At 41.0% G+C, this 72,089-nt stretch overlaps 2 protein-coding genes and 1 pseudogene across 2 annotated transcripts in view; 1 reads left to right on the top strand and 2 right to left on the bottom strand.

The window, feature by feature from the left end:
* Positions 1-34,679: 34,679 nt before the first annotated feature.
* On the top strand, positions 34,680-36,980 carry LOC121942019 (annotated as a pseudogene).
* Positions 36,981-37,953: 973 nt separating this feature from the next.
* Positions 37,954-65,701, bottom strand: cabp2a (calcium binding protein 2a). Its single transcript, XM_042485572.1, has 8 exons — positions 65,639-65,701; positions 65,176-65,358; positions 46,898-47,119; positions 40,711-40,741; positions 39,842-39,976; positions 39,093-39,202; positions 38,801-38,948; positions 37,954-37,979 (listed from the first exon to the last, which is right to left on the bottom strand). Exons 1-8 carry the CDS (start codon positions 65,696-65,698, stop codon positions 37,954-37,956), a joined length of 915 nt encoding a protein of 304 aa, XP_042341506.1. The 5' UTR covers positions 65,699-65,701.
* A 5,367-nt stretch (positions 65,702-71,068) lies between these two features.
* The window catches only part of LOC121942348 (prostaglandin D2 receptor 2), a 14,640-nt gene continuing 13,619 nt past the window's right edge, over positions 71,069-72,089 (bottom strand). Inside the window, exon 2 of the mRNA XM_042485528.1 lies at positions 71,069-72,089. This exon is cut by the window's right edge and continues 3,370 nt beyond it. The gene's annotated coding sequence lies outside the window, so the exon portion shown is untranslated.

The following is a 72,089-nucleotide window of genomic DNA, read 5'->3' as shown; positions in this document are numbered from 1 at the left end:
GTTTGCACATGGCCGAGTTCCTCATTACATTTTTTACTGATCGTGGGGCTATGGAGGTGGCTGCGCAGACGTTGAATGCGATCCGTTGCAACTATCAAGCGCAGCTGATTAGGATGGAAGATTTGAAGTGGAAAAGGAAGGAAGATGAGTGGACGTCCGGGGTGGAGAGTCAGATGCAGAGTAAATGGAAAGAGTAAGTATTTGTTCATTCAAACTCCTTAAGACGAACCAATGAGAGGGGAGGGGGTGGGGTTAAGGATGAGCCTATGAGAACAGTGGGAGGTGTTTGGAGATGTTGAGAAGCGGATAAAAAAGGGGTTTCTGTTCATTCTTTCATTTTACTTTGTACTCAGCATGGATCCGCAAATACTGGAATCGGTTCGAATGGACGACGCGGTTTCTAGACCGTTGGATGAAGATGAGGAGCAGCCTGCCAATTGGTCCTCGTCGTTGCAGTCATACGCCTGTAACGGTCTATCAAGACGTTACTGAGGTACCGGGCGCTCCAAAGAAGAAGAAGAGGTGTCTGATGTATCTGTGCCGTACCCAGATGCCCGTCGTCAGCTCTGCATGAAGAATGGTCTTTACGACCACGGATGTCTGGATCCTGGGGTTATGTGTTCAAGTACGAGGTGGGCGAGTTGTGTTTGTACCAGTTGGGTGACGGGGAAAGTCTGAGTCCTTCAACCAACATGACGGTGTTGACCGTCGAGGATTGGGCGGTGATGAAGACGATGTTAAGGATGGCGATTTCTACGAATAACAAAGATGTGAGTGTGGAGAAGCGTGATGAAGAGGATGCGTCTGATAAAGAGAACGTGGATGTTGATGCGACGGGGGTGTCTGATAAAGAGAACGAGGATGTCGATGAGATGATGTCTGAGACAGGGTATGGTTCAGAGGAGAGGAGGAGAGAGGAGGAGGAGGAGGAGGAAAAGGGGGAGGAAGAGGATGATGAAGATTTTTCAACGCGGGAGATGGGGAAGAGCGTAGCGAGAGTGAGAGTGAGACTCCTGTTTGAGTAGAGCGTCCGAGATGGGCATTCAGTTTAATGACAACGAACTGTCTAAGACGAAAATCATCTTAGGGTCATTGTGGCAATCCAAAACCACACTCTCGGGCAAATGGATGACTCATGCCAGTGTGTGCGTTCAGACAATCCTGGAAGGGAGGAGATCGGCCGACATTTTTGTTTTGGAGAGATTTAATCCCGACTGCGGACTATTCCGCACCGTTTTAGTCATACCTGCGACAGAATGGCTCGACAGGATGCTGGAGATAAAGGAGAGGATTTCAACCCTTTTTCAGAGCTGTCGCAGTTGGAAAGAAGCGGTGGTGGTGAGAAAATCTCTAAAGTTTTGAGCCCTTTATTTTCTCTGAGAGAAAAAAAAACGGGGGGGGGGGGTCTCATACTTCCGAACCACGAACCACGCCTTCCACTTTCAAGCCACACCCTCCTTCCTTCTGGTTTTATAAAGAACGCGGTCATTGCCGAGGCAGTGTTTGAGATGGACAGCACTGGACAGAAGCACTCCCTCCGTCCTCGCGCGCTCTTCCGTTCTTCTTCTTTTTCCGAATTTACTTACCTCGGCTCAATGGACTCTACAAGCATAAGTCTACAGACTTCTGACGAGGTCGGGAAGGACAAGCAGACTTCTGACGAGGTGGGGAGGACGAGCAGATGATGCCTGAGACGTTGGGGATGGACGAGCACATGATGCCTGAGAGGAAGAGAAGAGGAGGAGGAGGAGGAGGACAAAATTGAGGAGGACAAAAACAATGAGGACGTGTTGATGGATGGATGGCTGATTGGGTCGTTGATACCATCAAATCTGCCGTTTATCATTTGCTCAACCTGACTATTCGCAAGTACCGCATCGATCAGTGCTATGGGTGTATGATCAATCATCCTAGCCAGAGACAGCACGAATGCTTGGAGGTGTTGGAGGACGATTTTTTTTTGGAACACTATCACCATTTAAAGAAAAGACTCATCACCCCTCGCTTTTTCCTTCCATTCAACGTTTGCTGATGAAGTCCACAGTGACTGATTTCAGAGTCCAGGCCGTGGCAGAGACTCTCCTGCATGAGTTGAGATCGGTCAAGAAAATCTACGCCACTCTCTCTGATATGTACGAAAATCTGACCAAACAGGATCCAGCGAAAATCAACCAACTGCAGATCATCGGTGACTGTTTTTACCGGAGCTTGTTAAGCGGAAATGAACTTTTGGAAACTTTAGGATTTTGGAAAACAAAAAAAAAAAAAACCCTTAAAAAAAAAAATAAATAATAAAATAATTTAATCATGTAATCAGTTTGTAACTTGATTTCTAGAGTTTGTAACTTTTTTTTTTTTTTTAAAAAAAAAAAAAAAAGTTTTTTAATCATGTAACCGAATGTTTTTTTAAATCATGTAACCGAATGTTTTTTAATCATGTAATCAGTTTGTAACTTGATTTCTAGAGTTTGTAACTTTTTTTTATTTAAAAAAAAAAAAAAAAAGTTTTTTAATCATGTAACCGAATGTTTTTTTTCAATCACGTATCATGTAATCATGTAATGTGTTTTTTAAATCATGTAACCAAAATGTTTTTTAAATCATGTAATCCGTTTGTCACTTGCGGACGTATTCGTAACGAGTAAAAATAAAATACGTAAGTAAAACGTGTCTGTTTTTTATGTTTTTTTAAAGGTTTAAAAGTTAGCTCACACAGAGCATTAGAGCAGATGGTGTTTGAATGTTTTAGAAGACAGGATGGCTGAGGAAGAGGTGATGAAAAAATTGTATTACGACCCAGTTCACCTGGGTAGTTTTGGAGGGGTAGAACGACTTCGTAAGGGTGTAGAAGATGAAAGGGGTGAAAAAGTCAGTGTTGAGGATGTTAAAGATTTTTTATCAGAGCAGGACGCTTATACCCTGCATAAACCAGCCCGAGTACATTTCAAGAGAAACAGAGTCTTTGTAACAAAACCGTTAAAACAATTTCAAGCCGACCTGTGCGACATGCAAGCCTTGGCTGAACATAATGCTGGTTCAATTATTTATTGACCGTTATAGACGTATTTTCAAAAAAAGCCTATGCGCGCGTCTTGAAGAAGAAGACGGCTTCTGAAGTGGTTTAAAGCTTTCGAATCTGTGTTACTAGAGAGTCAAATACCTGAAAAGCTACAAACAGACGCTGGCAAAGAATTTTTCAACAAGAGTTTTGAGGCTCTGATGCGGAAATACGGTATCGTACATTTTAAGACGGCGAGCGACTTAAAGGCCTCGGTGGTGGAGAGATTTAATCGTACATTAAAAACGAGAATGTGGAGATATTTTACGGCCCACAACACCAGACGTTACCTCGAGGTCTTACCCGACCTGCTGCTGCAGCAGCTACAACAACAGTTACCATAAAAGTATAAAAATGACCCTATGGAGGTGACCTTTGAGAATGCCGTTCAAGCGTTTCATAACCTGTACGGTACAATCTCCTCGCGTCATAAAATAAAGATGAAAATTTAAAGAAAGGGGATCTGGTCAGAATATCCAAGTTGAGAGGAGTGTTTGATAAAAAATATGAACAGAGTTTTACGGATGAAGTGTTTACAGTGACGCGTAGCATTCCACGCACACCTCCTGTATACAAACTGCAAGATTATGACGGGGAACCTATCGAGGGCTCCTTTTATGAACCCGAGCTGCAGAAAGTAAAAATGAGACAGATTGTTTCACGTGGAGAAAATCTTAAAACGACGCGTTGTCAGAGGCGAAAAAAACAGTTTTTTGTAAAATGGAAAAATTGGCCGGAGAAGTTCAACAGCTGGGTTAAAGCCTCAGAGGTGGTTGGTATAAAAAAAAAAACCTTATACAAAGCTCACGGGATCATTCAGACAAAATCATAATCACAAAAATTATCATGGAGCATACCTCGTCAGAGGGGTTTTACGTGACCCTACCTTCCAACGCTAGCAAGGAAATATTTAAAAATAATACCAGTAGTTGTTTCACAGTAGATTTGGCTAAACCTATTGAACTGAGTGGAGAATGGATGGTGGGTCTGTGCGAGTTCATTTATCCCCGAACCTGGTACAATTTACCCAAGGACTTGGGCTACGTTGAACTGAACCAAACGATCGACGAACCTCAACCCTTGGTGAGTGTTAAATTCGTTCGAGGAGGAGGGTATTACCAGCGTCCTAAAGATCTCCTGGATCAGTTGGTCCCGGCGGTCAAAAAGTACGACCCCTCCTTCAAAGCTTCTTTCAACAATTTGACCAAATGCCTGGATGTCAAAGGCGAAGGCCGATATAAAATCTGAGCCTATCCCCCTCTGGCTTATATGTTGGGAATAAAAGTCAACGAATGGTGGACTCTGTCAGGGCGCTCTAGTCCCTTCCCCTGCGACTTGAACGCCGGCACTTATAGCCTCTTCCTCTACACCGACTGCGTCCAGTTTCAAACGGTCGGTGATAGCTACTCACCCCTGCTGGGTGTAGTGAACGTGAAAGGCGAATTCGGAGAGAGACGTGGGTCAGTCTCAGGTATAATACGGTGCATTACCTGCCTGTTTCAAAAAAAACTACATCAAAACCATCCACATTGAAATTAAAACGGATCGCAACAAGTACGTGGACTTTGTTTACGGGAAAACGATCGTCAAGCTGCACTTCAAACCCGTTCAGCGTTCTCTGCCGGTTCAATAAAAAAGATGGCTACGCTACCTCAAAGAGGATCCTCATCGTTTTGTCAGATATTATGAAAGTCAAGCGGGAGGGTCTCTACCCGGTTTTTACGGAGCCCCGGTGATGTACGGGAGAGGTATAGGTTCTATCTTTTCAAAATTGTTTCGTTTCGTATCTCCTCTACTGAAGACGGGTTTTGCCGTGGCAAAACCTCATCTTAAAACAGCCGCCACAAACATAGCGGCCGACGCGGTCAAAAAGAGTGATGGGAAAACTGACGGAACAGAAAAATCAAGAGGGCTCGGGAGGTATTATGGTCTTATCTCGTAGGACGAAGAAACGCCCACCGGGCGATAGAGTTTTTTCCTCTAAAAAAACGAGCAAAACGTAAAAGAGGCAAATCAGTCAAGGGTGACGGTGTCGAGAGAAGGAAGTCTGCTCAGAGCTCCGATCTTTTAAGAACTTTTTAAGAAGGAAGAAAGAAAAACATGGCTCTTTTACACCAGAAATCACCCGAGTGCACCCTGGCTGAACTGGATCTATTTTCTGCTCCTATGACACAATTATCCATAGAGGATAAAAAATATCAAGAATGTCAACCCCTCTCAGCGCTGAGTGACAACTCTCCCATCGAATTCTTCATCCCCGGAGACGGTGAAAAGTATCTTGATCTGAACGATACCTTGCTACATCTCAGAGTGAAAATTACAGAGAAGGATGGAGCCGAGATCCCCGCTGATACGGCCGTAGGACTCATTAATTATCCTCTGAATACGATTTTTCAGCCAATGCGACGTTATTCTGGGAGATAGATTGATTTCACAGTCCAGCTCCACACATCCTTACAGAGCCATGATCGAGACTCTGCTCAACTTTCTGAAGATACGTTAAAGAGTCAATTCAGCGCGGTCTATTTTACAAAGACACTGCGGGTGCTATAGATTCGATAGTCACGTCAAACGGGCCTAATAGAGGTCTTACTCAGAGAGCCGTATTCACGGATCAGTCTAAAGAAGTGGATCTGCTGGGCCCCCTTCACGCCGACATATTTTTCTGCGAGAGACTTTTGCCAAACTCGGTAGATTTGAGAATTAAACTGATACAGCAGCAACGATGCCTTCTGTCTGATGGGAACACGCATCTCAGAGTTTGCCCTGAAGATAACGGCCGCCCGCCCCCTGTTTGTCAAAAAGGTCACAGTTTCCCGGCCATCAGGTTGGGTCATGAGACAGCCCTGTTGAAAGGAAATGCCCTCTACCCCCTCTCACGCGTTACAGTGAAAACCTACTCCATCCCTGAGAATTCCAGGATCTGTAACCAAGAGAACCTCTTTCTCGGAGCGATCCCCAAATACGTCGTTCTCGGCATGGTTCACCACGACGCCTTCACAGGCAGGAGGGACCTGTCACCCTTTAATTTCAAACATTATGATGTGGAGTACCTGGCGCTCTGTCAGGACGGCCGACAGATTCCTGCTAAAGCCTTTCAACCCCAGTTTGATAGAGGGAATTCAGTCAGAGAGTTTTACCACATGTTTACAGCCACGGGGAGACACCTCAAAGATTTACCTCTGAGTATCGATCGCAGGGAATTTAACGAGGGGTATGCTCTGTTTGCTTTCAATCTCGAACCGACCGATGACACAGATGCCCTGTCTCCCGTTTCCAACGGAAATTTGAGGCTGGAGATGAGATTCAGGGTCCCCCTGCCTCAGACCACCACACTCATCGTCTATGCTTGTTACAATTCCATTCTGGAGATCAATGCTAAAAGACAGGGTGCTGGTGGATTATTTATTAAAATAAAATAAACTGAAATGGATAATCGTCAGCTGGAACATCTTTTGCATCAACTGCTGGGAGATGTATTCTGCGGGGTGGGCTTCTGACCAGCTACCCTTACTGAAGCCTGAGTTTCGAGCTCCCGCCTACTTCATCGTCAACACTCACCCCTCACACCTGCCTGGAGAACACTGGTTAGCTCTGACTCTGGAACAGGACGGCTCTGCCACCTTTTTTGACTCTTACGGACACCCCCCTGATTTTCCCACAATACCCCTCCAGCATCTTGGAGTTTCTGGAAAATCGTTCAGAGAAAATACTGCACCATGACCGTCAGCTTCAACACCCTCTGTCCATCGTTTGCGGGCAGCATTGTGTTTTTTATCTCTGCCATAGGGCCTGCGGATTATCTTATAAAGAAATATTGTCTCTCTATGACGACGACGTCTTAAGAAACGATCGTACGGTATCTCATTTTGTGAATAATTATCGAAGCTGCCTGGCTCGACGTCAAAGAGGTCTGAATTTTCATCACGGGGCCTGCTCTTTACAAATGTTTAGAGATGTGTGTAAAACGCTTGTAAAACGCATGTAGAACGCATGTAAAAAAAAAAATCAAAGAACAATAAACATTTTAACGAAAAACATTTTTTATTTATTTATTCTGCAGAAACGTATACCACTGTGTGTGTGTGTGTGTGTGTGTGTGTGAAAAAAAAAAAATAAAACAAAAAAATTTTTTTTTTAAATCAATCCAACGTCGTCCATCTGGGGGATAGGATTATTTCTCTTTGAACGTAGACGGGGTGTTTTTTCTCCAAATTCCTCTTCATCTTTATCTTCGATCGTTTTGAGACGCCTGTATTGCTCACGTGCAAAACGGTTACTCAGCATAGATAAGGGGATGTTTACTTCAGCCAAGGTATTTAGGAAACTTATCCATCCTTTTGGAGGAGACTGAGGTTTTTTATAAGTCTGCGAGAGGTTTTTGAATAAATCCATGATATGAGAACCTTTTACTACGTTCCCCCTATAAACAAATTCACCCCTCGAGGTCCAGTCCCCATCGCCTTCCGATAATTTCTGCATAATGTACCGTGCATTTTTACGGGAGCGTGGGGGTAGATTTTTTATGACCTCGCTCACCACATCTCCTGATGATTCCAATACGGGATCCGGTGTCTGGGCAGATGCAGACACAGTCCTGTCAGGCCCGTCAGTCCCGTCAGATGTTTGGACGGATGTGGACGTAGATTCAGGAGGGTGATCAAGCAGGTGTTCAGGCTGCAGACGCTGCAGACGCAGAGTAACCCTACGTTCATCATTCTGACCTTGTCTCATAAGAGTGAGATATCTGTGCAGCAAAGCTTCATACCTCTTCAGTTTTTCATAGGAACTTATCCCCTTCTCATTGAGTATCCTTCTCATTCTTTCATCCAAATCATCTTCAGCCGTCTGTCTGATGGAGGAGGAGGAGGAGGGGAGGATTCTGTTCGGGTGAGCCTGTTCATCTCATGGGGTGAAATGAGAAACATTTTGTTCACCTTGGCCATCTTTTTTTTTTCCTTCTATTTTCTCTGAATCAAGCCTCCTAAAAGATTCCCTATGAGAGGTACGGCTGCTGACAGCAGAGGAAAAATAAATCCCCCCGTCTGTTTCTTCAAAACCCGATGTTTACGTTTCAAAACTAGTTTTCTTATCGGCCAGCAGTCTGATGATGATTTTTTTTTTGACGTTTCAGTTTTTTGTATTGAGAAGTAGAGAGGGGAATGTTCCCCTTTAAAAGATTTAAAGCTATCTCACACAACGCCTGGAGAAAGTCGGGGGGGGAGCAGTGGGCTATGATATCTTTACGTTTCTGAGGCGTGGCGTGGTACAAAGCTTTTAGTAAGACGGCGTTCCTTTTTATACGCTGTGACATGATGACCTACTTGGCTTTAGGCAGGTAGACGACGGGCCACTGGTCAGGAAGTAAACCACTCCTCAGTCTGTATCTTTCTGGACAGGATGGTGTGAGATCCAGGATTAAATACCCGTAGGGTTCTTTGGTGGCATCTTCAAAACTTGCCAAGAAAAAGGCTTTTTGTGAAGGAAAAATTTGACGAGCTAGAATATTCATCTGTAATTGTCTCTGGGGTTTTTAAACAACACCATATAATTGCTGTTTAAACTGATAGTACGGCTGTATTTACCCTGATGAAATACATTCTGAGTCAACATCATGACCGACATATTTTTATGATGTCGGTATTGTGTGAAAATTTTAACCACCTCAGGATGATCAGAGGCTTGAAAAATAACATCGTCCAGGATGACCAGAGTATCTTCAAATTCTCAAAAGAATCAGGCAGCCCTTCGATGAATTTAATCTTTTTATTCATTTTCTGCAGTTCATCGTACATAGGCTGGAATGAAGTAAAAATCCACACAATTTTCTGAGGTACAGTATTCATCACACGTTCACAGTTTTCCAGTACAGTTTTTACAAAATAACTTTTCCCACAGCCGCTGGGCCCACTATAAGACATGAAAAAGGCACTTTCAGTCTAGGGTCAAATTCAACCTCCTCCATCATGGCATGGTGTGACATTTTTTCTTTTTTTTTTTTTCTGTGAAAAAAAAAAATAAAAATCTAATAACCAAAAGGCAGAGTCTTCCCGTCAGGGAAGAGACGTCTTTTATCATAAACCACTCGAAACTTTTTCTGAAATGCCGTGTTTTTCAACAGAAACCCTTTTTTATCCCTTCTAATGCTGTGCTGAGGGGTCTCAAGCACCGCCTCCTCCTTCATACCATCCAGGTACCCTTCCACCAACCCCCTCACACTGTCAAAGTTGATCTGTTCACAGCATTCCCTAGTTTGGGTTATACCTTTAATTTTCATTACGACTTTTTTCTCTGTTTTGGTTTGGTAGGCATAACTTTTGGGACCCGCCGCTGCAAATTCCTGAATTGTGTCACCCCCCAACTCGTCCGTCAAATCCCCCAAATAATTACCCAACTCCAGAGGGGTCTCTCCATCTTTCAATGCATAGATCAGACTGTCTGTGTCAGTATATAATACGTTTTGTTGCAACCTTTCTAAATAATCGTACAACTATTAAACGTCCGTAGGCGGTGGTAAATGCAGCTATAAAGATGTTGTTTGACCTACGGAGGGTACGACGCTGCGTTCGTTATAACTCCACTGAATCAGAGCTACATCAACCTCTTTTTTCGTCGGTAAGAAAGACACGTGTCTGAGATCATACTGACCCGAAAATGCATAGTTGAAAAACTGATCGGGGGTTCTGATGAGACTGGTTTGTACCAGATTGGATTGGTTCTCTGTGCAAACTTACCCCAGAAGCTGTTAAGACACAGCTTAGACACCTGCCTCTTGGCAGGGTTTACCTGAATTTTTTCAGGATCTATCGGATGCCTTGACGCTTCTCGTACTCTGCAATGTATTGTTTTTTCTTTGCCTCATCATTCTGTACGTCGGGAGGGTATCCTGAAGCTTCCTGCTTACCTTTTAGAAAGGAGTGTATGTAGTCAACAAAGATGCCGCTGCTACTCTGCTCAAAATGCCACACCTCTGTGATTTTACCCACCCTGTAACCCAGCTCTAAGGCTTTGTTTAACTCGACGGTCACCCAGACCCCCGTCAGAGCTCTGGCCTCTTCATCGTGAGTGCAAGAGCCGCTCTGATAATTGATTTCAGCGCAGGTTCGGCAGAGGGTAAAGACTAATTTACCTCGAGATGTTTTATAAGGTAAAACGGGAAAAAAGAGCCCCGAGGCGGATACACAGTGACGCGTATCAGACCAAAATACTTGGGGGGGTCATCAAAATCCTCGTGGATTATGACGGGGTGATGTAAAGGATAAGAGCGGGTGGCATTGACATACGGATAGAGGGAGGTTACATCTACATAATGCACGCTTTCGTCGGGTTGTGTACTGTACCTTAACCTTATGGCTGAAGTTCGACCTCCGTAAAGAGCCGAGCGAGGGGAGGGGAGAGGGAGAAACGTAGCTCTTCATGAACGTTTTTACCGCCTCGTTTGATTTTTTCATTTCCGTCCACACGTGCTCCCTCATCACTATTGTACGGACACCGTAAACGTTCCTCAACTCCTGCAATCTCGCCTCACTAGAGGCGTGCAGATCTCCAAAGGGAGCTTCTGTCAGAGGACAGATTTCATCGGGCCTGTAGCACGTCGGGCAGCCGTGTGAAAAAAGCACCCCTGGAACTCCCAGACCCATTGCTCATTATCTCTCAACGCATAACCGTCTACAAAGTACGGACCTGATCTGACGTTCCCCCCGGTTTAAAGCATGATCGATGGAGATTTTTTGAGAATGCGCTACCCACTCCAACCACTGATGGATGCGTTTGAGTATGTTTTGGATCGACGTCTGTAGTTGTCTGGCGAAGGTACGGCCAGAGTTTTTTCAGGCAGGAAATTGGTGAGAAACACCTTCATACACGCCGAGGCTATGGTAACGCAGCTAAAAGGATCCACACGCGTTTCACTGATAAATTGGTCTCTGAATTTCACGCAACCCTCCCTCAGAATATCAACGTCGTTTTGACAGTAGTACAGAGACTCCTTTTCAAAGTTAAAAACACACCTTGAGAGACCTCTCTGTACCAATTGTAAAACTCTTCCTGCTCAGCAGAGGACATGCGTTTTACGTCGTAATCGGAGGGAGGCGGGTAAGGACCTGTGTAGTTTAACCTCTCCTGCGAGCTGAATTTGTGAGGAAAATGACCCTTGGATTTATCCTCAAAACCTAACGCCTTGGGCATAGCTCTGAGACGCATGGTGAGGAAAGACAGAGAGTCGATGAACCTTAACTGGAAATCAGATTCTGTGAAGCTGATAATTTTACTACCTTGCATGATTATAGTGGGAGTCATACCCTCTCCCACCAGGTAACTAAGAATCAAGTAACTGTCAAATCCTTTAGCATTGTGTGCTATAAACGTAGCCTCTCTGTATTTGACCCGCCTGAAATGTTTGACAAACTTTTCAACGCAGTCTAGACCATAGGCGTTCCACTCTTCACCGCCAAGCGATTTTGTACATACCAGATACGGTACATGTACACCTTGCGGGGAGACGTATGTTTCAAAATCGTAGAAGAATATAGCGTCTGTGTATTCTTCTTCAGCCTTCAGAGGTCGCATGTAACACAGGTGCCTGCCTGAGGGAATTTCAGAGTCCTTGAGCTTCCCCCCAGCAGGTTTCTACATCTAGCTTTGCACTTGTGCTGCTCCTCGCGGCGTGAGATGAGATGTTTACAGCCGAGGCATTTGTACATCTGTCGGCACATACTGAGATTAGAATTAGAGAAAGGTCTAGGCTGTTTGTGTTTCAAGTAACAGGCTCGTGTACGACAAGTCCTGTTGCAGTCTGTGCAGAATACAGCGTCAGAATAATGAGTAGCGCAGTCGGGGTTGAGACAGAGATTGCAATGATCGAGACAGAAGTGTTTCTCGTGGGACTTGTAGCCCCCTGTGACAGTAACTGCATACGTACGGGACTCCTAAAAGAGCTTTTAGATTTTTTATACCGTAGTAGTGGTTTTGAAACAAGAAAAGATACAAGGGATGAGGTGACTTGGGAAAATCTGTTTCGACCGGTAAAAGAGTTCGATCCTCAGATCGTCGGCAATACACCACAATTTTACGATTCAGTATCTGTTCAAATCTGCCTATGTCGCTAAGGGTTACTTCCGTCTGATCGTTCAGGCCTGCCAAACGTTGCAACTCTCTACCGCGTTCGTGGGCTTGACTATCTGTAAAATTGGGATTTGTGAGATGAGCCAAGTTGACGACGAAGCAGAGACGGTCATTTTCATTGTTTACCACATACAGGTGAGATCGTTTCAGGTTTCATGATTTCGCTATCTAACAGTTTATGCTGCTTTCGTCTAGCACCGCCTCGTGGATTTTGCATCACTTGAAGGACTATTTCTAGACGGGAGCCTTCGTTGATCTGACCGTTAGATTGTATCAACCTCGCTAACAAGCCTTCAAAAGCCGTCACTATGTTATTATCGTCTTGATCATCGTATTTAATGATAATGTGATCTCGCACGTTTTCACGATTATCTCTAGCTGTATGATGTTGTTACGTCTAACCTCGGGTCTGACTCTCTCTGCTAGATCTGTAAGGTTTTGCACAACGTCTAAATAAAATTGAGCAAGATCAGGTACATCTCCGAGGGGAGAAATGTTAAAGATGCTTCTTATTTCCAAATTGTTAAAACCCTCGCGACGCGTTACAGTTTCATTCTGATTTTGTGAAGGATTTTGAAACTCTGTCCCTACCAGAGACCCCCCATTCTGATTTTGAGAATCTGACTCTAACAAAGGATCAGACTGCAGCTGCTGCTGCTGCTGCTGCTGCTGTTGCTGTTGCTGTTGCTGTTGAAAAAACTCTGTCTCAACACTTTGACAGGTGTGATGAACATGATGGAGAGCATCTTCTATAAGTCGGACTGGGTCAGGGTTAGAGTTATGTTCATTTGGTTGTTCAACATGTTGTACAGCTTCACGCAATGCAAACGGAATTATACCTCGCTGTTCAGAGTCGCGATTTAATTCATTAATAGCTTCAAGTAACGCTTCAGGAATACTGTGTTGGTCAGAGTCGTGATTTAATTCATTAATAGCTTCAAGTAACGCTTCTGGAATACTGTGCTGGTCAGACATGATTTTTTCCCACAGGGAAAAAAAAAAAAAAAGAAAAGAGAAATGTCACACCTTACGTGTCTTGAGCTATTGTCACTAATGCCTGGATGGTTGCATTATACATATCAACGATTCCTTGAAGGAATAACTGCTTGCGGCCCTTGTTGTGGTCGTTGTTGTTTGCTCTAGCCAGTCTCCTTCCCAGTCTCCTTCCCAATCTCCTTTGATGTTGTTTGATTAACGACAATCTCCGACGACATCTTCGTACTGCTTCTGTTGTAAAACAAAAAAAAAAAAAAAAAAAAAAATATATATATATATATATATATATATATATATATATATATATATATAGCTAAAAATATTTAAAAGATGACTCATTAAAAAATCACCTCCGGCTCTTCTATCAGGCTGATGTCCACGCACTGCTAGTTCAGGCTCTGCAATTCTTTCTAAAATTCTTTCTAAAAACAGAGAGAGAGAAAAAAATAAGAGAAAAAAACAAGACATTTTATTGTTAAAACCGCCGTTGTTTAAAAATTCTACTTCTACTTCTACTCCAGCCCTTAAGGGGTGCTGTATCATGGATGTATTATTCGACAGGGATTGAACGGGTATAGGAACGTCATATCCGGACTTTTAAAAATGTTGGGTAGGACGAAATGTGATAAGACAAGATCATTTCTTTTATTTAATAGCCTTTATTTACCTTCACGTTCCTCCGTAGACGGCTCGGGATCCGTGGTTGGTATGAAAGAGGGGGGCTTGAGGAATGTTTTTCCAGTGTTGAAGCAGACACCGATCGGATGTTTTCCTCGTACGGAGCGGTTGCGGCTTGAGGGATACTTTCACCGGCTGGAGCGGGACGGAGCGGCTTGAGGGCCAGCGGCTGGCCACCGCGGCTTGAGGGATACTTTCACCGGACGGAGCGGCTTGAGGGATACTTTCAGCGGTTGGAGCCACAGCAATTTGGAACGTTACGTGAATTCGCTTAGGATTATTTTGTCCGTCTTCAGTGGTGTGAATTTCTCCTCCTGTTTCCGGACGTCTTGCAGGGAGAATGCCTCCCGCTACAGGGACCCTTTCTGCTTCATCCGGCCCCTCCTCGGCGTCTGAAATGTCGCTGAAATCTCCAAAATACATGGCCGGGTTCCCTGTTTTTGCTCTGATAATAGTTTGCGGAAGATTGGTCCATGGAATCTGTAAGTAAATAGTCTGTCAGTAAGTGTTTTACAAACGTGCTGCTTTACTCAAACATACATCGACAAAAAAAAAAACTACTTCAAAAGTCATGTCAGAATACTTCAATGGCTCTTTAACCGTACTTTAAAAAAAAAATAAATAAATAACGGTTTAAAAAACGTTAAAACATACCCTAGTCCGATTGTGTAAAATTTATGTCAGTAAATTCCTCCGGAGTAACTTGGGGGAGAGAGAGAGAGAGAGAGAGAGAGAGAAAGCATTAACAGAGTGTCATAAATATCATAAATATCATAATTAACTCTTAAATTTAAAACTTTAAAATGTAAATATGAATAAATGTCATAAATACTTACGGGGCACACTGAGGGTTGTCCCGAGCGCACGAGCTGCTGGTGCTGCTGATGATGATTTGATTGCATAGTTCTCAACAGTAGTTACTAATCTCCAGATGTGAACCTCATGCTATGTGCTTACACATAAACATGAAAAAAAGCAGTATTTTTTTTAAAATGATACCCCACACCTGTTGGAGACACGTCCGCGGTTGTACAAATTATTGATTTATTTATTCTGCGTAAATGTATACCTCTGTGTGTGTGTGTGTGTGTGTGTGTCTGTGTGTGTGTGTGTGTGTGTGTGTGTGTGTGCGCGCGCATATAGTATGGACAAATGGCCTGTAGTGGACTGTGTCATGGAATGTAGTGGACTATAGTGGACTGTAGTGGACTGAAAGGGTGTATGGACATCTGATACGGTAACCTCTCACATAAGATGTTTTACGATCTCCACACCTGTACCTAAATGTTAAAAAAGAGACCAAGAGTCTACAAAACACTTCACACACTTACTCGCTTCTCATTGGTTAGGTTATGGTTGGGGTACCGTGGGGGAAAATGGGCGGGGAAAGCGTGGGAAAAAGAAGTACCGGCCAATGGGAAAGGGGGCGGGGAAAGGGGGAGGGGACTTGATGACGTGGCGACATATCATTGGATGATGATTCGTCACACCTGTCAAAATTAGTTTGACATGAAGTGTACCCCTATATCTCTCTAGCGTCCACATCACTGAAAGCTTGACCTGGGTGTTGCATACTTACTGAGTAGTGAGAAAAGCAAGGTAGGGTCCCTTCAAATAGAGGGAATTGCCATCATCATCGGGTGATGCAAAAGGGACCATGTTACTGTCAGAGTCAAGCAGGACTTTTGGGTTGCATTTTCTAGTGGAAACGAGATTGGCAACATAGCATGTTTTATTATTTTGTTCAGCTCAGTTAAAAGGTTTGTAATGAAGCCGATAAACATGACGCTCAGTGGATTTCCACAGTCGTTCAGCCCTCTGACATTTATGCCATGAACAATAAATTGAGACATTTCACAGGTGGATGAGTTAACGGAGGAAGTAAATTGTATTTTAAAAGGGGTCACTTAATCCTAATCAAAGGAGCAATGTGAGTTAAAGCACTGAACTAAACAATCATGTGCACAAGAAGATAGTACTTTGGGGTCAAAGCAGTGAGATTATTTAAGATACTTGAGCACATGTTTACTGCTTTAAAAAATCAATGTTAAAAGAAAGGTTGAATAGAACGTACTTAGGACAGTAACAGGGACAGTAACATTGAGTCAGTATTGAAACCATGTGTAAAAACAAGGTCCAAGGCATGCCCGTTGTGTGTGTGTGGCCAGACACATATTGATCCATCCATCCATCCATCCATTTTCTTCCGCTTATCTGGGGTCGGGTCGCGGGGGCAGCATCCTAAGTAGGGAAGCCCAGACTTCCCTCTCCCTGGCCACTTCATCCAGCTCTTCCCGGGGGACCCCGAGGCGTTCCCAGGCCAGCTGTGAGACGTAGTCTCTCCAGCGTGTCCTGGGTCTTCCCCGGGGCCTCCTACCGGTGGGACGTGCCCTGAACACCTCACCAGGGAGGTGTCCTGGAGGTATCCCAATTAGATGCCCGAGCCACCTCATCTGGCTCTTCTCAATGCGGAGGAGCAGCGGCTCTACTACAAGCTCCTCCCGGATGACCGAGCTTTTCACCCTATTTCTAAGGGAGAGCCCAGCCACCCTACGGAAGACATTCATTTCGGCCGCTTGTACCCGCGATCTAGTTCTTTCGGTCACTACCCAAAGCTTGTGACCATAGGTGAGGGTAGGAACGAAGATCGACCGGTAAATTGAGAGCTTTGCCTTTCGGCTCAGCTCCCTCTTCACCACAACAGACCGGTGCAGAGTCCGCATCACTGCAGACGCTGCACCGATCCACATGTCGACCTCCCGCTCCATCCTTCCCTCACTCGTGAACAATACCCCGAGGTACTTAAACTCCTCCACTTGGGGCAGGACTTCATCCCCGATCCGGAGGGGGCACGCCACCCTTTTCCGGCTGAGAACCATGGTCCCGGATTTGGAGGTGCTGATTCTCATCCCGGCCGCTTCACACTCAGCTGTGAACCTATCCAGTGAGAGCTGAAGGTCACGGCCCGATGAAGCCAACAGGACCACATCATCTGCAAAGAGCAGAGACCTAATCCTGAGGTCACCAAACCGGACCCCCTCAACACCCTGGCTGCGCCTAGAAATTCTGTCCATAAAAGTTATGAACAGAATTGGTGACAAAGGGCAGCCCTGGCGGAGTCCAACCCTCACCGGAAACGAGTTCGACTTACTGCCGGCAATGCAGACCAAGCTCTGGCACCGGTCATACAGGGAACGGACAGCCCGTATCAGGGAGTCTGAAACCCCATATTCTCGGAGAACCCCCCACAGGACTCCCCGAGGGACACGGTCGAATGCCTTCTCCAAGTCCACAAAGCACATGTGGACTGGTTGGGCAAACTCCCACGCACCCTCAAGGACCCTGCCAAGGGTCCAGAGCTGGTCCACAGTTCCTCGACCGGGGCGAAAACCGCATTGCTGACACATATTGAGTAAAATGAAAAGCATCAATGACATTAAGAAAGTCAGCTACAAAGCTGCAAGTGATGTCTTCAACATGAATACTAAGATCACCTACCAAAAAACTCTGTCCAACCTTACGATGGAAGATTTAAAAAAAAATTAAATAACATATTAACATATTAAAATTATATAAAAACAGATTAGAATGATTAACTTAAGGTTATCTTCAATTCCAAAGTTGAGAAAAATCCAAAGTTGGCTGCCTAACAGCCAGCTTTGAGTGCAGTTCTGGTGGCCAGCACAACCTTAAAGGGACCCTCTCTGCAGGGTGGATGCCACTTTTTCTTATAAACACTTTGACGTACACCAGATCACCCGGTCGTACCCTTTGTGTGTCATCAGGGATTTCCTCCCTATCCTCTGTGGCACCTTTGACCTGTTGGAAGAAGTTTTGTGAATCTGAGTTAGCTGTCTCAGATATTCACCCAATTTCCGTTCCAACTGTTCAAAGTGTGGTCCCTCACTTGGACCTCTTAGATAAGGAAGTGGAAAAGGTCGACCCGTAAGCATTTCATGCGGTGTTAGGTGGGTTAGTCTGTTAGTCTGTGATCTCATAGAAATCAAAGCAAGCGGTAAAGCATTCCAACCAGCTTTAAAAATTCCTTTGATTTGATATATAGTTATACTCGGAGTTACTGCTTATCAAAGTTGCCAACCATTAAATAAGTAGTACTATTTGAACTCTTAATACTTACAGTGTAAATTTATATTATGTGGAAAGGGGGACGCCCCGCAAAGCGGTGTAAGTAAGGCACGTGCTTAAACGGTGTTACAGAAAGGAAGGTAGACCGCAGGGCGGCCCCTGTCTTGTAAGCACGCGTTAAAATAAAAAATGGTGTTACAGGAAGTAAGGTCGGCCACAGGGGGCCCCCTGTCCTATAAGCATGCGTCAAATATTTTTAAAAGAACGGTGAGTTTCTAGGAAGGAAGGTTGACCGCAGGACCGCTGTCCTGTTACCACGCATTAACTGCTGATTTTGTTGTATTGTTATTATTATATACAAAATAGATGGAGTGCCTGTTGTGAAGATATCCGGCATCAATAAAAATATTAACTTAAGGCAACTAAGCTTAGGTCTTGATCGATCAGACTGCGTTGATATACAGTAAATTATAGTAACTCAGTCCATCATTAAATTTGTTAATATTTGTTAAAAATATTAGTATGAATGAACAGGTGGGCAAAGGCTTTTGAATCTATTGATCAGAAATACGGAGATAATAATGATTGTGTTTTTGACAAATTAAGTATATTGTGAGTTCAAGAAAATACTTTGCGTGATTATGAAAAGCAAGATGTTGATGAAAACGTAATATCTAAAATTGTGATCAATACTTGTGACACCATTAATCACATTTGATGATTAAGTTGTGGAAAAACCATTAATACTTGTAGAAATTTCAGAAATAATGCGACTTCTACACTAATTAACCCTTAAAAGTAAGCACTTCAAGTTCCTGAAGCACAAATTGCAGCCTTTCACTATATACCAGCCAGATTCAGGAGTGTAAATAGAGAATAGAATGTCACGAGCTAAAGAGGGTCCCCTGCATATTTTTAAGCAGCTCCCTAATAGTGCGAGAGGTGAAACAGATGTATGTCATCCTTGTCTCAGACCTAGACATTTCGTCACAGACTGTAATATGAGAGGTAGAAGGAGGAATTCTGAGTGGAAGTGATGCAACCTTATGTTTGCGGCTCCGCTCAACCTATAAATATGGTAACCCAACGGGCAAATGCCCTTCCCTATGGACAGCAGTAGTTATTGCAAGGTTATAGTCACCGTTCCACAATTTCAGATTTCTGATAAACTTTTCGGAAATACCCCAATTAAGCATACATGTATCAGGGAAAAAGATCCCATTCTAGTAGATCCTAGTGCAACAATTTCATGTTTAAGGGAAAAAGATTTAAGGTGTGTGAGTGAACAATCCATCAACAATCCAGTCTGTCGGTATTAGAAATCTCACAGTGTTTATTTACATCACTATATGTACTTTTACTATTGTGGAAGGATATAATTGACAAAGTTGAATTTTATATGTGCTGTATGTACAGATTTTACAGATGTTAATCATCTGTCAGAGTCCTGCCTTGAATATTTTGGAAAAGTTCTAGATAATGAAGATCAGGAAACATTATATCATCCGGTCATATAGATATTGAAAAAAAAGATCACAGTAAACCTCACATTTGCGCAGAAGCTAAGGATGTGGTGTTAAAACCTCCTTCTATACTAGCTTCAGCCCCGTCAGAGTAATGGGCATTGCACGCAAATCATGTTGGGCTATTGAATGTTCCTTCATATCAAACCAAAATAAATCTCAATAAATATCCTGTGTATGTTACTAAATATCCCTTGTCAAAAGAAAAAAGAAGGAATAGAGCCAGTAATTAAAAGCCTGCTACAACAAGGAATAATTGCTAAAAGGAGATCACAAAATAATACACCTTTAAATCCAATTTTAAAACCAGGAACTAAAAAATATTGCTTTATGCAAGATTTAACAAAAAGTTAATAAAGTTGTCATTCCTATGGCTCCAGTGGTGCTGGATACAAACTCAATTCTTGCAGCTTTTCTGGCAGACTCCAAATTTTATACAGTAGTAGATTCATGTACAGCATATTTTTCAATTCCAGTACATGGAAGAACATGAGTTTTATTTGCGTTCACTGATAAAAAAAAAAAACCCAGATAATTTATTTTGCATTGCCTATGAGAAGGGTTTGTTGATTCCGAAACAATATATTCAGCTGCAGCTAATATGCATCTGGTTCAATTGATCTTACCCCGGTGTGTCAATGCTATTGCAGGATGTGGATGACATAGCATCACCAACTGAGTCAGACTGCATCAAAGACTCTCTTGCTCTCCTGACACACTAAGCCCTGGGAGGACACAGAGCCTCTCTTGCCAAGCTCCAGTTCTGCCAGCTGTATGTTAACTACCTGGGCTATGTATGGAATATGGGTGCCGATACTTGTCACCTGAACATGTGGAAGCTATCCAAGAGATCGAAAGACCACAGACAAAGATTGAATTGTTATCCTTTTTTGGTCTTGTGAACTATTGTGTTGGCTGACTATGCAATGAATGACTGTCTTACTAAAGCCACCTTTCAGGACTCTGGGCCTGCCTGATTACGAGCTGCCATTTCATCTTTATGTTGCTGAAAATGGACTTGTCGCCTCTGCTGTTTTGGCTCAGATGCATGGTGAAAGATCAAGACAGTTGCATATTACTCCAAAACTTCACCATTGATTGTTCAAGACATAGTTCCTTGTTTAAGTGCAGTAGCAGCTGCTGCCATTATTGTTGAGAAATCACAAACCATTGTGTTAGGACATCCGTTGATACTTCATATGTCACATGTAGTAAATATTATTTTGCAAAATGTTACTACTCAACGTATGACATCGCAACGATGTAGCAATTATGACCATGTTTTAACGGAAATGCAAAATCTTATAATATCGACTATGGCACATATAAGTATGGCTCTACAATATTATTGTATAACACTGATATGGAGGAAACCTCAGAACCTGATAGTATAGAATTCATTAATTAAGCATCTAGTATAAGAACAGATTTCAACAGATGCCTCTAGAGAATAACAATCTTGTTTTGTAATGGATCCTCCATATGTCCAGATTATATTACTTTATCAGGATATACTATTGTCAACCAGGATTGTTGTATAAAAAGCACAAAAATTACTAGTGTTTGATAAACAACTGAATTAATAGCACAGTATACAGATTCAAAATATGTTTTTCTGAAGCTCATGATTTTATTAAGATTTTGAAAAAAGAAATAGGATTTGTAACTACATCACAAAAACTACACAACTACTGTTGGCTATGATACTATCTTAGATGTAGCAAAAGGTAATAATTTATATGACAAGCATACTAAGAAGGTAGCTATGCACAACGCTCTACCCCCCTGATTAAACACTACTTTGCCAGTCGTACAATTTCTTGGTTTCTTGATCCTCCTTTCACAACTAAGGAATTTATTCAGTGATGTCTAGCTTGCACTAGATGTAATCTTGTCATTATAGACAAGTTTTCGAAATGGCTTAAGGCATTTCTCACGAGAAAAAAATGTGTAAAGTGTGGTTAAATGTTTAATGGAACATGTGATTTCCAGATTTGGTTATCTTACTAGTATAGGCTCTGATAATAGAATGCCATTTATGTCTCAAGTAAATAAGCAATTAGTATTGGCTTTAGGAATTAACTGGATGTTTCACATATTTTATCACCCTCAGAGCTCTGGGCAAGTAGAATGAACAAATAGGACAATAAAGGATAAATTATAAAAAAATTCATTAATCTAGAATAAAACTAAATAGAAGCGTTGTCTCTAAAATTAATGTTAATTAGGGCTATGTCTAATACGACTATTAGGTTGTGACCGCACGGGATTTTAATGATCCACCTTTTTCCTTTGGCTGTCCAGATGGACAAGAAATAAGTTTCAAAATTTGACATATTTGCAGGAGGCACACAACAAAACTATGTCGAACACTTTTCTCTTGTTCCAAAGTATTCTCAACAAGTAATTGTCTTCCTTTCCCAGCTGAAAAGCCGAAACATGTTTCCAACCAGGAGAACCACGTTATGGTCTTCCAACACAAATTCTGTTGGTAATTAGAATTGCAGTGAAGGTTAAGGGTCAACTACAATAACAGATGAAAGATATCCTTTGATACATTCTTACCTCAGTAATCTAATAGTCATCTTCTTCTGTGTTATCATGTGTTGTATGTTGAATGGATACATATTTATTGTCTTCAATGATAACAGTAATATGAGTAATGGTACTAGCCATGTTGAAAGTGCAGTATCCAGTGTCTATCGTAAAGCACACATTTTAATTTAAAGCCTATTTTTACGATAATTCTTACATTTTACAGTTATTACGGGAAATCTAATTTTTCATTTAATTAGTTTCTGCTATGATTTATTCATATCTGATTTAGTCTTTAAAATGGGCCATCATTTGATTTGTTTCATTATAATCTTTGATTTTATGTATGTTTTCAAGGGGAAACGTGATGTAATGCATTGAGTGTAACTAATGCTGCAGAATCATCTGCATCTGTGTAATTCTGCTTTTTGAGTCACTGACAGTTTTTCACATCCAATGAGAAATCCAGACTGTAGCATCTGTGCCCAATCAGCAGCTGAACCCCAAAATCCAAAAAGACAAGGAAAAAGAAACTAAGAAAGGCCTATACAGAGAAAAGAGGAGGAACTTTATGGCATTAGTACAAAACAACATGGCGAGATCAGCTACCAACAGAGAAGTGACAGACTCAACGTCAACCATCTACAGAGAAAAATCCAGAGTGTTATGACGCGAAACACAAGCAGCGGCAGAGTGAGGAGCTCTGCCTGCGGTGTGAGTTTTCCTGAAGAACAATAGTAACACTCTGCAATTTGGACTGAACAACAGTTTGTTAGACATTTGATTAGCTTAATGTTATGTGTAATGTCACATTTTATATGTGTCTAGTGTATGTTGTATGTTGCTAATATAGGAGTTGCTATAGTTATTCTGGTAATAGTTCATGTAGAAGGACGGTATCATGATAAAATTTTTTGAAAAAAGATAAAAAAAAAAAGAAACAGGAAAAAAGATAATAAAAAATCACAAAGAAAATAAATTAAATTAAAAATTCTCTGAAAAAAAGGTAAAAAGAAAAAGGGGGAACTGTTAGTATGTATTTTTATGATTATGCATCCTCCATAGTTAGTTCGAGACTCTATGTCTACCTCAATGAAGACCTACCTATATATGGTGAAGTCTCAGTGCCTGTAAGTTATGCTTGACCATGGATACCTGAGCTGGGCCAGTGCCAGTAAATTTAGCAACACAAATACATGCCTCATTCCTCAAAAGAAGTCTAGTACCTGACATGTTAGTAATTGGTACCTACCATCTACGTCACAGCATTGTATAAATACTACTGCCTTTCTATGTGATCGGGGTCAGCCAGCTTTCTATGTTCTGTGTCAGTTAGTCTACATTTAGTCTTTTCTCTGTCTGGGCTGACCCGAGCGCTTGTCCTTGTTGTACTTGTCCTCATTTGTAGTGTTTGTTTTAGTTCATCTTTGTACTCATCTTTATTTATGTTGTACTCGTTTATTGTACTCATGTTTGTTGAAATTGTAATTTTAATTGTATACTCATACTTGTACTCATATTAAATGTGTGCTGATTGAAGCTTCAACAGGTAACGCCATCCTTTAGAAGTCACAACAGAAAACTCATTCTATCACAAGGCATGTAGCTGATGTGATGTGTACAAAATGGTCCCTGAGTCTGCCACTCAGGGACTTGCAGGGCAGATTTCACCATAGGTCCAATTTCATGTGACTCATGTCCATCAGCTATCAGTAGTGTTGTGTGTGGTGTAGATTTTTGGACTTGGAACCATGGTTGTATGTCTTTTGGAAGGTTTACTGCTGCGGCTGCACCCTGTGGTCCCAAAAATATGTCTTCATTTGTGATGAGAAATGGTTTCTGATTGATCATTTTATCCCAACATTGAGAGTAGTCCTCATGACTCTGATCTCCGTCAAACAAAAGAGTACAATGTAGTGGCAGTTCCAGAGTCTGTGATTTTCCAATTTGAGTCTGTATCCATGATTCCCATGCAGTCCACTTCTGTTTTAAAATGGATTGTTCATGTAGCATTTGAAGCCAATAGACCAATGGTTTCTTCTGCATGGTCATCTGGGACTGAGGCAACATTGGCATCATAGATGTTGATGTTTGTTCTGGGAAGTCAAGATAGACACCGTCTTGTGCGCACATAATTTTTGCTTTCAATGAGCACAACACATCTCTGCTACTCACTGAGTAGAGCAGTGGTGCAAATATAGTTTTTCCCGCTATTGTCATGGGGACTGGTTGTGTGAGGGGTATCACTTGTGTCGTTCCCGAGAAGCCAACAGCTTGAATTGATAAGCTGTTCAATGGTGATCCCTCTCCTTCTTTTCCAGTGGTTGAAAATGTAGCTCCTGTGTCTGCCATAAATGTGTGTTCTTTTCCTTGTATTTCAACTGGTATGGTGGGTTCTTCTTGGGATCGTCTTGACAGCACAGGTAGTATTGTGCTCCCCTCAGGCTTCCCTGGGCGTCCCTATGGGTTGGTGGGACAGTCTCGTCAACAGTGTTGGGGGTAACGAGTTACAAAGTAATGAATTACTGTAACGATATTACTTAACGAAGTAACGAAGTAAAGTAACGCATTACTCTAAAAATATCGGTAACTACACTACTGTACTAGACTACAGGAACGCGCTTTCCTGCGTTACCTAGGCCGTGTTTGCCTGTGCTGTGTCTGTCTGTTTAAGTGGCGCAGGAATTATGTGCGTGCTGCGGCTGCTGTCTGTGTGCGTGCGCGACGCGTGCTGCATAGAGAGGGGCGAGTGACGTTGCTGCCGGTATGAACAGGAGAGAGGGAAATGGAGACGGAGACTGGGGGGTTCGGCCAGTGGCGATATTCCCACTACTTTCAGTTTATAGCACGAAAGGACAAAAATATTCGAGTGAAATGCACTCTATGCCCAGGCGACAGGCTCCTTTCAACTGCTGTCCTGTATCTACTCGGTAAATTAAGAAATGGGAAAGTAAAGTAATAAGTAGTGAAGTTACTTTTCAAATGCAGTAACTAGTAAAGTAATTTCATTACAATTTACAGAAGTAACTAGTATTAAGTAACTAATTACTTTTTTTGAGTAACTTCCCCAACACTGCTCGTCAATGGTGACCAGGTTGTCCACAACCCCAACAACTGCGATCATCCGGCTGTTTACAGCCTCCTTGAACCTGAAGCGGATTTACCAAGGGTGCCTGGTTACTTTGCTGATTTTGTCCTCCTTGGTATCCTCCTCTTCCAGCATTTCCACTGCTGCCTCTTCCTCTACCGCAGTTAAGTTAATTTTTTCTCCCATTTCTGCTTACCCCCCCACTGGCAGGTAGGGCGTCAGACAACCGTCAGAGACACTGAGTGCCAGGAATCCCTGAATTCACTTCCTCGACATCATGGGAACAAGCTCCATTCTCTCTTACTTAGGAACAGGAGCAAAGCCTCCAACTTCAACCGGTTTATTTTCACTCGCTTTAGCGCTTACTCTTATACTCTTACGCTTACTCTTATTACCCTTATAGACACACACTATAGACAAACGCAGACTCACATTAGCTACTAATCATAATATACCATGGACCTACTATTTCTGACTTTCTTTACCCTTATCACTTTACACAACCTGATTGTATCTCAAACGTACCATATGATCACTCCTACTCCAATCAAAACAATCCACAATGGCAATAATCACATTCAGCAAACACTCTTCCATTCTTCCCGCACCAAAGCAGACACACATATAGTTTTGCAACAGGCTTTGCTCAGGCCAGTCTGGTTGGCTTGCTCTCTTGTTTTTTTTGTAAAATTACACCATTTAAAGTTAAAGTTAATTTATACATTTTTTTGAAGTTCTTTGGAGAGTGATATGTGATTGCTACCTGTGACCTGGGCGGGATCCTGTAACTGCACTCAGACGTTCCAAATCAGCAGAGAAATTCTGCTTACCTTATTTCAGGTTTTTTTCTGAGATGCAGCTCCAGATCCACCTTGGCACCTTCACGCCACCCTCCTGGCTGGCTTGCCAAGAAATGTTGTGGTAAAAAGTTGACACCTTTTGATGATCTCTCTGCAATTAACTTTAACTTGAATCTAATTTATCTAGTTCTTGCAAGCTTTCCTCAAGTTGGTGCAGATGTCTCAATCAAGGAACACTGGAGATGAGCAAAGTCAAATGCAAAGAAGGGTTTATTGCAGTCTTTGACAGAACAACAACAAACTTGAGTCAATCCCGGGATTAGACTAAATAATACTTTCGATACAGTCACTTTTATACTCTTTTGGGGACTTCTGGGGTCTCTCCTCCCCACCTTTCTTATGCTCTTATCTTTTGAATTCGATTCTAATGGTGTCAGGCTGCCAGCGGGGCTCTCAGTACTTTTCCACACCTCAACCCCACCTTTCACGTGCCACCATTATTTCCGAGACTGTCAGCACTCTATTTTTTAAAAATCAATATATCTTGGTTTATTTACCACACACAGGTTCACCCTGTTTCAAACTATAGCATAACAGACCACTCAGTAGATAAACACAAAATCAAGATTCAATTTACTTATGTAAAATTGATACTCAGCCACTTTAAAAGAGTGTGTGTGTGTCGTTAAACTTTTCACTTCTGCTGTGTATGTGCTATTAAACTCATCGGGTTGGACAGGGAAGGTGGCTTTTGGTGTCACGCGCTGACGGAGCTTCCCTATTTGACGAGTTTGGAGTGAGAATGGACTGGGGGACCTTGGAGTGAAAATCAGAGTACAATCAGAAGTGAAGTGACATTGGTGGATACCATGGTTTCAACTATCCTAAGATATCCTATAAAATCAATATAAAACAAGTGGAATCCCTCACAGAACACATCAATGCAGTGGATCATAATGTATGAGTAAAAGTGGGATATGTTTATAATATGGTGTAGACACAAGTTCAGACAGTTAGTTGGCGCTGTTCACATGGCCGTCAGCTCTTGACGTTGAGGGAGGAGAGAACAAGAGAAGAGAGAGAGAGGAGTGAGGGTGAGCAAGAGAAAGGGATTTTGAGCAAGCCCCCAGGAAGTGTACCAGGCGTTGATGCAAAATTTACATAGTGGCCGAAAGTGGACTCAAACAGTTTGAGTCGGTCACATGATGAGACTGGCCCAGAAGGACTTCTCCCACTGACTCACATGGGGAAAGATACATCTGTTAATCAATAAATAATTTTTTGTGAGCATCAAAACTCCCACTAAACATCTTCTATTCCCATCTAGATGTAAACCATCCGGTTTGATAACATTTGGAAAGTCTGCAAGATTTTTTAGACCGCTGCAAGATTTTTTAGACCGCTAATCAAGCTAGCAAGGTGCTAGCTTGATTGTGGAAGTCAGGTGGAAGTCAGTCACTCCGCCTGCGAAAGTTACCTGCTCGGGCACATTCGGCCGTGTTTGGCTTCCGTTAATCTCTACTACGTGTGCTCTTTAGGCCAGTAGATCTGGGTATTTTACACATTTCTAAAGCCATAAAAAGAGGCTTTTCTGCTTACTGTGCCAGTGAGCAGCTCTCATAGGAATGACCGAGGCCCTGCCCCCATGGCTGTATCCAGATTTCCCTATAATGCATCCATTATTTTGAAGTGTGGCTTGAGCTGACTCTAGGGTGCTTTTGGAGTTACTAAAAGTTATGAGGAAGACCCAGAACGTGTTTAGACTGATTTATTCCCTCACACACACACACACGCACACACACACACACACACACACACACACACGTTGCTTACACTGGTGGCAGACTTGGGATATTTCTCCCGTGGAATATTACCATTTGGGATTCTGCTCAACTTAGTAAGTCTCTGATGCTGTAAGCTAACATTAGCCATGCTAGCTAAGTGTAGCCTCCAGTATAGTCAGTTAGCTTGCCACCTCAATCCAATTTGTTGTTTTGCTTGCTTCAAAGAGTTTAGAAACTGCGTTTTGGTCATCTAACTCCGCCTGAGAGCTAAAGAAAAGTAATAAAGAGAGGAAGAAAAATCGTCATGTTTGATGAGGAACTCCCCTCTAGAGAGTAGCCATCAGCTGCGTGGCATTCCTTTGCCGTCACCATTTCACAAAGATGGCCATGAGTCTTTTCAACTATGGGCTTGCCGCAATGAGGTAATTCAAGAGGCACATTATAAAGACAGTGGTGTGGATTTGCCTACAGTGTAAGCAGCTGAGTTACCCACTAGACCACCACCAGAACTGTTCATTGTGTCAGATAATTCAATTCACTTTAATTCAATTTTATTTAGAAAGCCCATTATACTGTGCACCTATACTGTGAGCCTGTTATGAATTTGCAACTGGATGGCTTGATGTAGACACACCAGTCTATATCAGTGGAGCTGAGATGGAGCAGGTGAAAGGCTAAAGGTCATCACACATCACCACCCAGGTTAAAGAAGCACAGAAAAGGCTCTACTTCCTATGAAAAATCAGAAAGGCTAAATTCCAGAGCAAGAGCCTGGTTAACTTCTACAGAGGAGCAATAGAAAGCATACTGACTGGAAACAAAACAAACTGGCATGGTTTGTGCATGGCCCAGGACAGGAAGGCTCTCCAGAGGGTGATTAAAACTGCCCAGAACATCACTGGCTCCCATCTACAGATCAGCAACCTCAGTGAAGTGAGGTGTCTGCACAGAGCCCAAAGGATACTGAAAGACAGCAGCCACCCCACCCACAGTCTGTTCATCCTGCTGCCATCTGGAAAAAGATACAGAAGTATCCATTGCCGAAACACCAGTCTACAGAGCAACTTCTTTCCCACGGCTGTGAGACTCCTCAACTCCTCCTTCAATGCCAAAAAAGATGTAGCAGGATTCAGGGACAGATTTAATTAATGTTTTTCTTAAACCACTTTTTAAAAAATGACAATTTTTTGTGTTTTACCGTGGGTTATTTCCCTATTATTGATATTGTGGCAATGTTAACTGATGGAGAGTGTCTTGTTTTTTTTGTTTTTTTTAGAGCTAAGTTAATTTATTAATGTTACTTTACAGAATTTGTTACAAAGAATTTCCTATCAGCTCCAGAATCACAGATAAGTAAATGTGCCTTGTTTTATCAGTTTAAAGCTCCATATGTGGGCATATTCTCTGTTAGGAAATGAAATCTAATGCTCTCTCTGCCACACTGCAGGTAAATGTTCGTACCTAAAAGTAATGAAATACAAACTATGTCGAGAGTCTCTGGCGCATTTTTCTAGTTATTTTACTGCAGAATTTTAAAATTATTACGCATTGTAGACATGACGCGTGAGATGGGATGTTCATTTATTAATTAAATGTTATTTTGTTACTGTCAATAGTTCAGGACACCTGACCTTAATTAAAATTCAGACACAAACCTTTGAGGATTAAGTTTGAGAACACCTGATTGGTCAGACTGTCTGTCTCAACTCGGCCTACAAATATTTTTGGAACAGAAGCAACATTTCTGAAATTGTCATGACAGTCAGCTCGTTTTACACTACCTGTACACAGTTAACCAGGGAAATACTTCTCAACGTTGATATAATGTGGATATATTCCTGTCATATCTGATGCTGTGAAAGACTTCAGATTTACAATATTGTGACCAGTGCGCAGCTGAATGCATGTGTATTGTTAAACAAGTTATTTTGTTTGCGATGGAAAAAAAATCATGGTGATGATATTTTGTTTTACAGGTGTGTGCACTATTAAAAGCGCTATATGCATTGCCCCTCTTGTTGTGGACTTAGCACTTAGGATATCACTAATTTTGTTTCTGATGTCATAATTGCCATTTCATCCAAAACAGTAGTCTGTTGGAAATGTATAGTTTGATTATGCGTATGGACACATGTCTGGCAGCTGTGGCCCAAGGGCTGGATATTTTTCTTTTTAGAATAAAACAAATGGAAAAAGATGTGTAGTATACACTATGTGTAATATTTTGACATCTAAATCAATATTATCAAGCTGCAACTCCTTTTATTTTGGAAGTCAATGACCCATTTGAACCTTTGACCCCATTGTCACACTCGTCTCTGATATGACAGCAGGAAAGCCCCCTGTGACCTACCCCAAACAAGCCAATGTGGAGGACTCCACTGATGAAACTTTACAGCCTGAGGATGAGGTGGCAGCCTACATCGGGTTCAAGACACCCAAGGAGTTCCTTTCGAGATTTTCTGGTTTTGGAAGGAGCTTGCTAAACTTTTTTCGTAATCTGGCAGTGATTGTTCAGAATGTTTTTGCCATCCCGGCATTGAGCATAATCTGTAAAAGAGACTTTTCGTGAAGAGAGGAAAGAACCCATCTTAAACCAGGGACTGTGAATTAAATTATTTTTCTGCAGAATAACCTTCAGCCTAAATGTCAGCCCAGTGAGTAATAACAATAGTAATTTAAAAACAAAGGTTTACAAAGTGCTTTGATGAAAGCAAAAACAGAATGAAAGACCCAAACATGGAGGAATCCAACAACACATGCAAATAAACAAAACAGGATATATTAACATATACTGTATATCCATACATATAAACATTTAAATACACATACACACACACACACACACACACACACACATATGTATACACATATACATACATACATACATAAATACAACAACAACAATAATAATAAAATCCATCTGACATTGTTAATCCAACTTTTACAAGAACCATCAAAAAGACCCCAGCAACACAAGAACCCAAACAACATGAACTGAGACCTAGAGGACTGTAAATGATGTGACAGATATAAGAAGTGAAAATAATAAGAGATAAATATAAGAGTAAAAACAGATCAGGGCAGTAAAATGAAGTAGTACAAGGTAAAATCAATAAACAATTAAAATACAACCATACTGACAATAAACATGAGACAAATGAGAGAATGGAACATAGAATGAATATGAATGAGTAAAAAGAGCAGTTTAATATAAATAAAAGGGCAGAAGGAGGAGAGGAAAAGAGGGAAAAAGACGGCATCAAATAAAGGCAAGTTGATAGAAGTGAGTTTTAAGAAGCGATTTAAAAGATGTAACTGATTCTGCACATCTTATCTCCTGGGGCAGGTTGTTCCAAAGTCGAGGGACTCTGATTGAAAATGCTCGATCAGCTTTAGTTTTTAGTCTCGACTTTGGAGCTATAGGAGGTCTTTACCTGAGGATCTGAGGCTGCGAGCTGGCTCTTAGGGGGTTAATAATTCAGTCATATAACTTGGAGCCAGACCCTTACGTGCTTTAAAAGTGATCGTTAAAATTTTAAAATTAATTCTAAAACTAACAGGGAGCCAATGAAGAGAAGCTAAAATGGGGGTAATATGATGTTGTCTGTTAAAACCAGTAAGAAGCCTAGCTGCTGTGTTCTGGACCAGTTGGAGGCGAGAGAGTGAATTATGGGTGATACCAGGGAGGAGTGAGTTACAGTAGTCTAATCTCGAGAAAACGAGGGCATGTATGACTTTTTCCAGATCCGACTGAGTAAGAACTGATTTTATTTTCGCTATTGTGCGGATTTGAAGTTAGCGTGACTGGATGACTTTATTTATGTGTTTTGTAAATGACAGATTTGAATCAAAAGCTACTCCTAAATTTCTGGCAGTGGGTTTGACATTAACTGATAATTCACCAAGGTTACTTTAAATGATATGGGAGTTGTTTCGGAAGTTGAAAAGTATTATTTCCGATTTTGAGTAGACAGTCTTTGACAGCAGCTAGGCTTCTAGGGTCCTCAGGAAAAAATGAAACCAACTAAGTGCAGTGCCCCTGATACCCACCCAGTGTTTAAGACGTTCGATTAAAATAGCATGATAAACAGTGTCAAAGGCTGCACAAAGATCTAAAAGGATTAAAATTGAGCCCTCCCCCCATCTGCTGCTAAAAGTAGGTCATTGGTCACCTTGAGGAGGGCCGTCTCAGTGCACAGCTCTAAAACCAGACTGAAATTTTTCAAAGAGGTTATTCTCAGACATAAAAGTTAAAAGCTGTGCAGAAACCACCTTCTCTAAAAGTCTGGATAAAAATGGAAGCTTTTAAATCGGTCTAAAAGTATTAAAATCAGAGGGATCAAGGTTGAGTTTCTTTAAATGAGGTTGGACTGCAGCATGTTTAAAAACAGAGGGGACTACACCTTCTGCTAAAGAAGTATTATTATAATAATGGATAAAATGCTGGGCCCAACAGTGTTAAAAATCTCCTTAAAAACCTTAAATAAAATCATGGGGTTTGAGTGATTAGCTAAAATCAGATTAGAATAAAATGCTGCCCTTGTGTCTTTAACTATATAATAATATTTTCAGTACATGTCATTGAATTCTTGTAAGTATGTCTTTTTCCATTTACGTTCTTTTCTTCTGCAATCTCTTTTTAAGTCATTTATAAAATCAATTAGCCATGGCTGTGGTGCTCTGCTTGAATTCTTCTTTTTGTAGGGTGCAACAGAGTCCAGGACAGTCTGACAGGTGTGATTAAAAAGAGAGGCAAGCTCTTCTGTGTTAAATTTTGATTAGAGGCAGTTAAAGATGCAGTGATAAAAAGCTCTGAAAACTTGCTAGCAGACAATGAATTAAAAAGCCTTCTACAAACAGGTGCATTGTCAGTAAAAACGGGCTGGGATAAAACCATATTAAATAACCAGTGATCTAACACACAGATATCCTTCATTTTAAAGTTATCACTTTTTTGCCACTATATAAAACTAGGTCCAGAGTGTGGCCCTTTGTGTGTGTGGATTCCTGTATTGCCTGGGTGAGGTTAAGAAATTCCAGAGTTTCTATAAAATCAACAGTGAGAGGAACCAGAGCCTTCAGCTACCATGTTCTTCTCCTATGGAACCATCTTCCAGCTTTGGTCAGGGAGGCAGACACCATTTCAACTTTTTTTTTTTTTTTAAGATTATTTTTGGCATTTTTGCCTTTATTAGATAGGACAGATCAGCATTGTGAAGGGGGGAGAGAGAGGGGATGACATGCAGCAAAGGGCCGCGAGCCGGACTTGAACCCGCTGCAGCACGGCAGTGCCATTATACATGGGGCGCCCGCTTAATCCACTAAGCCACTGGACGCCCCCACTGTTTCAAGTTTTAAGGGTAGACTTAAGACCTTCCTCTTTGATAAAGCTTATAATTAGGGCTGGCTCAGGTTGTCTGGACCAGCCCATAGTTAGGCTGACATAGGTTTAACCTGCCGGGGGACTTCCTCTGATACGCTGAGCTCCTTTTTCTTCTCTCAATGCTGCCATCGGAAAATCATGTATGTCTGTTAACTGCATTGCCATTTGCAAGCCTAGTTTAGCCTCAGTAGTTTAGCTTAGCCTTACATCTGTGATAGACATGTGGTACTCTCACTACCTGTGGCTCGCAATTACAGAACCTGGGTCTGTTGAATTGCACTACGCCTCTCGGGAGGCTACTCTAAACTCTGACAAGACCCACCTCCACAAAGTTGGTTAACACACATTGTTATGCTGGGCGCAACTGACCTTAGCACACTCTCCAGCCTCTCTACATGTTGAGTGCATTCAGCTCTCTTACTGCGGCCCCATGCACACTGCTTCAATGTGTCCAGTCCAAAGATTGACATTCCTGCTATGCCTGGGTATGATGTGATGCTTTGATGATAAGATAAGAGATAGAGGTAAAAAAAACAACTTTATTATCCCAAGGGGAATTGTTGTGCAAGCATTTCTAATACAAAGTTCAAGCAGTGCAGATACAAAGAGTGCAATAAAAAAGGACCAAACTGTACAGCAAATGTCACATAAAAAGAAGAGCAAAGATAACACTAATGTATCAAATTAGCTGACAGTAAGGTGCAAATAAGACCATCCAATATATAAAATATATATAAAACAATGGTAAGAGTCACTGTCCACGATGCTCCATAGCTTGTGTACCATCTTCCTCTCTGACATGATGAGACAGCTGCTGCTGGTTGAGCTGATGTTTTTCTATCAGATGGGCAACAGCAGATTATGACTACTCTGCCTATGAGACTGACTCATTTTTTAAAGACACCCTTGTTCACCTTAAAATGTAAGACTTATGTCTTTAGTACAATATTTTATTCCAGGAGTTTTTAATTTTAGTCACAGACTGCTCTCCTGGAAAATTTGAATAAACAGTAAGTGTGAGCTGATGGAACATTCCTTAATAAATCTAGCATATTTGTCATTAACATATTAAAGCAGGGGTAGGCAGTTTTATTTGTCCATCACTAAGCATAAATCACACAATAAACAGCATATTGTTTTGTTTCAGAGAAAAGTGGACCTCCACCCCTCCTCTTGACTCCATTTTCAGATGTTAGAAAATGTAGCCCATGACTGGAGTATTGCAAGGCTGTATGGTTGGAAGAATTTCTTCTTCTGCCTCCCCAGCAGTGGAACAGATGTGTGTAACATGCAGTGGAGAGCAGTGGTCATCATCTGCATGCCACATCGCCATGAATCAGCGTGTCCATCAGACACACCAAGGGGCACAGCCTACTCTGCTGAACCTGTTGTGCATGAGACAACAGACCACAAAAATATGGAAAAGAGGAGAAGTGGTGTGAGAAACACATCAGGCCTTAGCTTGTAATAAATCTTTTAATATTAAAAACCATCCACAGTGGCCAGAGTGAGGCGGAGGAGCGGTGCAGTGACTAGCAGCCAACTAACTGCTAGCCATTGCACTGTCCCTCCAGTCATTAAATAAATGAATATATGAGAAACACTAGGTTGCTCCATGAAGCATGGCAGTGGTCATGTGGTGGGAAGGGATTAGGACAGAGGGGCGAGCTGCAGGACGAGGGTTTATTTTTCAATTCTGCCATTTTTTTTCCTTTTTCAGATTTCTGCCTACCCCAGCATTAAATTTTACTGATGATTATTATTTTTAGTGATTTTGTTTTATTTCACTTGCTTTTAGAGAAGGACTTTATGTGATGCCCCAACCGTATATGATTTCCCAATATGCAGTTCTCAGAACTGACTATAGAGCCCCTGGTGACTTTCTGCGTAGCAGATACAGATCCCTCTTTAAATTCTGCAGTATCTTGTGTCATACCATTGTAGCCTGATCCATGTGCTGTTGTTAAAAAAGCAGCTTGAATCACTATTCTGCAATTTTTTGATAAATTATGCAACTTCAGTGACATTCCCAAATGCTGAGAGATGATCAGATGCCTGTCATTATCAGCAGTGTTTTTAGAGAAACAATTTGTTCTCACACTTTGAGTCTGTCACATACTCTCTGTCCACCTGGTGTGCTGGTAAACAGCAGGAAGCTGACAGAAAATATATAGAGCAATACAGATTAGCTCTATTAACATGCATGTGCTCTGAAAAATGGAATTTAAACTTAATTATATAATTATTTTCAGAATAACAAACAAACATTAATCTGTTTTGAAAAAAGTCAATTCAAAGACAAACAACTACCATTCCAGGGAAACATCTGGAAAGAGCTTTCACAGCTTGAAATTGCTGGAGATTGCAAAAAGTTGGCAACAAGAACATTGAAGACTACCACAAGTCTTTGAAAACAAAAGAAAAAGAGCTCAGAAGGAAACAGCAAAGGTTTGAGATGACAGCTCCAATGTTAAGTTTCCTTCATTGGGTAATCACCTCAGAAGTGTGATGCTACTATTTCCTCAAATGGCTGGAAATTGATTTGGATAATCTGTCCAACCACCAACTGTCAGCTCTGCACGATCAATACAAAGAGCTAAGTGAGAAATTCCCCTTTGCGGAGATTGACAAGCAAATATCTGTTCTTTACGCCTGGAACACTTTTTTCAAGAGTGTGGGCAGCTGTATGAATGTGCGAGTCACCTGCCAGAATACAGCCGTCAGAAAAAAAACATGGAAAAACTCCCTACTCTTTGTGCTCAGATCTTACTGAATGGTTTCCCTCTTGAGCTTGTTGATGGAGATGCAGCAAACATCCCGATGAAATGGATCACTGAGGTGCTTACCGAACTTCACTACACTATGCATTCCAACAGTAAGCTCAAAGTTATCACAATCATCGGGCCTGAAAACTCAGGAAAATCCATTCTGCTCAACAACACGTTTGGGCTCAGGTTTGCTGTCAGCAAAGGAACATGCACCAGAAGGGCCTTCATCCAGCTCATCAATGTCAACAAAGTCCTCAGGAAGGAACTGCAGTGCAACTGCATCATGATCATTGACACTGAAGAACTGAAAACATATCAGATGATTCAAGATGATCACAGCCATGAACATTATTAAGAAGTGGCAAGTCTCGCTGTGGCACTAAGTGACGTCACAATCGTCAGTGTTTCCAGGGGCAACTCCACAGAGAAAGACATGTTAGAGATGGTGCTTCATGCTTTCACACAGTTGAGAGATGTGGGCAAGAAGCCAAAGTGTCATTTTGTGTACACCAGCATGTCTGATATGCAGGGCCGGCTCTTGGCATAGGTGATATAGGCGGTCGCCTAGGGCGCCATCTGCTGGAGGGGCGCCGCCACGTTGCCAGTCCCCCTTGGCCCCGAGGGAAAATAATAACAAAATACTAATTTTCTATGCCCACTGGTGCCCTCACTTAGTGTTTTCTGTCTAGAAAAAAATATATATTAACATTACAAATAAATAAACAGTGACATGTTCCTAAATTATGTGTGAGCATGTGATGTGTTGTTATTGGGTGCGGAGGTGCGGGTTAGGGTTAGGGCGCCTAGGGCACCAAATTGGGTAGAGCCGGCCCTGCTGATATGCCTGCTGTAGAGAGGAAGAAGAGAGGGAAAGAGTTGGTGAAACAGCTGAATGAAATGAGCTGGAGGGACACAAGGCTGAAGAAGGACATCACTACAATCTCAGATGTGATGGAGTTTGATCTAGACACTTGCAGCTGGCTCATCCCTCCACTTTGGCTCAGGACTCTCCCAATGGCTCCTTTCAATGCTGACTATACTGAGACTGTGCATGCTTTGAAAAAGAGGCTGATAGTGGACCTGAAAAAGTGCCAGGGAAGAGATGATGTGATGCATTTTATCAGCAGTGTAGATAATTTCTGGAAGAGTGTATGAGAAATGAAAGCTCATCTGAGTGAAATGCAGGACATGGATGTAAAGGGGAAGCAGATTTGAATTTCATGAACATAATGGAATCAATTGAATTTGTAAAAACAGTAGAGAAAGGTTATCTGGTCAATAAGAGCTAGCATGTTGTCACTGTTATTCACTTTCTTTTATTTACAATGTTTTTTAAAGATCTGACCTGATTACCACTGTACAAATAGAACATTGAACATATATATATGACTACATAAAATAAACATGTACTTTGAGACAGTCAATGAATTTCCACCTGACTAGGGAAACAGAGGTATGGATATAATGCGCATACATGTAACAGACACCATAAATCACTTGATAACTCTACATGTTCTTCTCAGATGTATATCAGAAAGATATTGATATTGAAACTGAAAATGACAGAATGTGATTTGCCTGCATTGGTTGAATCATATCAAAAATGCTGAATGTAATGCTTGAGCAAATGCCATGACTTACTGTTGTAATCTGAACAATAAAGATGTTTATAGATACTCTCATTTCACTTTTTCTACGCTACAACATGGTATCATATGGGAGATCAGTTTAACAGTATTCAAATTTCAATTCACCTCTAGAGAAGCTACATGACTAATTAGCAGTCCTGCTAACGCCGGCACATTTACATTTGTATTTTATACTGATGTTCATTAAAATGCAGTGTCCCTTTTAAATAAACATTTAATAAATACAATAAATAAAGCTTTGGTTAAACCATCTGCTTGCTGAGCCATCACTACATAATCTTTCAGTATATATTAAATAATTATTATATCCATACAACACACTGAAGGGATTCTCTTACACTTGAGAGATGACGAAAGCAACTCAAAACTGAAAACTACAGACACCAATAAGTCATTTGTACATCAGGAAGAATTACAAGAACATTAACAGTGTGCACAATGTTCGACATGAGTGCAGTAGAGTGAGGTTTGCTGAAGAGTCAGCGAGACATCATTCGCACAAACTCTGTGGAAAGAAAAGATATGTTGTTATTGTTGGTTAAGGTTAAGGATAGTACTGTCTTCCACCATGTCCTTTCCTTCTTTCTTTAACTTGAACATCTACCTAAAAATCATGCTCTAATTAGGGTCAGATACTGAAAAGGTTACTATACCAGTGGTACCTACTGGACCAGATCAGAACGCACACAACCCGTGTGATAAGCAAGAGAGAGAGAGAGACAGCGTGTGTGATTCCTGCTGATGCTGACAGCGAGGTGGCGACAACCGGAGCAGAGTTTTTGTTTTGCTTGCCACATGCTAATTCAAGTGAAGGACATTAACTGGTTCCCTTCAGGTGGACTGCTTATATGGACCAGCTATTCTCATTATAGTGACATTCTCAGCCACTCCGAAACAGATAGTAGACAAATGTCTGTCTGCTGAGTCTCTCCTTAGTCAGAGAGACAATAATAGATCAGAATCAGATCAGATCAATAATAGATCGAATTACTATTATTAATACTGTAACTGTTACCTAGTGTTGAATTATTGTTGTTGGGTTAAGTTTTATTCATTATGTATGTGAAATGTGTTCACAGTGCTTTGTATTCATCCATATTTATGTATTTAAGCAGGCTATACTTTAATATGAACTATATTTTAGGAGGTAATATAATCAGTTCAGTTAATAATAATCAGTACCATTATAAATGTATTGTTTTGCATGGGTATCGGAAAGAAACAAAATCCAAATGATACCCAAACCTATCTCTAATACTACCTTAAGCAGTTTGTGATATCCCAATCTATCCCTCAATTTTCTCACCTAAAGTAGGAATCACTCACCTTCAAAGTCCACCTGTCCATCCCCATTGAGGTCTACATCCCGCAGGATCTCGTCTATCTCATGGTGGTTCAGCTGCTCTCCCATTAGCTTCTTCATGGCTTCCCTCAGCTCCCCAAGGCTGATCTGACCGTCACCATCAGAGTCGAACTGGAAAACAGAAATGGATGTTGAAAATTAAAGCATATAAAAAGAAAGGCATTAGAGGTGAAAGTTAGGGGGGAAAGGTTATCCTTTCAGGGACCCCACAGAGAAAAAAAGTTGGTGTCATAAGTTAGTTAAATTATCGCAGACCTCTTTGAAGGCGTCCCTCAGCTCCTTGACTCCAATCATGTCTGCAGTCTCTGCGAGCATCTTAGGACCCATCAGTTCCACAAAGTCCTCAAAGTCCACTCTGCCACCACCTCAAGGAGGAGAAATATGTACAGACAGTGTAAACAAGCCAGCAAACGAATGACCAGATCAGTGAGTCAGTGACCAAAGTCAGAAGTGACACTTTTATCAAATGCACAGTGCTCAGGGGAGTAAAGGCTGATTTATAGTTGTTAGTGGGCTCTACACTGTAGCCAACTGTGTTGTGAGCATTTTTACTTGTGCAGTAGTGTCTCTGTGCAATTACACTTCCAAACACCAGGTGGACATGTTGTCTCGGTGCTAGTGTTTATTTCTTTGAAGTACTGCAAAATTTGAATGATTCAAAACACGCATAAAACACGGCTTGATAGACACAACATTAAGCAAAAGTTGGAAATTCGCCTCCATTATAACTGGCAAGGATAACAGGCAAAACAATCGTCCTTTGTTAGGCACGTTTTCCGTACATATACAATATGTTAAGGTTATTAGCATAAGCCCATGACATTTTATTTTGCATAAATTTGCCTAGCAGCCAGCAGAGCTTTCTTTTACTTATACGAAGCCAGTAACAACAGCAACATTTAACACAGGTAACCTTACAAAATTTGGCTCCATTATAAGTCACAAGGTTCATTGATGAACACACAGAATGTGTATGTGTGCTGATAGGTGTATGCAGGACTCACAGATCTGCTGACTGAGCTCTATAAGTTCCATCTCTGTTGGCATATATCCCATAGTCCTCATGCACTCGCCCAGGTCCTTACAGCTGATGAAGCCATCCTTGTCTTTGTCAAACTCCCTGAATGCCTCACGCAGTTCTGCAGGCAGTACGTGCATGAGGAACAGAGCGAGAGACATTCTAGTTTTAGGTGTATAGATACTTAAATTCATCTGAAATGTTTGTATGACAATGTGACAATCCTGGTGATAATTGGTCTTGTCTGTAAGTCCAACAGTGTAACAGTAGTGCAGTGCTGAAATATCTAAAGCACTCTTTTAACTGCAGTATTACCCAAAGGAGAGGATAAACAATTATCAGTAGTGGTAACTCTGAATCTAGTATCCTGTTATGAAAGGCTTTTAACATTAGTAAAGTATTTATTATCTTTATTAAAGCTATAATAATTTACAAGCCCTTTACAACGGGTGCCTTACTACCCCCCCCCCCCCCCCCCCCCCCCCACACACACACACAAAAATGTAACTTTCATGTAGTCTACAGTCAAATCCCCAAACTACATGTTTCCTGTGAATGAGTGTAAATCAGACCTAAGGGACAGCTGAAACTGTAAGGAATAATCTTTCTCTTTGAATGATAATCCTTCACTTTGATCTTCCACAGTTCAGTTAAACCTGCTGGCTCACATTGCTAACACTCAATGGGAGGGCAAAGCCAGGAACTTCTACTGGAATTCTCTCTGTAGTACAGCACCGTTTTTCACAGTTTAACAGAAGGTTAAAGCTGGAAAGGAAGGCTGTTCAGGAGAAACAGAACAGCTGAGGGGACAAGAGATGGAGTAAGGATTTGGATTAAGGCTTTGATTCTCTGTACCTTCCATTTCCTCTGGTCGTAGATCTCTGTCCTGCAGCAGTGCAGACAAAAGACAGGACACACACATAGAGAAATGGACAGCCGGTCAAGTTAAACACAAACTTTCTATCTCTGTATTTCTTGTTCTGTTTGACCCACTCACACATAATGATTTCACATGCAGGAAACCTTAAAGTGTTTCAACCTCTCATCTGTGTTCAACAGCCTGAGCAGAGATTCTGTTACTGGATTTTTTGGGTTTGATCTGACTGGCTCAAATAACCTATTTAGTTGATCTGATAAACAAGCTGGTATCCAATCCCACTGAACTGGTGAAGCTTTGAGAGTGCTGTACATATGCTTCACCACAAGCACGCAAAATGCATCATAGTAATAAAACCTGCAGGTGCACAATGACAAATAAGTCTCTCTCATCCTTTCCAAACACACAGAAATAAGCACACACTTGTGTTCCCACACAAATGCAACAAAGCTAATGAAATGACACTTGCAAATGCAAGCAGGAGTTAAAATTTAAAATGTCTAAGGAATGACTTTAAACTGTGACCCAGTAAAACTTTTGGCTACAGACAGACAGACACACTCGCGTGCATGCACACACACACACACACACACACACAGTTTACAGTTTATTTTGAACTGGCTTCAGCTTGTGGTAGCATGGACAAAAGGTGATACCAGGATACATTTGTTCACCACATGCTCTGCGAGGCTGTGACATCAGCAGCAGGAATAATACAGTCCAGGATTAGAGGATGCAGGAGAGAGAACAGTGGCAGAGAGATTACAGTTGTAAATTGTATTACAAATCACGAAGGCTTATCGGTTTTTCATTACCCTATCTGCCGTTGATTTTCATCTGCATCTTCATCTACACTAAGGTTTGCCTGGGACCTGATAAATGAACATTAACACACCTGCACACACAGTCAACACCCATGTACCGATGAGGGACATTATTCAGAATTACCATGTATACACAGGTATTTTCCTCTCACACAAACATATGCAAATTCATTCACCTACTATACTAAAAACCACATACATATACAACTGAAACACCCTCACACAAACAACTGAAATTAAAAGCTACACAAATGACAGTTTCTCATAAAAATTACTAAAAAGCTTTCCCACATACCAGTGTGCTCATATGCACAGTTAAATGTTATAAATGTTTTATTTTAGCTTTTAAAAAAGTCAATTTTTGGTTATATTTCTTTCCCATGGGCTTTTTTCTTCTGTAGTATGCCTCACAGTTTTGTTTGTATCAGGTATTCGAACTCCTTTATTAATAAATAACTTTATTTTACCTCAAACATCTGTTTTTATGCTCCTTGCCTTTCCTTTTATGAGCTGGCTCATACTATAAAAGTGGGCTTGTAAGGAATATATCTGAAAGCAGCTAAACTTACAGCCCGCTCTCTTTCAGAAGTTGTCAATACTGCTTTTGTTGTGCTTTTGGCATTAGATCCCAACGCCAAAAGCCACCTTTTGCATCTGGATGATACACCCCTGGACAGCATCAGCTGAGAATTTGGCCAGGCAGAACTGGTTGCTGGATGGTGCATAATATCACATTTGTACTGTGTGTGTATCGTTAGCATATTTTGTCTGTAGAGCAGCCATTAAAACATTTCGGCCTGACACCTTCTGTGTCAGCTGGAGTTTAGATTGTTACTTCTGTAGCAGTTGAGTTCATTGTCTGGTTGATCATGCCACTGTTCGATCTAGAACATTCTATTCCAATCCTTCCCTTAAACAAGTGGACAGCTGCTGCAAAATGCTTTAGTGCAAATAGCAAATCACCTCAGTATCATGTTCTCTTAATAGTTAAGAAGGCACTTAAACCTCTTCTTGTTGGTAAATTGGTGGAATTGATGATTATTGTGTTACCAGCCCACTCACAGCCTTTTGTGCTTGAGGGTGGCACCCTGACTGAAGTTGTGGGTGATCCTCACAATGCTTTGGCAGCTGTGACGGTGGAGGTTGAGGTAGATGGGTGGGTGAAAACTCAGGTTAAATGCTTCCCTATCATCCACTCTCTTCTGCCAGTTCTGGACCCAGAACTGAGGCTCGCCTAAGAGTTATCCTTGTTCATTTGCAGACAGAAGTCCAGTGAAAAGCACAAATCAGACAAGCACAGTTACAATTTCAGCTAGAGATCAGAAAGTTGGAAACTGAAGCTGACGAAACCGTAAGACTGCGTCAGCTGGAACTTAAGACTTAGAAGAGGGGACATTTGCATTGTGCATCCACTGATGCTGTGAGTATGACTTCCTCTTCCACACTTCAGAAAGAAGTGAATTCCTACTTTTCTGCATTTGAGCCCATCACTTCAGCTTTACAGTGGCTGCCCAAATTCTAGCCCTCTGCTCCAGCGCAAATTTATGGTAAAACCCAAGAGGTAGCAGTGCACTCCCTTTTGGAGAACAGCCTAAAAATTGTTAAAATTGCAATTTTGTGTGAGTTTGCAGGAAAAATAAAACCTTAGTATTGGAGTGAAGCACAAGATGTACAGCAGATGATTTCAACTTTCTACATGAGTTAATTTTAGTGGAGGAATTAAAGGAATGTTTGCCTGACTGAACTGAAGAGCAAATAGTAAATACACTCTCTGTATTAGCCAATAAATATGTGTTGGCTCAAAAAACAGTATTTTCATTTTTACATGTCATTGCCAACTGTTTGACCCTAAAGAAGAAAGAGCAACAATCTTCAGGTTAATTGCATAGTGTACATCTTGATGTCTGTTTCAAACCTTTCACATTTGATGGACCAGGAGTCCACCAGGTGAACTGGCTGATCAGCGAGTATTTTACATGACACTGGTGGTTATCAGTCTGTCACCTCACCCTTGCTTTATTGTTTTCTGGTGAGTCTGCTTGTGGTTATGGTTCCTAGCTATGTCTGTGTCAAGATGGGTTACATCCTCAGCCCAGTACATTGCATACATGTACAGTACAAGCTAATCCCCATACACTAAACTGAAACTGAACTTGCCCTGAATTGCTGAATTGTTGTGTGACTGTGTTAAACTGAGTAGCAGGTTGCACCTTGTATGATAGCCTTGGCCACAAGTATATTAATGTGTGTGTGAAGGGTTGAATGTGACATGTAGTTTAAGCTGCTTTTGAGTGGTTGGAAGACTAGAAAGAAGTCATATGAGTACAAGCTCATTACCATTTTACTTCTAGGATTAATTAGGGTATGTCGTCTCTTGTACTTGATTTGGTTCATCTGTTGAGGCATGGCACATCACCACTTATGCCCCTTGTCTTGACGAGGTGGGGATTCTAAATGGAGCAGCACCCAGCTCTGCAATTCAGAGGGCTCAACTCACAACAAATATGCTACAAACAGCTGACCAGTGTGATAGTTGGGGCAGCTGGAACTTTTCCTGCCTGCCAGCATGCCTCTCATTATCGTAAATGTTTCAGTCAGTTAATTCCTTAATTAGCTTTTGTTTGAAACTAGTAGATCTGATAAGGTACTTGATGAGCTAGCTTTTGGATGAAACTAGTAGTGAGGTACTTATCAAATTATTTGGTGGACTGGACAAGAGGTAGTTTTAAAAACGGACAGCACGCATGTGGCAAGTTCCTTTGTAATAAACACTAGGTGTAGGTGCTGTTTCTGTTTATTTTTTATTATAATCTGTTATTTTGTTTTTCACCAAGTAATCTAGGGTAGCTAGGTTCTTATTTTCACTTTAGATTTTTAGTAGTAAGATTAGTGACTCTTATGTCATTAGTCCTCTTTTGGTTATATTTCTTTCTTTGAGTTGAGGAGCACCCATGGGCCTTTTTCCTTTAAAGTTTGTATCACACTTTTGTTTGTATCAGCTATCTGAACTCCTTTGTTGACCAAAAACATCTGGTTATTTTTCACCCCCCTTTCTCTTTATGAGCTGACTCATAGTATGCTCACATTCTCTTCTGAACACAATATTACACAAATAATTTCAGCTGTGAATATGAGTGCATTTTACTAGTGAAACCCTAGTACCACTGATTGCTTTAGAAAAAAGCATAAGCCAACAGTGACCCAGCATCAATAAAAATTTTTAAAGCAACATGTTGGCACCACAACAGTAAAGGAAAAGGGTTTAAATGCAAACTAGAACCTATGTTCAATGTACTGTGCTACGAAAGGAGTTTAGTTTGCTATTTCAAAAATAAAGGAGATTGCGGGGTATAAGTAACCAGTGACTTCAAGAGCCACCTTTTGCGACCGCATGAAATGCTACTGGACGTCATCAGCTGAGTACTCAGCCTGATAAAGTTGTTTGCGGTATTATCATACAGTGTCCGATAGCACCTGTTGCAGCAGCATGATACGCAGGTGGCATCAGTTGAGAACATGGCCGACAGAACCTTTCACATCCACATGATACGCCAGTGGACAGCATCAGGTTGAAACTTCTGAATGTAAAGTTTTTTTTCTACACCTATGCAAGCATGTGTGGCAGCATTGGTTACCATGTGCTTGTGTCGTCTACACCAGCTTTGACACCATCCCTTCATGTGCATTTGCAACTTGTTCTCATCCCAAGTCATCACACGCTGCCGCTTTGCAATGGACTTCTACATCTACATAATGCTCTAGGTGTCCTTCTGCTTCTGCTCTTTATGTCCCGGGATGCTGCCACAGTGATGTCGACACAAGCACATGGTGGGATAACGCTGCACACGGTTATGTTCAGGCAACAAACAGGTAATCAGCACACTCACATGTCATCACATTCTACAGGAAGCAAAATTCCAGGGTTTATTGGATCCATCTTCCGCCCTTCTTGCCTGCCCTGTAGGCACTTTTGCACTCCAGTTCTCATTCCAAACTCATCAAATGGACCGCTCTGTCAGTGCTTTTAGTGTGCAAGTGTAACGCCAAAAGCTACCTTCCATGTCCAACAGGAGCACGGCTTCAGATGAGAACACATCCAGACAGAACCGGTGATGTTGTTATTATATGATGGCAGACAGCCAGACGGACAGAGGTGGTTATGCCCATGAATCGCAGAACAGCAGAGTCAGGTAACAACACTGTAGGTAATGACATAATACAAGGACATGAGTGCACTTATAGGGTGGGCAGGTGGTGAGGTGGATGGGTCCCACAAACAACTGACTTTCATGCAGGAGTCCAGGGTTCACTTACCATGTGGATCTGTGAGTTTTTTTTCTACAGAATACCGTACCGTGTGCCTCTTCTGTCTAAACCTAACCATCAGAGACTTTGTAGCCTGAGAACATGTTGTTTTTGTTATCGGCAGTGTTTCAAGCAGAAGCTGTTCTGCCTCCTTTTATGTGGCCAAAACAGTTTTCATCTGGCCACATTCTCAAGTGATGCAGAAGGTGCCACCCAGCCATCGATCATGGCCAAAGTGGCCAAAGTTGTTTTTTTTTTCAAAATTATTTTATCTGTTCACCAAAAACACACTACAGTACACAAAAAATGCAGGAAAAGGACACAGAGTCTACAGTATGTAAACAATATAAAATACCCGATAAATAATTATATCAAGCCCCTGTGTTCAGTCAGTCAGTTATAGTTCTCCTCTAGACTCAGCCCAAGGTCTCTCAGTACCTCAGGAGGCGGCAGCTCAGTAAAGCACCTCAGATCAGTGACTAGATCACCATCTTAATAGCTCTTTTCAATTAACACTGATTAACAGTCAGGAAATGATTTTTTTATTAATCTCTGCCATATGCCTCATCTCTACAGAGGTCATTCATCTGAAGTAAGAGGCACACATGATATCGCTAGCACTGTTAGAATGTGAATTTATGATTTTGATCTAAATTTCATTATAGACAAATTGGTACGCCAGTTACTCTGTAATTTAAGTGCAGTCTGTTATATTACCAATTACTGTCTTTTTACAGCTTGGAATAATTTCTTGTGAAATGTGGTGGTATGATGGTATATATGATGGAGGGTAGACACTCACAGGGTGAAATTCTCATTGGTGGAGATGGGAAGACTGTGATGATGTCAAACTAATGGATAGCCATAAGTTCACCTTCCTTTGAACAGTGACGACACTGAAAATGATTGGATAAAGAGATTTATGGACTGCGTTAATTTTATACTGTGTGTGTGTGTGTGTGTGTGTGAGAGAGAGAGAGAGAGAGAGAGAGAGAGAGAGAGAGAGAGAGAGAGAGAGAGAGAATGTCATACATACAAGCTGGCTCTGTGCAAAGCCCTGTCTGAGGAAGATACAAGCAGGCCCCACTAGGTTGTGCAGCATGTTGCAGTTCTTAACCAGAGCGCACAGGGGCTCATCGAAGTCCCGCTCACTCCCTCCTTCCTCCTCGTCATCTGTGTCAACTTCATCTGCACCTCCCAGGCCCCCCAGCATGGCAGCAGCCAATGGGGTGACATGTCGTTCTACAGGCAACTCCCCCTTAGAGGACGGGAACCAACCACATTAGGACCCAGACAAGTTTATTACACTGACTGCAATAAAACTGGCCAATTCAAATGTACATTTTTGCACTGTTGTGGCAGTCGTGAGTTCAGTTTCAAAATAGATTTATTTACATTGTTTATTAGAAAAAAAAGGCATTTGAATGACTAACTTTCACAAATATGGATATCCACAAAGCATCATCTAACATGTCTTAATCAATTCAAGCTTACTTCGATAAATCTTGTTCTCTCAGCTGAAAGAAATTAAATCAGTCCTTACCTTCTTCCTTTTACTGTTCTTTTTAGAAGCCTTGTTTATGTTCCCCATCGCCCTGCCCTCTTCTTTCTGTCTTTCCCCTCCCTTTCCTCCTCGTTTGTTCCTACACTTCTCCCGTGTCTCTTCTCTTTTCCTCTTTCTCGCCGTCTCTGCTCAAATGTCACATCTAAGTTCAAAATCGATACTAAATCCAGTGCATTCCATGGGTCACACCCAGCGAGACGATGGCAAATGTTTCCACCTGCACCCTACTACTGAACGCAAATGAGGACTCCTGTCAGTGCACGTGCCACAATCCAAGGTCCCATTGGTTAAGTTAGAGACAAGGTAGGCATTAATTCCTAAATTCCTATAGGTTGTTGGAGGCGATCATGATGAGCTTTGAGACGTGTGGATATTATGGAATAGCAGCAGGGTGCTGGAGATTGACAGGGTGGGGTGGAGAGACAGGTCATATCTGGCCTGAAACAACCTGCTGCTGCCAGATTCTGGCTGTGATTGCATGATTTGATCATTCTCTCTCTCTCTCTCTCTCTCTCTCTCTCTCTCTCTCTCTCTCTCTCTCTCTCTGTCTCTCGGTCTCTCTCACACACACACATGTTCCCCTCCTATTTATCTGTAACCCCCTCTCACCACAAGTGATCCCTTGAATTTGCCCTTTCTCCCGGTCTCTCTCACACACACACATGTTCCCCTCCTATTTATCTGTAACCCCCTCTCACCACAAGTGATCCCTTGAATTTGGACCAACGTAATCTAATCGCCCCCCCCCCCCCCCCCCCCCCCCCCCCCCCCCCGTGTGTGTGTGTGTGTGTGTGTGTGTGTGTATGTGTGTATGTGTGTATGTGTGTATGTGTGTGTGTGAGAGAGAGAGAGAGAGAGAGAGAGAGAGAGGGTGGGGGGTTGGTAGAATTATGGATGAAGAGTTGGCTGCCTGTTTAATCCTTGGCATTTCAGATTAGAGGGAAAGAGTTATGTTTACAGTGGAGGCCATGGGAGTAGAGGTTTGAAATGTGGAGAGTAAAAGAAGAAGAATATTTATTACTAAGCTCCTTTTATATACAATAACAGAGAGAAGGAGTAGAACAGATGGAATTGGAAGGAAATTAATATGTAACCTCAAGATAGTACTATGTTGGAAAGAGGCTGTAAGAATGAGAGAATTTTAGGACTTAAACATAAGGGCAAATATTGAAATTAAAGCTAACACTTAAACCAGGATTCAAGAATTATTTTACAGATGCTGTCATTAAGGGTAGAGCACCAAGATTTTGAAAACTGAGTTGGGAAGCTTATGCACCTTATCTATGAGTTTGGAAATTATTTTCCTGTGTTAATTTTGGAAAAAAAGATTGGAAACAAATAATTTTCTTACTGGCATAAATACTCACCAATATCACAACTCACTCTTTTTAGAAATCTGAGTGACTGAATTCCAAAGAAATTATCACAGCTTGAGTTGATAAATAGTAGCAACTGTTGGAAGTGTGAAGAAGCAGCGGGTACTTTGGTGCATAAGCTGTATAACTGTGATAGAATTAATTGGATTCAAATTTAATACATTCTTTTTTTTTGTTTGAAATGGTTGCATTTCTGGTTTTAAAACATATGATAACTAACCAAAAACACTGTATAAGTACAGTTAATGTGTGTAAATGTATAATGTAAACTCCCCATCATATTGTTATGACTGTTCTGTGTAATACTCGTCAGTTAAAATTTCCATATTAGACATGAAAAGTAGGATTTGGAAAATTTAATTCAAGTTTTTTTAATTGTATTTTTTATTTGTCAGATCAATGTGTTATTAAGACTTTGCCATTACTTTTCTAATAAGGCTGCGGTGGCTCAGGTGAAAGAGCAGGTTGTCTGCTGAACAGAAGGTCAGTGGTTAAATCCTCTTTCTCCAGTCAACATGTAGAAGTATCCTTGTGCATTATTTTATCTGAAATGTAGTAGTGTAGAGGTATATAGTAGCATCAAATGAAAATACTAGAACTGGCGGTAGATGAGGTCACAGAGTCTTTTTTTTTTTTTATCTCTGTCTTACTCTTTTATATTTATTGAAAGTGGTGGCAAAGAAGGAAATATGGGCCTGTCTGTAAAAGCAAGCAAACTGCAAAGAAATCTGAGGAACAGACAAGGTGATAGCAAGGTGCAAGATGGCGGCTCAGGTGGCTATGGCTAATCAACACAGCTAGCTCCTCAAGTTACTGCGAGCATCAACAGGATTACTGAGAAGGTAGAAGGTAGATTAGATTAGATTAGTCATTTTTTAAACATATTTTAAAAAAGACATTACATTACATGTCCTTGACCCTGCTACATCTTTGGAGTTGAAGGATGAGTTGATTAAAATCAACAACTAGTATGGAGATTCTGATGGCTTCATTCAATTCTTTCAGTGTGTTTTTTTTTTAATTGTATTGAGGTGAGCCAAGAAAAACTTGTGGGTGCACTGGAAGTTGTTATTCCCCGCAGAGATGGCAACACTAAAACACTGGACACAGCTGAGTGCCAGGGTTCCACAAGTTTCTATCAGGCTACTTTTCTTCACTTTAGACCACAGTTACATACATTAATTAAACAATATCATACGAGAGGGAGTGCTGCTGTATTGTATATCATCACAGCATTCAGTAAAAGATAATCACAGCCATGATAATAAAGAGCCCAACATCACAACCTCGACTGTGACATTATTTTTATATACCATTTCAACAAGTGTGATTTATTAGTTAACAGTGAGTAGTGACAGAGTGGATTATAATTTGTTTTTTTTATTTAATCTTTTTTGGGGGGCATTTATCTGCGAGTCTGTTCACTATAGCAGACTCTTGTATATTATGTGTCCCTCCTGAGCTGCCGTGGTGAGTAGAAAGCCGCCTCCAGCCGCCTCAACTAGCTAAGGAAACTCTGGCTCCCGCCAACAGTGAAGGGAGAGGGTACGTCAACCTTAGAGTTCCTGCCAGGCAAACGTCTGTCAAACATCCTCGTACTGGGTTTAAAAGGGTCTTCGTCCCCATGTTCATGGTCATGCAAAGTCTCTTAAGTACCATGCCAGGTATACTGAGCTATGTTAAAAACAACAGCACACGTACCACACATACACGGAAAATCCCTCAGCGTCTGTTGAAGTGTGACAGCTCCAACATCAACCGCTGTCCGTTTATTTTCCTTGACCAAAACTCCCACGCATGCATGGGCTGTGAAAACAGGGGATGCCCCCCACCCCACAACTTTTTTTCCTGCCCTATGGCAACTCAAGAGGGACACACAATATACAACAGTCTGTTATACTACAGTCTACAGTAACATGAGACAACTACTGACCATTAATGGAGGCCTAATTAAGGTTTAGAACAGGTGTAAAGCGTAGTGATACATGAAGAGTAAAAAGTCCCAGTGCTACTGTACTGTACATCATGGAATGCCTCTCGACAAATCAGATTGCTTTGTCGGTAGGAACTAACCCTGAATAACATATAATGTAGTCTCCCTGCACTTCACATAATGTGATAATTTAAGGCGTCACTTGCTGCCGGGCAACTTTAAAGTTATCTCTTTAAAGAGGGAATGTCTGATGTTTGATTCCATGGTCAGAGTTCTATATTCCATAAAAACGAGTGATTTGATTTACATTTTTTGTCTTTTTATTAACAATTTACTCAGGATTTAAAGGGATGTTTAAGGAGTGATTGTCAGTGTGGTGGGGGCAGGGGGAGCTTGAAGGTTATTGGCGCAGTAGTTTAGTGAACTCTGGAGAGCAGCTGGAACACTAAGGCTGGTTCTCTTCTTCATTGTCTCTTTCACCCTACTGTAAGAGTGATACTAACCTGTTACTCTGGTTCTCTCTTGTGTTTGTTCTTGGGCCTGATTTTTCCAGTGTTCTGTGTCCATTTTGGGGGATTATTATAGTGTTTGGGGTTTTTTTTTTCCACCACCATATCCAAAACCTGTGATATTTTCTTTGTATGCATTTGCACAATGAGGGTCAAATCCACAAAAGGATTGCACTGCTTTTGCAGCCACTAAACCTGTGCAAATGAGAGAGAAAGATCTGATCAGATGCAATCCACAAAACACACACAAAGGGTGAAACACATGCAAACTGCATTTTCATGCAGACAGCGTCCAGGGTGCGTCTGTGCCATTTGCATGCATGTAAATTGGGAAATATTCAAAAATTTGGCACAAAATTGCCCCCTTCCAATGCAAATAAGCCTTGTAGCAAATATAATCTAATTCACAAAGACCAGGGGCTGCCCAGGCAGTTACAGTGGTGCAATTTAATGCCATTAAGACCCGTGTATTTAATATGCTCAAAATAAACGTATCGGATTTTGACATGATCAGTTCTGATAAGATTCATCAAGGGCTGTCTTATTACAAACAATGTCAGCGTATAAACCTGGGATCTGTGTGCGACAGTTAACCTGTGTGGATGTGAAGCAGAATAATAAAGATTTATTACCATCAAATCCTGGCCGATCCTCTTAATGATGCAGCCGTGGCACTGTGTGTAAAAGTGCGCGGCCTAGGTCTCATTTTAGAGACACATGTGCAGTATAGTGTCAGCTGCTGTGAGATGCTGCAGCCAGCTGCAACACACAGCCAGCTGTTGGCAACAAACTGACACTTTGCAACAGGCTGTGCTCTCCGCAGTTTTCATTATGACCAGTCTGTGTTGTGAAATATGGATAAAAGCCTGAAACACTGGGGAAAGATCCACTTACTTGATTAAACGCAAAAGGAGGGCAAACTGTGCTCGGCTGTCAAACTATGTTGGCCTTGACTTATACTTAGTGTGAATTCTTTTAGAGTGTTAAAACGGGGCAGACTGCTAATTCTGCGCAAATCATGGTGCTATTATTGGGCGCACTCCATTCTTTGTGGCTCTGACCCTAAGAAATGGTAATGTAAGGTTAGACATTTAGCAGTATTAGAAGCATTTAGAAAATTTTTTTCGTTTTTTCTATCCTTCGCTTGTCTGTCATCGTTCATTCTCCTTTGCTTTTTTCATTCTGAAATGGTCTGAAAAAACTAGCAAAAAGCAAAACTAAACTGTTAATCTTTTAATCAAGTAAATTTAATTCAATTTCAATTCTATTCTATTCTCCTCTATTAACTTTTTTCACTATTTAATTCACTGTTTAGCTCAATTACAATTACTATGATTTTTTTTTATCACAATACAACCACTTTATAAACTGTTTTAATGTGGCCAAAATACAACTTATCGAGCTATGATTTTTTTCTATTATTTTAGGACCAGTGTTTGTTTACTTTATAAGATATTGCTTTGCTCCCCCACCACCAGAACAATTTATTTTTACTGTTGATGGGGACTGGAAACTGTTATAGAAAGAGCTGTTCAACAAAATTTGCTCAAACTGCATTTTCAATAATGAAAATGAAATGAAATGTTTCACCCCCTTTTTTTCTATATATATTTCTATTTCTCCATTAAATACTACCTCCTTTCCAGTGCAGATCTCTCCTAATTACTATTCTCATTCTGAACCTTTTCTTCTGGCTTCATACATAACCAGGCAGTTACACTATAAATTACTTGTGAATTGAGATAACAGAAAACAGATCTACATACACTTTTGCATGGGGTACTTTTGCAGGAAAGAACCCCTAAAACATTTATCCAGGAGTAGCCAATACTCTGTACTGCCACTGCCACTTTATTACCGGAAGAGTGCAGCAAAGCATAGTGTAATGCTGTTGCAAAGACAGATTTGTGCTCAGCTGTAATGCTTGTCCACCACCTCTAGATGTCAGCCTCATGCGTTGTTATCACAGGCCACTCATTTTACTTACAGAGACATTTGAGTGTTTTTGATCAGCACATTCAGCAGAAAGTGGAGTAGTGAGTAGAGAAATGTTGAATGGGAAAACCTGTTTGAAGGAGCGATGGCTCAATCTATCACTGAATCCCAGCAGACATTATTCTCCAGCTGAGCCTACAGTCTGACCTTTCTATGGGGGAATTTAAAAAACTCCACTGAAAATCTATTAAGTAGAGAGGGCAAAGAGTGATAAGATGACTTGCGACAGAGGATTTGACTCCGAAGTGTCTCAGTTATATAACAGTGTGTGCCTTAGCCCACTGATCCAGCTGGACACCCACAAGATTAACAAATGGAAACCCCGGTCATGTACTGTTTTCTTTTTTTCTTACACTGTTTCCCATCATATGTTTGAAAGACATGCACAGAATGTTTCAGATTAATTTCATTATTCTTTATAGACCTGTAGTAATGGCTGAGGTTCTAAGTGAGGACACACATGCAACAAAGCACATGCACACACAGAAAAAAAGCTAAGCAATTATTAACTTGCTTTGTGTGTGTGTGTGTGTGTGTGTGTGTGTGTGTGCGCGCGCACACACGCGTGTGTGGGTCAACAGCTCGGTGTGATCGCAAAGCTTTCAGCCATTAAACCCAAAACAGAGCAGCTGGGTGACAATTTTTGCTCTATCCCTCGACAACAGCTAGTAAAGCAGATGCCTGAGAGACAAGTATAGGCCAAGAGAAAATCCAGTGCCGGGGCAGTGGACAACATGATGGACACACTCCAAAAGTCAGGATTTCTGCATGCCATGCCATGCTGACAGCTTTGGTGTAGGTCAGGTCAAACATTTTGGCTGAGATGTGGTGCGTCTATGTGTATTTGGATGCTTCCATACAAAGACACAAACACACATTAACACAACTGCTGTAAATCAGTTCATATGAGACAAACAGGGTGACCTACATATTAAAGTATGCTGATCAACCAACCATACTCTAAATGAATGAGGGTCGCTTTGCAGACATAATCATATTGCAACGGTCCATCAGTGTGAGCCTGCACAGATAGTATCAGTGTCATCAAATGGTTACAAATTGCATTTCCCACAAGGATGGTACGATAATCCCAGTCCTGTACAGACAGTTAATACCACACTTACCCAGTATACTGAGCCTGTGTGACGTCAAAGCCTTAACAGAAATATAAAATGCTCATCTCTTCACTTCTTCATCAGTATACCCTGTGCCATCCACATACATCTGCTAAGACATCTGTGAGATTAGGACAGGGATCAAGTTGGAGATGAACTGAGCTGGGATCAAGCTGTAGATTGTTTTGAGTTGTCACACTGATGTGGTCCACTGCTCACAGACAAAGACTGAAACCACTGATTGATTCACATGTTTAAGAGAAACAACACAAAAGTGATGTCAAGAGCTCACATAATAACTTCTTATTATCAGCATCCATTGTCTACCACTTATCCGGACATGTTCTGGGTGCCAATCCAATACAAATGTAAAGCTTGGAAAGACATGATGACAAGCTGGCAGCAAACACTTGTCAACACCGTGGTCCCACTCAGCTCCATCCCTCTATGTCTCACTGAAATTATAAAAGAAAAGCTTGTAGTAACAAGGCAGGGTCCAGGTAAGCTGTTTTTTTTTCTGATATCGAGCAAACAATATCTTGGCTTACAAAATATTCCAGCCTCTAAAAACCCACTTGGAGCCAGGGACCCAGCTTGAGTTAAGTGGCTTAGCATTGGACATCAAAATATAAACATTATAGTTTTGTCATAATGGAAATGTTACACATCTTAAGCTCAGTTACATTTTCCATAATTAAACGGTTCAGTTCATTTTACAGAAACCATGAGCACCAGATTAGAAATTCAATTGTTTTGTCTCTGTTCATTTAAGATACACAGTTAAAGCTTTGCTGTTTTCTTTAGTCACAATTAACTGCTACGGAATAATATAAAATAAAGATTCAGGGCTACAACCCTGAATGCCCAGGCCAGGCAGCGCCCATGCACAGACAGACAGACAGACGGACATAGTGACTGGATGGTGGACCACGTGGAGCATTTAGAATGTAATGAGCAAGATATTTATCTCAGGAGTTTCTAAACACCAGCGCAGAACTGAAAAAAGAGGCAATTTTGGACTTGAGGCCTAGACCTCGGCACTATCTAATATCAATAAGTAAGTGTTGTCCCCGGATCGACAACAAAATTGTTTGTCAAGGATTCACATTACCACCAACCAGTCAGCAGCAGGTCTTGATTGTGATGTCATTCACAGTGCATCCAAGCCCCAAATTTTACATAGTGGCCAAAAGTAGAATTACACCACCCGGGTTGGTCACGTGATGCAGACTGGCCCAGAAAGACTTTTCCCCATTGACATACATCGGAAAAGAGACATCTGTAAATCCTTAAATGATTTTTCGTAAGCGTCAAAACACCACAAAACGGTTTCTATCACTATCAAGATGTAAACTATCAATAACATTTGGAAAGTCTAAAAGAGCTGCAAGATTACCTATTCTAGATGCTCTGTAGATAAAAACCAGCGATGTTCTGCGCAGTTTAATCATCCGCTGTAGAGCCCTCCTATCCTGGGCTGTCCACGAACCAGGCCAGTTTGTGATGTTTCCAGTCAGTATGCTTTCTATTGCTCCTCTGTAGAAATGAAACAAGATGTTGCTCTGAAATTTAGCCTTCCTAACTTTCCATAGGAAGGAGAGCCTTTTCATCTGGATGGTGATGTGTGATGATAAAGATAGGTTCTCAGTGATAGTAAGTCCAAGGAACCTATAACTGTTCACCTGCTCCATCTCAGCTCCGCTGATGTAGACATAGTGTGTGTCTTTGCCTCTTTCTTTTAAAATCAACAATCAGCTCCTTGGTTTTACTGACGTTGAGCAGTAGGTTGTTCTCTGTGCGCCACTCTGCAAGATTGTTGATTTCCTCCCGGTATGAATTCTCATCGTTTTTTTGTAATACAATGAATGATGGTGGTGTCGTCCGCATACTTCGAAATAGAGTTCTCCTGATATCTGGGAGTGCAGTCATGGGTGTACAGTATGAACAGGAGGGGGCTGAGCACACAGTCCTGGAGGGCTCTGGTGTTGAGCACTAATGGTGGTGTGACTGCCAATTCGAACTCTCAGGGGTCTACATGTGAGGAAGTCCAGTATCCAGGTGCAGAGTGTTGTACTGAAGCCTTGTCTTGGATGCTGAGCTGAAGTAAAAAACAGCATCCTGATGTAGCTGTTTTTATTCTCCAAGTGAGTGAAGACTGAGTGAAGAGCAGTAGATATGGCATCCTCTGTGGATCTGTTGGCTCTGAAAGCATACTGGGGAGGGTCCAGGCTGGCAGGGATGTTGTCTTTGATGTGCTGGAGAACTAGTTACTCAAAGCACTTCATCAGGATGGAGGTAAGGGGGTAGTCATTAACACTAGACACAGCAGACTTTTTAGGAACAGGGATGATGATGGCTGTCTTGAGGCAGGAGGGAACAGTCTCTTGTGAGAGTGAGATGTTAAAAATGTTCGTACACGTCCAGGAATGTTGTCGGGGCCGGCGGACTTGTTTATATTCACCTCTGCAGGAGTTTGCTCACATCTGCTGTGGTCACTAAGAGTGGCCAGTCCTCTGGAGGCGGAGTATACTTCACAGCCGAGTCCTTATTGAGGAGTTTAAAGCGAGCTTAAAATGTGTTCAGCTCATCTGGCAGCGTGGCCTCACATATGATGGGGGCACTCCTGCTTTGGTAGCCTGTGATATTTTGAATACCCTGCCACATATTTTTAGTGCTGTTGCTGTTGAGGTCTCTATCCAGTCTCTGCTGATGTCTCCTCTTAGCCTCCTTGGTGCCAGATCTCAGTTGTGCTCTGGCGATGATGTATTCCTCCTTGTCCCCTGACTGATGTTTGATTAAAATCACCAGCTACTATGAAGATTCTGGTTTAGAGAGATTTAATTTACCTATGGGCTCCACTGTTGCCAATTCAACATGCTGAACCAGCCGGAACACAAAACAACAACACCAATAAATCAAGGGTTGACAAGGGCCAACAGTTTGGGACAAACTGCAGTGACTAGGGCACATGTAAAAAATGCTTTATACTGTATATCGCTTCATGAAACCGTCATCCAATTAGACAGAATGGTTCATATAAAGGAAATGTGCTGGTTCACTCAGTGGAGGATTTCAGTTTAACCTGACATCATTTTACAGACTGCAACCTACATATGGCTGTCTGGATTGCCCCACATTCCCGCTCTGATTCTCGCCCACTTACCCATTCCCAAAAGGAGGATAATGCCTTTTGCACCTGTCCAGATTTTCATGTGACCTAAAAGCTATAGTTTCTCTGAGGTCCTGTAGGTCATATGGATTAGAGATTTTCCACTAAAATACAATGTAGGGATGGAAAGTCGCAAAGTCGTTGGAGATGCATGTCCTTTATTGCCATCCGTTATCTGCATCCATGAGTATAGCACACAGCTGTTGCTGCTAAGAGTTCAGCTGTGGTAATAGTTCTAGTAACCTGTTTTTAAATCTGCCTGCTAAAGCTGCCCTTGTTTTTTGATTGTGATTGTTTTTCATGCATCACCTACAAATACTGACTTTCAGCAAAGGAAAGTCTTGTAGGCTATGCCTTTGCTGACAAAGATGGACAGTTTCCTGATGAGTTTAATTTTCAAAAACTCTAAATTACTAGGACTCTTCCTATTTTTTTGTAAAGTTAAAGTCTGCAAAAAACACAATCTCCTTAAATTTCATAAATCCAGGTTGGCAAAAAAAAAACAATAAAAAACCAAACAAACATCTGATTTGATTTGGTTAAAGCAACACCACTAAAGATTTTTTGCTAATGTTTTTTTTTATTATACTTCATAAAATGGACTAATTTTTAGGATGTGTTTCCATTTTAAGCTCTATATATGACATACCTGTTCCTGTGGCTTAAAGACTTTAAGACAAATCCCAAACCTTACTGGCTTTATCACAAGTTTACATTTCTATTAAATTCCGCTAATTATTTTGCATATGCAAGGATCTCTCTGGTTGTGAGGTAAAATATATGGCAATAAATCTTCAAACAGAGCAGTCTGTTGTTGCAGAATATAAAATTAGATATTCATTAAAATTGTGGTGACTAAAAAAGACCTAGTCCAACAGCATAATCTCCAGGCACCTGAGGTATATGTACAATTCTCTTTACTTTCTAGTCAGGTCACCTGCTTCAACGTTATCAACCCCAAAAAATAACTGTTCATCATCAGCAGCATTGATTTGTCAGCATTGATTTGACTTTGTATGGCTCTACTTCACCTCCTACATATAGGTCACGTCACAAAAATTCTGATCTTGGGGCAACTCAATAGCTCACTTGGTAAAGCGGGTGCCACATGTACAAAGGCTATGTGCTCGCCACAGTGGCTAAAGGTTCAACTCTAACCCGTTGCCATTTGGTGCTGCATGTCATCCCGTCTCTACCCTTTTCATACTGACTGACAAAAAAGACCTACAAGTAATCTTTAGAGGGGACCTTTAAAGGGGCTTATTTTTGGGATCATACATGCTTTATTGTTCAAAAAACACGTCATGTGTCTCATACTGCCCTCTGCTGCAGTACCTCTGTCTGAGCTTATGTCCCACCTCCCGAGAAGTCCAGTCAGCTCTGATTGGTCAGATGGCTCTTTCTATGCACATTCTAATCTATTTGCTACATTGTGACCAAGGAGACCTTTTACAAGAACAAAAATGCTACACGAAATAATAAAAAAAAAGGGAAAACCCCAAAACACAGAATACAGCCCCTTTAAAAAGAAGGTACATATCTTAAGCCAAACCATGATCTTGACCTCGTAATTTTGGCTCCTAACCTAACAAAACTTAAAGTGCAATGTAATGAAACTGATAATTTCACAACGTTTGGATATGCAGCTTCTGGCCCTCTGGTATGTGCAGTTTGCTCCATCTGAAGGATAATGGTAGTGATAATAAGCTGATAACATTCTAAAGGGTTTGCCAGGCAGGCATTCAGGTGTTGAACCAGCTAGTCTCAACTCATTAGAAAACAGGCAACCAAATCAGTGAGTTACAGAAACATGTTCCCAATCACACTAAGGGATATAAGATAACCTCACAGAGTTGGGGGGGCGGTCTATTAAATGGCTGACAGGGACCACAGTCATGTTTGTCATTTATCCTGCTTTATGCTCCTTCCAATTCGCTTGGATGTCTTCTGCATTGATCTGCAAAAACAATCAGAAGAAATGGAACGGTGATGACATGGCAGTCATCCATTGCTCTGTTAAAGATACCAAAAAGCATTCCAGATGAGGTCCATTCCCTTTTAAATCTCACCAGCAGCCAACATTGATCAAGCTCATCTTGGGTTATTCACAAAGAAAGAAAGAGGAATGGAGGAAATCCTTCCAACTGAGGAAGTGCTGGTGTAGGACCGCAAAAGACTAGTCTACTAAGAAAGATACTGTTTGGGACAAGCACTTGAGGTGAATAAGATCACTTCGACAACACTTCCACAGGCAGCTGCTCCATCCTTGGCTGCAGGACAGGTTGCAGTCTGCATTTCAAATGCAAAAAAAATAGCCCTCTTCAAGTGCACAGCTCTGTGTCAATGGGGCAGAGACTATGAAGGAGACAGTGACAAAGAGGCTCAATAACAAAAAAACTTTCAAATGCATTTATGAAATGCATTTTCTTAGGTAAATCTTTGTGTTTGTCACATTGCTTTAACAATCCCAACAAGACAAAAGTCCTGGATGACACGTAGAAAGAGTTTATGCGTTTATAGAGTAGTGGAATTATTTAATCGTTCCAGACTTTATATTTCCACTCTGCTTTCAAAACAGAGCTCCAAAAAAAGGCGACATCATTTTCAACACTAATCACAGACAGGTGCATTGTCTCTTAAATGCATTTTAATTGTGCTTTTTGTTTTTTCAGAGCTTATATCTGACAGTGTGGTTGATTTAACACTCTGATTCCATCACGTCAGCTCAGTGATGTGTGATGAAAACTGGAAATAAAAACCAAAGATTGTCATTTATGAGAAAAAATTTCCACACTGTTAACTGGCTTCTGTGATTATAAATTCAACATTCAGACAGGCATAATCACTCATTCATTATTTTTCCAGTCTTTAGTAGCAGAAAATGTCTTCATTTTAAGTGTTTTATGTGAGATTTTCAGAGTTGTTTCTTCATCATCCAACTAAATGGTAAAAAAAACGACTCACTCTATACTTACGTCATATTAATAATACTATTATTTTTTTAAATTACAGTTTTGGCCTACGTTTAGTGTTTGTAAATCATGTCCAGTGTTTCTACATTTTGTTGTTTGTCTTGTAAGATTTTGCACTCCAATACTGTTTTATTTCACGCTGATGAATATGACATGACTGTCTTGCTTACTACTTAGGTAATCTGCACTGCATACAGACTGAGTATGTAGTAGGTAGTATGTTAGTATGCTGCTATAAATACAGCCAGGAATCAAATTTGTTAATCCTAGGTTAGCATAGCCTCCCCTACTCTCACTGGCTGATGGGAACAAAACTGGCTTCATCCAAAATTCATCCCAGAGTAATTTGCACAACAAATTTTTGTACTATTCTCTAAATCCATCTTTTGTGTACATACTATTCTATTACTTACTTATTATTATGTGTACATACCTTATTTCCTCTATGTACATACTTATTTTATTACTTATTTATTGTTATTTGTTATTGTTATTTTCTTTGTTACATTTCACTTTTCTTTTTTCATGCTGCTGTAACATTTGGAATTTCCCCCAATGGGGGATCAATAAAGGAATATTCTATTCTATTCTATTCTATTCTATGAGTGGCAAATAGCCTCCTCATTGCCTTCTTTAGTTGGACTGGTTAGGTTTAGGCAAGAGGAGTGGGATTGGTTAGGGTTAGGGTAAGAATGTCAGGGTGAGCCAATCAGAGGCAAAGTAAGGCAGGACATTTCTTCTATATTCCAAGATTCACACATTTGCAGCCAGGGATGATGGGAAATAGTAGTTACTAACTCCAGTTCCAACCAAAATCACCAGGTGCCAGAAAAAGAGACACACCAAAAAAAAAGGCTGAATGTGACATCAGAAGGTGACTTTTTTAATCGCATTTTTCTCCAAGAAAGGCAAGTAGTCTAGTTTAATATTGGGCAAATATTAGATAAAGTCACCCTTTTACTCATGGTAAAGAAAAAGGTGACAACTATGCTCAAATTGTTTAAAGTGTTCATACACTTTAAACAATTTGAGCATAGTTGTCACCAGTGTTGGGGGTAACGAGTTACAAAGTAACGAATTACTGTAACGATATTACTTTTTGGGGTAACGAAGTAAAGTAACGCATTACTCTAAAAATATCGGTAACTACACTACTGTACTAGACTACAGGAACGCGCTTTCCTGCGTTACCTAGGCCGTGTTTGCCTGTGCTGTGTCTGTCTGTTGAAGTGGCGCAGGAATTATGTGCGTGCTGCGGCTGCTGTCTGTGTGCGTGCGCGACGCGTGCTGCATAGAGAGGGGCGAGTGACGTTGCTGCCGGTATGAACAGGAGAGAGGGAAATGGAGACGGAGACTGGGGGGTTCGGCCAGTGGCGATATTCCCACTACTTTCAGTTTATAGCTCGAAAGGACAAAAATATTCGAGTGAAATGCACTCTATGCCCAGGCGACAGGCTCCTTTCAACTGCTGTCCTGTATCTACTCGGTAAATTAAGAAATGGGAAAGTAAAGTAATAAGTAGTGAAGTTACTTTTCAAATGCAGTAACTAGTAAAGTAATTTCATTACAATTTACAGAAGTAACTAGTATTAAGTAACTAATTACTTTTTTTGAGTAACTTCCCCAACACTGGTTGTCACCTTTTTCTTTCAGGTGTTGAACCAGCCAGTCTCAACTCATTAGAAAGCAGGCAGCCAAATCAGTGAGTTACAGAAACATGTTCCCAATCACACTAAGGGATATAAGATAACCTCACAGAGTTGGGGGGGCAGTCTATTAAATGGCTGACAGGGACCATGGTCATGTTTCAAGATTCAAGATTCAAGATTCAAAGTGTTTATTGTCATATGCACAGTATGGAAACATGTTCCCTGTACAATGAAATTCTTACTTTGCTGTCCACAGAATGCCTAACGTGTAGCAAATATAAAAGAAATATGAAATAGAAATTTACAAATTTACAATAGAAGAAATTTAGAAATTTACAATAGAAAGAACAGTGCAAATAAAACAGTACAGTGCAAATTCGAACAGCTGTGTTTGTCATTTATCCTGCTTTATGCTCCTTCCGATTTGCTTGGATGTCTTCTGCATTGATCTGCAAAAAAAGTTTTGTACTACATTTTTTTTATAACTACAGATACACTCGTCCTTATTGTAGGTTTTTTTTTATTTCATGTTATGAAAGGCAGATGCAGATAGTATATTATAAATTGTTTCCGATTTCACTGTTCGCAGTTTATACTAGGTACTTAGAAATGCAATGAATAAAGGCAGTCCCTGCCATCCTATGGCCACTAACAGTAGTTTAACATCAGTGAAGCATCTTAAGTCTCTTTAATTTTCTTTTAAGTATTTCTTCTTTTATTTTTATCTTTTACGTGGGACACCAATTAGAGGTCTTCACAAGTCTACCTATAGGACAGTACATTATGTAGACATGTCACATAAATCATGTGACCTACGTCATGTGACACACTTGTTAACTTATTGCTTGTTAACATAACTGAGGTTATCAGTCTGTGTACAATATGCTTCCAAACTCCTTGAAAAGTGTTGGATGGCTGAGTTCTTTAAATCAAGGCTTTTATTAAATCAAATGATCATTCATTTTTTTAAACTGCACGATAACTATATTATTGTATTTTATACCTGCCATATTCTCTCACTACCATACACACCCATGCATTAATGATGTTGAGTTGATGGCATACAAGCATGATGGACTGCTGGAAGAACTCAAAAGGTCTAATGGCAGTGCCAACGATGACAACATTGACAGTGTTAATCCTTGGGCTCCAAAGACAGGTAATGGTAACATAACTAAGATGAAGCAGCAGTCCACCAGGCTAAGAATGTGTCCATGACTTCAACTTAAAAACACTGAAATTAGCCCCCCGATTTGTAAAATGTTACAAAAAATCATCAATAAGTTGCCCCTCAGATGGTGTTTTTCAAACAGCAGGGAAAGGTAAAGAATAAAGTATGGAGAAGAGAGCCCAAAGAGATGACCACTAGAGAGGAGGAGAAGGAGAAGAACAACAAATTAAAGCATATAGTCAATATGTTCTTAATCCAAGCTGTCATATATGGCAGCTTCATTAGCGGATTTACGTGTTTACATATTATCCTTTAGGTATCCTTCTTGCATCTGCTTGTGATGTTTCAGGGACCCACTGTTGTAAACATTGCTCCATCCCTAATAGTAATTAACAACACCACAGGATACCTTTAAATTAAGACAAAGGTGGCAATGTTTTATTCACAGAGCAAACAAAGGTTCTTACTTCATCCTATGTACCAGTACGTGTTTACTCCCACTGTGACATAAACAGCAGCTTGGTCTGGGGCTGTACATTTTAAACTATGGTACTCAAATCCGATTTTTCCATAGTCACTTTTGACCATGTCAGATCAACCTATTGATTTGCATTTCTATCCTTTGTTTAGATGCCTGTGCCACACCAAACCACACCAAAGATGGAACTTCCCCCAGAAAGCACAAACACCTTCCCTCAAGCTGGTAGCAGTTACGTCTTGCCAACTGCAGCCAACCCCTAACAAAAAGTATGCAGCTGCTAAACCCAACATGCCCCCGCAAGCATCACTTTGGGTCGCTCAGGGATAGCATCTTAATTTCTGCTCATTCCATGTAAAGTGTCTTTTCAAAATAAACCTCCATGTTCATAGAAAACATAAGTTTTATCATCAAAACTACCTCAGGCTTAGGCACCAAAACTACTTGGTTAGGTTTGGAAAACAGATCATTGTTTGGGTTAAAATGTGCAAGTTTGTTACATGACTTAAGTGAGTAATTACATATTGTTAACTGAATAAAGCAGTTTAAAAAACTGTGATATTTCACTTGGGATATGGTTGGCAGTCTCCCTGGTCTCCTCTGTCTGCCCTGTCTCCTTGATCTTTAAACTAAGTCATCACCACAACTGGGTGTACATTGAAGTTTGTTAAAAGGCAACTAGTCTCAGACAGACACTGAAAGGGTGGCCACTAGCCAAGCTGCTGTATTTGACAACATGGGGATGACAACAGGCTAAGCGTGCTCATAGCCATTTAAAGAGACACTATTATGTTCATTTTGGGATCATATTTGTATTTGGGGGGGTCTACTAGAATAGGTTTACATTCCTTAATGTTCAAAAAACACATCATGTGTCTCTTACTGCTGCAGCACCGCTGTCTGAAACAGTCTGTCTGAGCTTATGTCCCGCCTCCTGAAAAGCCCAGTCTTCTCTGATTGGTCGGCTGGCTCTCTCTATGCACATTCTATTCTGTTACATCGCGATGTCACCATGTTACAGGTGTAAACACTGAAACTCAAACGAGTTGTTTCAGGCAGCTTAGGAGCAGTGCCTTCTGAGGCAGAGAGAGCTCCCTTTGGCTTGGACTTTGGGCTTTATTACTTACTTTTTTACAAGAACAAAATTTCTATACAAAACAATAAAGAAAAGGTGAAAACCCCAAAAGCATGATAGGCAGAGAGCCGCCCTCACTCCTCTTCAGAGACTGTGGATGTTCACTCAGTCATTTATTGAGTCATTTTGCCTGACTGAGTTTGTTTATGCAAATTCATCAACAACACAGTAGACACAGACATGCCTTTGTTAGAGGGTCACTTACACAAGGACACCTGCTATATGTAATGCCATGTTAAATGTCCTACCTGTCCAAAGACGGAGTCCACGATGGGTCGCAGCTTTCTCCGGTCTCCCTCTTGAAGCCAGACATCTTCTGGCTCTCCCACAGGGGAAGACAGGCTCAAGGTCTTGGCCTTGGGCTTTGGAGGCCTCTTTATACTTGCTGAACTCCATCGCCGTAATGATTCAATCTTCTTCTTGATGGAACCCTTGAGAACCGTGAACGACAAGAACATGAAATGGGGAAAGTTGTTAGTCAAGAAAAAGCAAGAGAAAGATAACTGAGTGAGAGATGATTATTCAGGGAGCAGAGGTTATGAATGAATGAATAACTGAATGAATACAAAGTAAATAATGTGTCCCTCTTGGCCGGGCCTCAGAAGACAAACCCTGGATCACCACAGTTTATCACGTTGGCTCGTATCATGAGCACCACTGGCAGGATTTAGGACACCGCAAAGTCATATTTTGGCATGTACATCCACTGACCTTCTTTATTAACTTCCCCTCTGGAACCTCCACGGATGATACGCTTTTCACGTCAGTCATCTTTGCTGCCTAGCTTGCATTTACAGAGACATCCTCTTTCTCGCTGTCTCTCCTCTTGTCACGCTCTTGTCCACTCCTCCTCTTAATCTGTCTCTAGAGCGTCTGACACTGGTTGATAATCTGATGCACATCTCCCACTGTTGTCGCTCCTCCTTCTCTCATCCCTCTCTCTCCCTCTTTGATCTGTCCTCATGTATCCGCATCCATCACTCATGTTTTCATCTGTCAGCCTCTGTCCACCTCTCCTCTTGTTCTCTCTCCCTGTAAATATTGCTATGACACGCACGTGTAACTTTATTCAGGTACACACATTTAGGCTCAAGGAAGTTCATTCAATACCAAAAGTGATGTGTCACTTGGACACACATCTTGGGTGGGTGGGTCAACCTCTAATCGGAAAGTCGGCGGTTTGATCCCCGGCTCCTCTGGGCAACATGTCAAAGCATCCACCTTTAGGTGGCACCTTGTACGGTGCCCTCTGTAATGTGAAAGCGCTTTGAGTGGTCGCAAAGACAAGAAATGTGCTATACAATTACAGTCCATTTACCATCTTGTCTTTTTGGAGCCTCACACGATTTTCTGTCCATGTATGTGACATCTCCAATAATCCTTTATTTACCCTCTCTGATCTCGTCTGTTCTGATGCTGATGTCAGCTCGTCCTAAATCCTCTGCGCTTTATAGTGCTTCCCATTGTATAGTACATTCACCATATTGGCTTGTGTAGTGCATGTACACAGGCCCACACACACAACACAGCACGTTCAGCATTCTGGAAAAAAATCCATTCCTAGAACATGTTCATTAAGGTGTATGAAGAATTTAAGACTACATAAAAAAATTGATTATGTAGAATGTCTAGCAAAAGAAAACAAAAAGAGGAGGGAAGGGTTCAGTGGTGCAAGAGCTGAAAGGTAGGCAGGCGGAATGGGATCTACTGAGGGTGCACTTAACTACACAGTAAGTAATAGATTAAATGATAATTAGCTGCTTTTGTTTAATGATCTTGTACTGTGCATAGTGGCTCACTGCTGCAAGCACCAATTTCTCACCAATTTACAGTTGAAGCACTTCTACAACTTGGTCTGGCAAAAAACCCTTGTGGTTGAAAAATCAGTATACTAAAAATAAGCAACTATATAATAAAATACTGGGTTCTAGATAAGAAAAAAACAAAGCTACAATCCTGTTTATATAAAAAAGTTGCAAAGATGTACATTTTATCATGAAACATAGTTTTTTTGGTAAATAGACCTTCACCTGTATCGCACTTTCTAAAAATATGACCACTAAAAGTGCTTTCACACTAGTCATATTCACACACCAGTGCTTGAGGCTACCATACAAGGTGCCACCTGCTACTCAGCTTTTAACCATTCATACACAATCTCACACACACCAATGGAACAACCATCATGAGCAATGTGGGGTTCAGTGTCTTGCCCAAGGATACTTCAATATGTTGACTGGAGGAGACGGGGATCAAACCACCAATCTCTGGATTAGCGGATGAACCGCTCTAACAGCTGAGCCACAGCTGCCCCTCCTTAAGCAGAAATTGTCCAAGGAGTGCTTCACTGATGGCTACGGAGACTCAATAAAGGAATTTGTCCCTACATCTTACATTGCTGCCTTAAACAGTTCTTGAAAATGGAACACCACAGATTCTGCAGCTGCCCTCTAAAAAACTTGGAGACCAGAATTTGTAGTGAGGAGAGCTTACCCTTTCTTAGTTCCAGGCTGTAGAGAAGGCAACTGGAGGCCAGGGTGCATGCAGGATTTGGTATCGATAAAGAGCTGGACACATAACTGCCTCTAAGCTTAAACAAGACAAAGACGAACCCTCTGCAACCATCCAAAAGCTTGATTACGGCCACACGCTACTCAGAGACACACAAGACATAATTGTCAGTATTTTTATTTACTTTGTTATAGTAATAGTATAGTATAGTATAGTATATAGTATATATAGTATAGTAATAATAATAATAATAATAGAAAATATTTTTTTTTTATTGTTTTTTTATGTGCTGTTCACAGATATAGATGCAAATATGGGGCGCAAGTCAGAAGAAAGTATGAAAAGAAGGTGGTTTCAGAAGCATGAGGGCTTCTCCTGGATGTAAAATGGTCCTTGCAGAATACCAGGAATACGTGAGACCCTTGCATGATGGTATTCTCATATAGCATGTCATGGAAGTTGGATTTGCAAGATAAAGGTAATATTACTGTTTATTAAAAACATACGAAAAAAACTAAAAACTGCTAACGTGCATATCCCCTTCTAACAGAGTCAAAGATGATCAATGAACCTTCTGACATATTAATGAAATTTATTCCAGTTTAAACTTTCTACAGAAACACTGTTCAATATGAAACTGTTTGTAAGTAACAGATACAACGTTTTGTCATGCATGATACGTTGGGTTATGGGAGTGGAACCAATATACATGTAGATGTATGTATTTTATTATTGCAACAATCTGGAAAAATGACAATTACTCTCCAGAATATTCTCCAGAATAACCTCAAAGGTACTGCATGCTCAAAAAATATGCTAAAAGAGAAACTTGAGCATATTTCTGTAGAGAAACTGTGATGGCTTGTTGGAGGCTGTGTGCGACGTATGGTACGTACTGGAACATGAGCTGTCTGGCCACTGCAATCATGTAGCGTGCGCTGTCAGTGGTTAGTGCGCTGACTTTATGTTCAGTTTACCACTGTCTGGCTACCTGCAGAAAGTGCAGGTCCACTGCAAACTATCCAGTGCAGTCTGCCTATGGCAAGGGGGAGGAGGGCTCTGTTCATCAGTTGTGTGCTTGGCCAGTAAGTGGTATTTGAGACTCAGTGTACTCCGGTGGTCACTCACTTCACATCGACAGCAAATGCAAATAACTTCTTGGTCATGAGAGAACCATCAAGCCAGGCTTTATAGCAGAACTTGTCATTTAAAAACCCCTTTCTTTCTGCATTTCTGCACACGGAGGTTAATTTCTGCTGACATCCATAACTTACCCACTTAACCTCTGCATCGCTTTCTGATTTCCCAAACTATGGGGTGGCCCAGGGGTTATAATGTACGTGCGTAATCGCACATCAAAAAATTAGTGTCTTTAACACATATATATATATATGTATGTATATATATATATATATATATATATACAGTAGGGGTGACTGTCCATCATTTGTAATTGTGCCTGATGGTGAGTCACTGACTGCTTTAATTCTCTGGTCAGCATCTGTCAGTTAAGTGCTGTAGCAGTGCATTAAAGCCTTTTAAAGCAATACTTTAATACTCTCTTTTGTTCTTTCCTTATCTCATCTGCACCAACTGTTTTCCACAGAGCTTTATATAACCTCTCAGGCTCTGTCCTCCTGCTCTTTGTCACTGGATTCTGCCTTTTTTGTAGCTGAGATTTTGTTTACCTCTTATCTTAACTGCATCTATATCATTATTTTTATGTCTCTTCAGAGATTCTATAAATGACACTGTTGAGACTGATGACACTTTTTATGGTTTGACTTTTTATGTTATTTTGCAGTGAAAGCAGGCGAATGTGGAAACAGATGATGAGTAGAAGAAGAGTGAAGAGAAAGAGAAGTTTATGAAGTATTTCTACATAAAACGAGCACTATGGATGGGTGAATGAGACAAAGGCAATTATGGCAATTCTCAATGGCCATGTGCAATTTCAGATTGATTGGATAACCCGTTAAATAGAGAAATGGATGCAGACAGACAGACAGATGCTTGGGCTGAGTTTTCTTCATTTTATAGTCGGATGTTGCTCTAAAGTGAAGTGAAAGTCATCGTGTTCACATGACTGTTCAGACTGAGGTTACAAAAAAATCTGATCTGTAACTGGTCGTTTTCACACCTGATGGTGGGAGATGGGAGAATGTGAAACTGCAACATTGTTGGAATTTAACTTGGTTTGGTTTGCATTCACACTGCACCTTGTCAAACAAACCAAGAGGAGTAAACATGAGGTTCTGCTGACAGATCATAATTGCTTCATTATTATGCTCACACATTATAAAAGACAAATCACAAAACTTCATAAACTCTGCATATATGTTCCACCACAGAAGAACTATAAAACAGTCATTTTTCAGCAGCTGCTGGAGGCTCTACAGAGACACACATCTGCATCACCTGCTGAGAGATTGTTAATCAGGTCATTATACGAAGGCTTCTGAGTGAGCTCTGCAGTGACACTGATGACAAAGAAGCCACTTAGACATTCCTGTCCTTTTGTTTTAATAAGCTTCACTTTTGAAAAACTTCACTCAGCAGAGGCATCTGCTGATCGCACCTGCACTGCTGCACTGCTGCGCTGCTGTGCGTGCACGTAGCGGCGGCGTTGGCCTTCCTCAGGAGATCACGGAAATATTTCATGATAAGCAGATGGATTTATTATTGATTCAGTTCATCATTTCTCCTATAATAAAGTCCTGTGGTTGGTTCGTTTTTATTCACACCACAAACGAACTGCACCAGCGTTCACTAGGAAGCGGATCGAGACTCCTATTTTCAGGCAGACCAGAGTTCTCTTGAACTGGTTACACTAAGATAAAAATTAGCAACACAATCTGTTAACATTAAGGTAGAAGGTACATTTATTGGTCATTTTTTAAACAAGGTTTAAAAACCAAAATTAAAAATCAATCAACTCATTCTAAGGTGAAAGGAAAATAAAAAATAAAACACTCTTTACTTCAGAAAATGTAAAATCTTAACATATTTATAGCAACATAGCTTATCTCTTTACCTAGATATAGGTGGTTCAGTTATAGTGATTACTATGCTCATTTTAGTAGTTAGATAACATAATTGCACTAAATCAGAAAGTATTAAGGAAATAGGAAACACAAGATGTAACTTTTAACCTTCAATCGGAGTAGATCTTACACTGATTAATGACCAAAAACATGATGATAATGGATAATATACATATGTGCAAGATAGCATGCATGAGGGCCCATCATTATAGTGTACACTGAGGCCCGTTGTAACTACCTTATGCCACTGTCCCATGCCATAATCTGGAAATCAGACTTTGGTGAAGACACAATAGATTATGAATAACATGAGCTTCTTCTCTCTCTCTGCAAAAATGTATGTCCTCTTAGTGCAGCTTCTTCTCTGGAGCCTTTGTGCTTTCTTGTCTCGTAGATTTCTCAGAGCGATGCTGATGGTCCTGCCTGATGCAGACTGCTACTGGACCCTGCAGTGCCATTCTAAACCTTAAGTTGCCATACAGCTTGCTTTGACATGATCCCTCTGACTCTGGCATTTTTTATGGTAGTAAGCAGATAATTTAAATTGTGACATACCAAACATGCAGTTTGGTATGTCAATGCCTACTTAATATTTTTGGCATTGAAGAATTAATTGCATGTCTGACACCTTGAACCTTGTTTTTAAAAAAGAAGATATTGGAACCAGAAGGTTGGTTCACCTGTCCACTGAAGCAAATAACACAGGTGAGTTGTTATTGTTTCTGTTGATGATCTCAGAGAAAATGACTGCTTCTTTATAGATTTCAAAGTGAATGAAGCTTTGATTTACATCATTTTCATTCTGCTTTCCAGTAGTCCCTTTTATAAAAATAACTGGAGTAGGAAGGAAGGTGAAACCTCATGTTTAATTTTTCTAAAAAGCAGGACTCTCCCCAGTGTTATCAATATTTTCATGAGATCGACCCTGTGTCATAGACCGTCCCTCTAACTTATCAAAATACAAATTAAAGGGGTTTATCTCATTTCATCATTAGTAACTCAAAGAGGCAAAATGAAAACAATCTATGACTATTTACCCATATTTATACCACATTATCTTAATGGAACAATCATTGTCTTAAAATAGTATTATTATTTGAAGAAGAGCTGCTAAATTAGGGTTTATACTACCTCCAAGTGAGTCAGTTGGACAAGCTGTCACAGTGAACTGATTATGTCATGAGCTCACTTGGCATCCTTTATTTTTAAGCGAGATAAGACTTTGTAGAGATAATTTGCGATCACATATATTTATAGAGATGCAGTATATTCTGTGTTTATCAAAACTGAAATATTGGCTTGACTACTGGTTTAACTACTGGTACTGCAATACTGGCTGATTAGGATTATCATTTATGTGTTTTCCCTATTTTGCAATAAAGCTTGGGAGCAGCAACCAAAACAGAATGTAAGTTTGAGGTGAGAAAACAAAAGAAAAGGCAACTGCTCTCCCATCAATATTTAGCCTAACCTAATCCCCACAAAGCTTTTTGAACACATTCTTGTTTTTGCTAACTGTAAAATAGTTTAGTGGCATGTATGTAGGTTGCATGTGGCAAAACTTTTCTTTTTTAATTGTCCCTCTTTCCTCTTTTTTCATTTCTGTT

The sequence above is a fragment of the Plectropomus leopardus genome, chromosome 4 (genome assembly GCF_008729295.1).
Source record: "Plectropomus leopardus isolate mb chromosome 4, YSFRI_Pleo_2.0, whole genome shotgun sequence".
Lineage (NCBI taxonomy): Eukaryota > Metazoa > Chordata > Actinopteri > Perciformes > Serranidae > Plectropomus > Plectropomus leopardus.
Note: the sequence above shows the minus strand (reverse complement) of the source record. Positions and strands in the feature narration are given on the sequence as shown.

What these genes read in the sequence shown, in the direction of transcription:
- cabp2a (XM_042485572.1), bottom strand. Translation starts at nt 65,698, where the DNA reads ATGACTGACGTGAAAAGCGTATCATCCGTGGAGGTTCCAGAGGGGAAG. An exon ending in GCTTTGCACAGAGCCAGCTT is followed by an intron (nt 40,742 to 46,897) that starts GTATGTATGACA and finishes GCACTGCTGCAG; the next exon opens with GACAGAGATCTACGACCAGA. An exon ending in TGGACAGGTGGACTTTGAAG is followed by an intron (nt 37,980 to 38,800) that starts GTGAGTGATTCC and finishes TTCTTTCCACAG; the next exon opens with AGTTTGTGCGAATGATGTCT.